The sequence below is a fragment of the Camellia sinensis genome, chromosome 1 (genome assembly GCF_055761805.1).
Source record: "Camellia sinensis isolate YWXY chromosome 1, ASM5576180v1, whole genome shotgun sequence".
NCBI classification, from domain to species: Eukaryota; Viridiplantae; Streptophyta; class Magnoliopsida; order Ericales; family Theaceae; genus Camellia; species Camellia sinensis.
The window spans coordinates 51,264,072-51,327,707 of record NC_138961.1 but is presented as its reverse complement, the minus strand read 5'-3'; the positions used below and the strand labels follow the sequence as shown (position 1 = coordinate 51,327,707).

At 36.6% G+C, this 63,636-nt stretch overlaps 3 protein-coding genes across 4 annotated transcripts; 2 read left to right on the top strand and 1 right to left on the bottom strand.

Annotated features, from left to right (window-relative positions):
- Positions 1–9,377: 9,377 nt before the first annotated feature.
- LOC114279990 (uncharacterized) lies at positions 9,378–23,216 on the top strand. The gene is made up of 11 exons (XM_082877135.1): positions 9,378–9,615; positions 11,617–11,789; positions 11,900–12,081; positions 12,199–13,338; positions 13,435–13,512; positions 17,813–18,137; positions 18,229–18,428; positions 19,066–19,142; positions 21,623–21,724; positions 22,511–22,697; positions 22,809–23,216. The coding sequence occupies exons 2-11, from the start codon at positions 11,618–11,620 to the stop codon at positions 22,896–22,898; spliced, it is 2,553 nt and encodes an 850-aa protein (XP_082733261.1). The 5' UTR covers positions 9,378–9,615; position 11,617; the 3' UTR covers positions 22,899–23,216.
- Positions 23,217–25,592: 2,376 nt separating this feature from the next.
- LOC114279991 (uncharacterized) lies at positions 25,593–32,541 on the bottom strand. 2 transcript variants are annotated; one of them, XM_028222298.2, is made up of 9 exons: positions 32,106–32,541; positions 30,235–30,435; positions 29,750–29,826; positions 28,863–28,916; positions 27,840–28,100; positions 27,700–27,762; positions 27,256–27,324; positions 27,117–27,162; positions 25,593–25,977 (listed from the first exon to the last, which is right to left on the bottom strand). In XM_028222298.2, the coding sequence occupies exons 1-9, from the start codon at positions 32,137–32,139 to the stop codon at positions 25,916–25,918; spliced, it is 867 nt and encodes a 288-aa protein (XP_028078099.1). In that variant the 5' UTR covers positions 32,140–32,541; the 3' UTR covers positions 25,593–25,915. The 2 variants fall into 2 exon arrangements, with proteins under 2 accessions (XP_028078099.1, XP_028078100.1); XM_028222299.2 differs by having other exon boundaries at positions 29,750–29,817; positions 32,106–32,520.
- Positions 32,542–59,630: 27,089 nt separating this feature from the next.
- On the top strand, positions 59,631–60,630 carry LOC145796470 (uncharacterized). The gene is made up of 3 exons (XM_082881711.1): positions 59,631–60,161; positions 60,247–60,472; positions 60,572–60,630. Exons 1-3 carry the CDS (start codon positions 59,631–59,633, stop codon positions 60,628–60,630), a joined length of 816 nt encoding a protein of 271 aa, XP_082737837.1.
- The last annotated feature ends 3,006 nt before the right edge of the window (positions 60,631–63,636 follow it).

Sequence of the window (63,636 nt, the reverse complement as noted above, 5' to 3'; positions counted from 1 at the left end):
CAGCCACTAAGCGCTAATCTTTTCACTCAGTGTTAATAGATTTTGCAGCTTCTAAGCGCTAATCTTTTAACTTCACGTGATATTTCAACGCACACTATTATAGTGCATGAAATTTCGCTCAATCCACTCCCAATAATTGGGTAGAGAGCAAAACACTGCTCGTACTGGCTACTCGTCTTACACTTAATGACTAATTTATTTAAGCTCGCATTTCTTGGATGACGTGACTCTTGAATGTTACTTCATCCAATGATGTAACATTATTTACAAGTCAAATTACAAAGTCAATCCGCGCAACTCATTAGTCAAGATCATATACAGATCTATTGAGGGCTTACTAATTTCATAACTCCAAAACTCGCCAACTAAAACTATGTAGCGTGCCGCTAACTATAGCGCACACATTAGTTTTTATTGTGCCAAACAAGGCAACAAAAACACGGCGACTTTGAGTCATGTTTCCTTACTTTGGCTCAATTAAGGTTTGACCTAAAGTCTCCAAGACTTTTTCTCATCTAAAGAAGGGGATTAGTTTGTTCACATTTGAACATCTCTACTAAGTCTAGGTCAACCAAATTAACTTCCATAAGCTAAATCAATTTAGAGAGAAATTCGCATTGGGATTAATTTGATTAGCATAATATAATTTTGCCGCAAAAATCTAAATTAAATAGTGACAATATTACACAAGTCGCAAGATCGAAAATCCGCTATGCTCGTAATCATCTCTTGCGCCACAAGTGACAATTATCCAAAATTTAGTTTAATTTATGCGCAAAATATTGGTTTTCGGGAGTTAATCTACAAAGATTTCTCTCAACCGAATAACCTCCCACTGACTATGGCATATACAAAGCATGATAAATTCCATACAATAGCATTTTAATGTAAATCTACAAATAACTCATGCTATATTTATTTAATAATGGAATTCTAATAAATAAATAAATAATCATGCTCTTCTAATTACAACATATTACAAACCCAAAAAAATATGCTGTATTCAATATTTAAATTATGCCATAACAGAAAGTACATCATCCTGAAATTTTCTGGATTTTTTTGGTATTTTCTGGAATTTTAAATAACTAATTAAACACACATAAAATTAGAAATAAAAAAATCCAGAAACTAGTAAACAGAAACAATATTCAGATTATGCCATAATTAAAATGTACATTGTTCTGAAATATTCTGAAATTTTTCTGAAATATTCTGGAATTTTAAATGACTAATAAATACACATAAAATTAGAAATAAATGTACATTGTTCTGAAATATTCTGAAATTTTTCTGAAATATTCTGGAATTTTAAATGACTAATAAATACACATAAAATTAGAAATAAAAAATCCAGAAACTGATAAAATGAGACAATATTACCAGTAGATATTAAAACATTTCAGAAGTCCATAATAAAAATTTCAACCCCAGAAAATTATTTATGCAATACCAGCATCATTTTAAAGCATAAAAAATGAATTATTAACACAGAAAAAATATTTTTTATTTTCGTAAAATTTTCAAAATTTTATAGAATGTAGAAAAATTAATTCTGAGTCTAAGGGTACCAACCATGCTTAAAACAAAGCTATAACGAATAAATTATGGCCAATTAACGCAATTCAGAATTAAAAAACAAACAAACAGAGCCTTAGAGCCAAGCCAGCGCGGAAAAAACGGCTCGGCTCGGCTCGGCGCCGCTCAGCGCAAGTCGGCTCAAGGATCGGCTCGGCGCGCGGCTCAGCCTCGGCTCGGCGCGCGGCTCAGCCTCGGCTCGGCCCGCGGCTCAGCCTCGGATCGGCGTTCGGCTAGCACGCGGCGCGCGTGCGGGCGCGGACGGCGCGCCTGCGTAGACAGCACCGCCGACGCGCGCGTGATGGCGCGTGCAGGCGCGTCAGAAGGGCATCCGGCGCGTGTAGGCGCGTGGAAGCGCGTGGGCGCGCGTGGCTTCGACGTGGTGGCGCGTGAATGCCACGCGCCGCCTTCCAGGGTACTGACAGTTCCGATTTTTGTACTGCCGGACTCCTTTTTCCAAAATAAAATCATTTATGCTCTAAAAAATGACATTAATGATCATAAAAATGAAATATTTTGGATCTCACTATCTTTTATAAATATACATATGATAAAAGAAAGCACGAAAATATCCATCAATGGCTTTGATACCAATGTAAATCAAAACACAAAACATGCAGCGGAATAAAATCATCAGATCATACCTTTTGATGATTGAACCTCGTGGATAAATCACGTGCTTCCAGAATCAGATCAATCAATCCCAGCAGTGGGGTGATATTACAATGGTGAATATCACCCACACAAACCACAGTGCAAAATGACTTTGATCGTTGTTTCTTGGGAGAGAGTCAGAATATGGGTTGAAACAGACTCAACGTTGTTTCTCTTGGATTACCCATAACCATATAACAAATATTTAATATATTATAATATCTATCCATATCAGTTAAGATACAGATAATATCTAATATATTATATCTATCTATATCAGTTCAAACTGATAACGTCTGTTTCAAGAGTGGTTATCCTAAATAGGTTTGATTTCAAAATCAAAACCTATTTGGATAAGGATTCAAAATCAAATTTTAATGGTCATGCCACATGGGCGCCCATTACTAACAAGAATTTCTCACGGATTAGGGACTCTATCATACTTAGAGATGTAAGAAAACTAAAAAAACCGACCAAACCGATTGAACCGGACCAAAATAGCTATATTTGGTTTGTTTTTTAACAAGAATCGGTCTGTGTGGTTTTTAAATTTGATTTTTTGCGGTTTTCGGTTCGGTATCAGTTTCAGCACCTTGTGCACCAACTAAACTGAAACCGACCGTTTTAACATATATTGTATTTATAATATATATAATCTAATAATATAATGATATTAATAAGTATAATAAATTATTAATCTTAATTAATTAATCTTATTATCTTTATAACCTAAATTTGTAAACTCTTATTATATATAATCTTAACTCTAACTCATTATTCTTGAAACCTTTTTAAACTTTTTTTTTGTTTTTATTTTTGTTAATTTAGAAATTGAAAAGTATGTATTAAATTGGATATGTTTGGAATGGTAGACAAATAACTGATTTAATATTTTTTATATAGATTAATGATTATATTTAAAAGTGGATTAAGTTTAAAAAATCATAAACCGATTAAACCGCACCTAACCGAACCGGTTTGGTGCGGTTTGATGGGAAAAGCTGTCTGTATCGATAATCAAAATAATAAAACAGGCATTATCGGTTCGGTATAGTTTTTTTTATCTAAATACCGACTGTATTGAATCGATTACATCTCTAATCATACTTCGATGGACTAAAATAGATAGATAAAAAATGATGAGTTCCTTTTACAAAATGCAAGTTATGTAAAAATGGGTTCCCTTTTTTTTTTTTTTTTTTTTGAAACTTCAAATGTGAATTTAATTGTTATGTTTAGCTTTGTAGAATTTATTATGGGTCTTGATAATTTAAATAGTTTATTTTGTAAAACTCTTTACATATTTCATTTACGAAAAAAATTAAGTCAATCTAATAATTGTAATCTTTCCATTTTATCGTATTTGTATATTATCTATGAAAAATAAATAATTTATTTTAAAAATACATTTCTTATTTTTTTTCGGAGACATATATATCATCAGTGAAAAATAAACAATTTATTTTAAAAAATACACTTGTCGTCCATTTTTTCGAAAAATAAACTTGATAAAATGAAAAGTTGTGATTATCAGATTGACTTATCTTCTTCTTTTTCTTTTTCTTTATTTTATTTTATTTTATTTATGGATTTACATAGACGGACGGTATGACAAAATGAATGGTTTAAATTATCAAAATAAAACCCGTGATGGTTCCACGAGCCTAAACATGAGTAGGATGGGATGAGAGAGGACAATTTTATAACAATGGTTTGTTTTGTTGAGTTTTTAGTACTTATTAAATGGTAGGGATGTAATCGGTCTGGTACAGTCTGTATTTAGATGAATTTTTCTATCGAACTAATAATGTCGGTTTCTATCGAACTAATAATGTCGGTTTTGTTATAAACTGCTTCTCCCATCATGCTACACCAATTAAAACGATTCAATTCAATATGATTTAATCGGTTTAAAACTTTTCAAATTTGAGTCACTTTTTAAACTTATAGTGGGTGTTTGGGAAGTGGGTTTTTTTAGTTGTAGGATATTATTGGAGAAAATTTTTTTGTGTTTGGAAAAATAGTTGGGTTTTTTTGTGATTGGATGTGATATTTGTGAGAGAAAAAGTGAAATGATTATAGGTTTGATGTGATATTTTGTTTGAATTTGTTTTTTTTGGTTTTGTAAAACATTTGTTTTGTAGTGAAAAAAAATAAAAAAAAATCCAAAAACCAAGTTCCCAAACACCTCCTAGTATAGTCATTAATCTATGTAAAAATATTGAATTAGCCAATTTGTCCATCACTTCTAACATAATCAATTCATTCATTTACTAAATACTTTTCAATTCCTAAATTAACAAAAATACAAACAAAAATATTAATAAACACCGAGGCCTCAATAATGAGTTAAGAGTTAAGGTTATATTAATAAGAAGGGTTTTTTTCTTTTTCATAAGATAACGGTTAATATATTAGTAATTAGATTACAACGTAAACCAATGTTTCTCTATCAAACTTGAAACCCAACTCACCGTGGCACCTAATTGCTCTCTTCAAGGCCACTTGGGTAACTGCCCAAAGTCATATAATAAGGGTTTATTAGCTTAGATTACAAGAATGATAAGGTTAATTCATTGAGGTTAATAATTTATTATATTTATTAATATCGTTTTATAAATACAATGTGCCATTTTGGGAACATGGTAAAAAGTCACGTTTTTGGACAAGGTTGCCAAAAACGTCAGAAAAGTCATTTGGCAAGTGCCAAAAACGCAGCTGTAAAATTACAAATTAGGGCCTATGAAAAAAATAAATAAATAAATCTTTTATGTTAGGTAAGGGTATTTTGGTCATTTTAATTTGATTTGATACCATAAATAAATATTAAACTAAAAAGTAAAAAGTCAACTTTTTATTAACTTTCTAAATCACTTCTAAAAAAGTCAAAAAACTTCCAACTTCCCAAAACAACCTAATATATGTTTGACGTGGTCAGTTTCGGTTTAGTTTGATATACAAAACGGTTTTTTTTTTTGTTTATTTATTTATTTTTTACATCTCTATTAAAGGGCGAAAATTTTCATGTGTGCAACTTTTATTGTGTTTTTTTACATAAAAATAGTTACACCCCATGTATTTACAATTATTTTTTGTCATATGCACTGATTTATAATTTATTCATTTATAAATAATTTAAAAAGAGAAATAGAAATCTGGTACCATAATTCACATACCTTGTGATATTATATATATATATGTTACCCTAATTCTGTGTTTTTTTTTTCCCCTTCATTGTTTAAAGATAAAATAAGATTACGAACTTTGATTGTCAAACTTTTGATTGTTGCAGGAATAACGAATAATTTCAAATTATTGCTTAAAAAAATCTAAAACATTAGTTATGTTTTTTGTTTGAAATATTTCAAAAATTATTTGGTGAAAAAAATTAAAAATTCCCATTCCGCCCCCCCCCCCTTTTTGGGAAGGAATTAAGTTTTTTAAATTAAAAAAATATTTCTTTTAATATTTATTTACATCAAACTAATTTTTAATTTATTTAAGAAATAAATAAAAAATTCTGAAAACTCAATAAAGCATAGCGATGGTTTTTAGCAATAATCATGGCCTTTCATCATGATTTACAAATGGGAAATGATAATTATACTATTTTTTTTTATATAGAAAATAATAATACTTGAGTGATAATTATTCTTTTTTAAGAGGTTTTTAGTTTTTTATGAAACGTGCAAAAAAACGTAAAGAAAATATGGTTACTTTATGTATTAGTTTTTGGACTTTTTAACTAATATATAGCTTATTCCCAAACACTCCTAAGAGCATCTCAATTGGACTCTTTAAACGAGTCTTGTTAGCTATGGCTAACATTATCATATATATAATTTTTTATTTTTATAATAGCTATTTTAACAAAAAAAATTTAGGACTAGCTACATTTGAAGAGCCTTGTGCAACCCCAATCATACTATCTACTTTTCACTAGCTAAAGTATGGAAAAAAAATACTATCTTTATTTTAACTATTGTGTTCTCCAACCACACTCTTTATTTTAGCTAATCATTCAAATTAACTTAATTAATTTTTAAAACAAAAAATACTAATTGCTGATATTTTACTAATGTAAATTTACAAAAATAATAAATTTGCTCATACAAGCATATAAAACCTGTAGAATGAGGAGAAAACAAATATAAAATACAAAATAAGTTATTCTGTAATTCATCAAACAGAATTAAAAGAACATATAAAATTGTTACATACACATATACATATATAAAATATATAAAATCCCAAATCCAAGATATAAATAAGCAAAAATTCAAGACATATACATACATATTTGTTTGGAGAGCTTATAAAGCTCTTTAATTGTAGCCAATAAAAAGGTAGGATGGTAAAATAGCTAGCTCGCCCATTGGAGTCTAAAATTAGAATTACATTGGCTAAAATGCCTAACAAACATTTTTTAGCTATCCCCTCAGAGATGGCTCAACAAATTTAAAGCTAAATTATAACCAAAAAGTTATTTTTTTCTATTTTATCTAGCATTTTTTTGTATGTACACCTCCATCAGACCCTCTATTCTAAAATTTAATTTTATAAATATTCATTTTTATGATCTGCTGAATTATATGCAAACAACCCTACCCAAAGCAACTTCTAGAAGGTTCTAGGAAAAGTTAACCATATTACTCAAAAAAAAAGAAAAAAAGAAAAAAATAATAATTGTGCACATCCCGTCATTCGGCCAGATGTCCGGTAATAAATAATAAAATATTATATTTCATATTCAAAAAAATAAATAAAAATACTGTAGCAGTTGGTCGCCTGGCAAGATGTCCAGTCACTCTTAAGAATAAATGATAAAATATCATATAACATGTGAACAATGTATCGCTACATGTAGCGATTTATTGTAGTAATGCCAAATTTAATTTTGATGTAGTGATGCTGATGAAGGAGTGATTTTGCACCTTGCTAAGCAAATTTAGCCCTAAAACCATTATAGCTAGGTTGATATGGATAGTCTTAGGAGGCTCTTTAAATAGTTTGTGTGTATAAATAGGTAAAATAAAAAAAGTAGCGTTATAGTACATAAATAAAAAAAATTTAGGCAAAATAAATAATTATCTCTTTTTTTTTTTAATTTTAAATTTTAACTAGCAAAAAATGAATAATAGGATTAGAATTGCTCTAATGTGGCATTTATATCTCATCAACTAATAACATTTCCCCATCTAAGAAAAAAAATAAATTGCATTTAATATTTTCCCTTAAGAGACTTCTTTCTTTCCATTGCACCAAAAAAGGAAACAAAAAAAAAATAAAAAATAATAATTGCTTGAATTTGAAGGGCCAACATAATATTACTAGTCATTGATTTTCCAAAATAACTAGAATAATCAAAATGTCCATTTTACCCTTCTCTTCCCTTCAACCAAAAAAAGATAAAAGAGTTTGATTACAGATCTAGTCACAATAGAGAATGAGGCTGATGTTATCCAGAGCTTTGCTCTCAACGTGAGTAAATAACCAAAAAAAAGGTTAAAAAAAAAATAAAAATAAAAGTTGAGCTCTTCTTATGTTGGAATTTCAATATGAGAGAATTTGAGGGGTTTATAGGGCCATCACGGGTCTTATTTCGATAATCTAAGCAGTTCATTTTGTAGGGTTCTCAAAATATATTATCCATAAAAAATTATGATTTGAGTGTAAAAAATTTGTTTGGTGAGAGTTTTGAAAAGAATTTTGAATTGAGTGGTGAATATTTGATGTGACATTTGATATTTGATACAAAAACTTACAATTCATAACCAAACATATAACTCAAATTTATTTTAAAGCACATAAAAAATTTTAAAAAATTCAAAAAATATTTTTTTCAAATATATAAAAATTAACATATCAATTGCAAAAAAAAAAAAAAAAATATTGTTCCGGTCAACCGGCTGGACGACCGGCCGGACAACCGGTTAGGCCAAATTTTGAAAAAAAAAATTGAAAAACGTGTCTGTCAAAATAGAAAATTGCGCCTTAGACAGGGTGTTTTCTGCAGAGTTTTGGAAACATCATTTGAGAACTCTAACGAAATTAGTAATTTGATAATCATAAATTTTTAATTTTGTCACATTTATCTTTAAAAAATGGATCATCTATTTCAAAAATATATTTGTCGTCCATTTTTTCGAACATAAATGCGATAAAATAAAAAATTATGACTCTTGAATCGAACAAATTTTTTTGCATGAATAATATACCAGTGCCTTACAAAATGAACGGTTTAAATCGTCAACACATGACCTATGGTGGGTCTTATAGAACCTTTCAATTCTTATGTTAAGATGTCAATATGAAAAAGGGTCCAGATTGTCGCAAGTTGAGATCAAGACTGGACCTGTCCAGTTCAGCCCATGGGGCCTATTTTTGGGACCCGTTTTGATAATCCGAACCGTTTAATGTGTAGAAATCGGCGAGTACTATATGTCTATAAAAAATCACGTTGATCGGATATCAATAGCTATGTGATCAAATCAGTTTTGTATAAAAAAATGGATGGTGAAATAATTAACGGTTGATAAAAAACTGTTTTGTTCACATAGCTATCGAAATCCGATCAACGTGATTTTTTACAGGCATATAGTACTTGATGAGTTCTACACATTGAACGGTTCGGATTATCAAAACGAGACCCGTGATGGGTTTCCAAGGACCCAACAGTACGGTCTAGTTCGATCTTAAACTGGACCAGAGCCACTGCCTATGAAAAAACCTAATCCAAAAAATATTACTGTGTCTATTAAAAGATAATATCATTATTGCACCTTTTGATAAGACAATAAACAATAAATTAAATAGTTAATACATGTTTTGAATATAGAATTTATATTTTGTTTGAGAAGTAAGATTTTTAATTAAAAATCAATAGATTATTCTTTTTATTTTTGTATATTTTATTTTTGTCAAAAAAAAAACACACACAAAAAAAAAAAAAAATTAAACAGAGAGTTGTTAGTGTAATAAATTTATTTTGGTAAAATTGGGAATCGTCCACCGCACTAATATGGCAAGCCATATTGGTGCCACGTATAAAAGAAGAAACTAGAAAAGGGGTTTCGGAGGGTAATATGGACATTTCATTGGACACGCATACACATTGCCAATTCGATTATGAAGCAAAGATTGGAAAAATGGAGTACGTTACAAAACGCTTCATGAGTTTTTATAGCAATCCTTCCCCATTGCCCTTGGCACTCTTCCTGTGGTCTCTCCCTCAGTCCTCCGATTTCCTCAATCTGCTCTTTCACAGCCCTAAAATATCTCCCAATTCTCTCTCTCTCTCTCTAAGTATTCTTACACAACGAAGTCTCTCAAAGAGCTCTCCAGTCTCTTCCTCATTCGTTGATTGTCGGATTTCTTGAAAAAGTAGGCTTCGAATCTCTCATCTCCTGTATCGTTTCCTGTATCGATACGTTGTTTATATTCAATTTCTTCAATTTTTTTTTGATTATTTTACTCAAATGTATCATCATTAAGTGAAATATGGTTGATGTTGTAAGTCTATTAGTGTGTTCTCAATCATTGTGGTGGTTTATCGTACAGTCATTTAAGGAGTTTCGAGTGATTTGCTTTTAGCGGCTATTTTGTTTATTTAAAAAAAAAAAAAATTTATTGAATGGATATTTGATTTGATCAACTTGTTATTGGTTGTTTGAGGGTTGTCTTTTTCATTGTTTTGAAAATTTTGATGATGATTGATGTATTTTCATATTTCGAAGTGGCTGAGATAGGATTTTCTTCGTATTCTTTGCTTTACCTTGTTTTTTTCACTTAATCTACTACTTGTTTCTGTCATTTCCATTTTTTGGTGTTTTAAGTCGTTTTTCTGGGAGAGAAATCGTCAGTGATTTTGTGTCTGGTGCGGGTGTGTATGTAGAGGGTGGACTCCTCAAACCTTCAATTTAAGGGCATGCTGACTCGGCAAAAAATGTAATTTTTTAATATTTTTAATGATTAAATGGTGTTGTGTAGTCTACAGTGTCAAAAAAGAATTTATAACAATTATACAACAATATATATATAATAACAATCTTAAATACAAATATATAAGAAGTGTCTATTGAGAAATATCCCACACATATACCATACTCTTGTCCAAGTGTTGAGTATCTAATACCGGTATTTGATTTATATTGAAGAGTCTATGTAACATAGATTACAACACAACCTGATTTTTGTTTTTGAATTTTCAGTTTTAGATACATGTTCTATATGCATGTAGGTAGATATATGAGTTTTGTGTGCTTTTAGATGCATGTGCTTGTGTGTGCTTTATATATGATCTTATGTTGTTTCACTGCTGTTAGTCTAAGGCATTCCTATATCTTCTCAGAGTGAGTGTGTTTGTAAGTGTGCTCATTTTGATTTGCTGTGGTTACAGGATAGATTCATTGAAGCTTGATTCGCTTTAATTTGTTGTCGTTTCTTCTCCTAATTCCCTTGATGTCCCTTTTATTTATTCTTTGCGTCTCCGATCGTTAATGTTGTTTATTAAAAAGATTTTAGTTTGGTGATTTTTGGACTTGTTTTTGGGTCTTGTTACATTCTTTAGGAACTCACAATTTGGGCTTGGATTGCTATATATCATATATAATGGGAAATCATTTTTACATAAAAATTGAAAGAGTTTATTTGCTTATTTATTTTTTCATTGGTTTGGGATAACCTACAAAAGCCAAAAAGTAAAAAAGTTACTAAAAAAATCAAAAAGTCTATACTATTTGGGAGAAGTTTGTGGGAGAAGTCTAGTGGGCAAAATTATTATTTTGCCCTTTGAATTCAACTACCCAAAAGTCAAAAAGTCAAAAGGCAAAAAATCAACAAGGGTAGAATGGTCATTTTGATTTTACTACAATATTTTATCACACATCTTTGCGTAAAAAAGTCAAAAAGTTATCCCAAACATAATTTTTTCTCTTCTTTTTTAGCCAAAAAGTCAAAAAGTGCACTTATATAACACATTCCAAACAAATGTTCGATCTGTATTCATAGTCTCTGAACTAGTTTGTGTTTGTATTTGCATGAAATTTGTGTGTTTCTGAATTAATGTACAATCTAGAGCGAAATCCTTACCCTTACTATCTTTATAGTTTCTTTTTATGTTTAAGGGTGTTTTTTGTGTGTTTCTTTTTATCTGTATTCATAGTCTCTGTACTAGTTTGTGTTTGTATTTGCATGAAATTTGTGTGTTTCTGAATTAATGTACAATCTAGAGCGAAATCCTTACCCTTACTATCTTTATAGTTTCTTTTTATGTTTAAGGGTGTTTTTTTGTTTTTGTTTTTGTTTTTGTTTTTGTTTTTGTTTTTCCCATGTTAAACTTCAATATATATATATATATGTATATATATATTTGTGTTTCCACAGAATGGGAGCAGGGAGGAAGAAAAAGACACTCATGTTGAAGGAAGAATCTCAACCTTCTCTGTCAATGAATTGCAGTGCACCTGCTAGGAACCTGAGAAAGAGTGACCTAGGTGCAATTATTTTTGGATGCAAGCATAACACAATGAAAGAATGTTATTTCAAACAGTTGTTTGGTTAGTTCTCTGCAGTAATCAACATGCGTAGACTTTTTCTCCAATATCTAGATGTTTACTTATGTACTTTGGTTCTAAAGTCTCTTTATGTACTTCAATTTATTGAATAGGATTACCAGCTCCGCATTTTTCTTATGTGAAGAACATCAGTCCTGGCTTGACGCTCTTCTTATTCAACTATAGTGATAGAAAGCTTTATGGTATCTTCGAAGCTTCAAGCCCAGGACAAATGAATATCAATCCATATGGGTGGACTGCAGATGATTTGGAGTACACACCATATCCTGCACAGGTATGGAGCCCTGGTTACTCTCTTTCTCTTTCTGCAGCTACTTTTGGGATTGGATTCAGGATTCAATAGGTCACATATGGAAATGGCTTTTATTTACTTTTTGTATTTAAATTCAAGGTTCGAGTCCAAATCCGGATGCAGTGCAAACCCTTGCTTGAAGATCAGTTTGGACCAGTAATTGCTCACAACTACTATGAGAAGAGGCTTTTTTGGTTTGAGCTAGACAAGGCTCAAACCAAAAAGTTGATCTCCTTGTTTTCATCATCACCATCAACAATTCCTCCGAGTCCCTCTGTCCCACAGAATACAGCTAGGTGGCCTACTCTATTCAATGGTGTACCCACTTCTGATGCAAGACAGGTCCTTAATGATGTTGAGGCCCCACATTCGCAGGCAGGTTTTGCTCATTCAAATCAGTGCAATGTGCAGTGGGACTCGTGCAATGGTCATGTTTCAGAAAGAGAGCACCAGCTTTTGGAAGGTTCTGTTGAGAAGGACCTTGTACAGCCAAACCCAAACTGTGTACGTTCATACTCTTCCATTGTAAGCAGTTCAAGTACTTCCCACCCTGAAAAAAAGTGGAGTGCATTATTCAAAACTTCAAGAACCTCTGATACATCGAAGGTAGATGAAGATTTTAAGACACGAGCTTCAGAGTTAAACATTCCACGTTCAGATCAGTACAATATGGAATGGGAGTCTTCATGTGATGCTCCCTGTCTGGAAGGAGAATTTAAACGCTTTGAAGATGAGCCAGCTATGGGAAATTATGAGGGGATACATGTGGGCTCAAAATCAGAATGTGAATTGCTGTACCCTTCTGCTCTGACAGAAGCAGCAAGTTCCTTTCAACAGAGCACCTCAAGTGGAACTCTAACCATTGTTGATACAAGACAAGAAGGTGAATATTTTAAGGCTCAAGCTTCAGATGGTAATCTTCCACATTCAGATGAGTCCAATATGGGATGGGGCTCATCATGTGCTACACCTCATCTGGATGGCGAAAGTCGCCCTTCAGAAGCTTCTACAGACGATAATATACCAGAAATTTATGAGGAAGAACTTTTGCCCCCGAAAACAAATTGTGAACGATACTATTCTGCAGTGACAAATGATAAGAGTTCAGATTATAATCATGGAAAAGGAACTGTTCATTCTTTTGTGACGGCTGAGGTACATTCACAAGATGGATGTTCTATAGACGTGGTAGGAGTTGCAGAAATGAAGTCTTCCAATATTCAGTCTGTTGTAGATAAGGTAACTGCATTTTTATCGTCCTTGACTTCTTTATGCCTCATATTATTATTATTATTATTATTATTTTATTTAACTTATGATGGTATTTTGTTAAAGTTGGTGCAAGAAATTGAACGATTGAAGGTCTCTCAATTAAAACAAGTTCAGAAAATCAGTTCTTTGGAGCAGGAGCTGGTAAGATGCCTTATCTATGCTTTATCGTTTCCTTTTTCTTGTAATCTGTGTTTTTGCATCCTATGATCCTGGCAATGTTACTAAGGGCTTGTTGAGTTATCATCTTCAGAAACATTAGTTTCCTTTTTTACTCAATTTATTCTTCTTGTTCTTCCATCACCGCACAAAAAGGATCAGTGTGTCTGGTTTGGGGTATGTGGTATATGCTTCTACTTGACACAAATCCCATATCTATGTTCTTATCACATACACAGGTTGGTCTGTGCCTACATTTTGCATAGTTAAATATGTGTTAATGGTATAAAGTTGCCGAATGTACAATGTGCTTCAATGGAAGACAAGAAGTTATGGTGAGCGCAAGAGAATTCCATGGTTTATGAGCTCTTGATACGAAAGTCACATATATTGCAGAGAACTTGAAAAGGACACAATGTTGGTACTCGTATAGGGTCCTTGAGTTGGGTTCGATGTTGTAGTTCTTTCTTTCAATATTATACAAATGCTAGTCAAGCAGGACCAATTTTACAAAAAAATGCTAATGCCTGGGTGATTTACATTTTGGGATGCAAGTTCTAGAACATGGTATGCTTCGCAAGTGCCTTGTGTCATGCCCCGAGAATTTCTGTGACACGAGGAGCAGCAATTGAAGTGGCCAAATGCGCTGGAAGGTTTCGGAAGGTGCAAGAACGGGCTAGAGTATGCTGGAAGGCTCTAGAACGTAGTGGAAGGGTCCGGAGTGGCCTAGAAGATTTCGGAATGTGGAAGGATCTTAGAGTGTCCAGAGGAGTCTGGATGGGTCTGGAACATCCTAGAATATCTTGGAGAAGCCTACCATGTGCATAGAGAGTTCTAGTCTTCTAGAATGTAGTAGGAAGGGTAGTTGTCCTAGATAGTTCTATGGAGTGTTCTAGATGAGAGTTTGTAGCCCTTAGATCAAAATGATCCTAGCCGTCCATTTATAAGGGTGAGGGGTCTCATTTGCTAGGCACCTAGAGACGTGGAGATCCAAGAGAGCTCTAAGAGTGAAGCACTTGTGAGTGTGAGTGTGAGTGTGAGTGTGAGTGTGAGAGCCTTGTAAAGCTTTGTACACGACTATACTTGTAAAGTTAACTTGTATAGTGAAGGCATTCTTCCACCTAAACTTGTGTGTGTTAGTGTGGTTGAGTGGGTAAGGCTGACTTAGGTGCAACCAAGAGGGTTGAAAAGCATCTAAGGCCGCACGGTTGGCTTGCGAAGTCTAAGGTCGTGACAGTTGGTATCAGAGCAGAGGTGTACATGGCTACGTCGGGTGACGAAGGTGCTAACGTCCCCAGGGTGAAGAAGCTCTCAACGAAGGACTCGATGGCAGCACTGGAGGCACGACTCGAGGGGATGATGGAAAGTGTGGAAGGGCGGTTCACTAGACTTGAGGAAGCTCTAGTTGGCCCTGGTAAGCCCACATCCCATATAAGAGAATTTTTCGCTCACTTTGCTAGTCTTATTGCTAGGGTGGAAGAGTTGGAGGAGAAGGTCGACTCCTTCGAAGAAAGGGTGAACTCGTCTCTCACTGAGGCAGCTGGAGACAGTCCCACCGAACGGAAGGCCCTGGAAGCAAGGGTGGCTAGCTTAGAAGTGGAGTTGGAGTTGTGCAAGAAGGCCATCGTTGCTGGCAATGGAGGGAATTTGGCTCCAGCCAGGAGGAAGGTTCGTGCGCCAGAACCTAAGAGCTATGATGGTGCAAGGGATACCCGGGAGATCGACAACTTCATTTGGAACATGGTGCGGTACTTTGAGAACGTCAACATCGCGGATGAAGGCGAGAAGGTGCAGACCGCTACCTTGTATCTGAAGGACACTGCAATGCTATGGTGGAGGAGGCGGTACGCCGACATGGAGAAGGGGTTGTGCAAGATAAAGACTTGGGCTGAGCTCAAGAGAGAGTTAAAGAAGCACTTCTACCCTGTCAATGTCGAGTTCCAGGCATACAGGAAGCTACGCAAGCTAAGGCATGTGGGGACATTACGGGACTATGTGAAGGAGTATGCCGCGCTACTATTGGAGATCCCTGACATAGTGGAGAAAGAGGCGTTGTATGGCTTCCTGGATGGGTTGCACCTTGGGCAGCAAGAGAGTTGCAGAGTCAGGGAGTAAAAGACCTTGCAACTACACAGGGAGTAAAAGACCTTGCAACTGCACTAGCGGAGGCGGAGAAGCTGGATGACTTCAAAGCGCTAGGGAAACCCAAGGGCAAAGCCGGGAGACAGTCTCCACCAACCACCGATGATGAGCGCAGTGATGGAGAGTCCCAAAAGAGACGGGAACGGCGCAAGAATGGGCAACGCATTGGATCTCCAAGGAAGAAGCGTGAAGGCAAAGGGCAGCTTGAGTGTTTCCTGTGCAACGGACCGCACATGGTGAGGAACTGCCTGAAGAAGAAGGCGCTGAGTGCCATGAAGAAGAAAGTGGCGAAGGGCTCCGATAGTGAAAGTGCTTCAGAGAAGGAAGCGCAGCTGGGGAGCGTCCAACTTCTTGGGTCAATAACCAAGAAGAATGGGAAGATGGAAGCGCCGAGGAGCATCCAGAAGAAGGATGTGCTCTACGCGGAGGTGAAGGTTAATGGGACAACCTCTCACGCGTTGGTGGATACAGGTGCCACACATAACTTTGTGAGCACTAGAGAGGCTAAGAGGCTGGGCTTGAAGGTCAAAGAGGACAAGGGTTGGTCCAAGCCAGTGAATGCGAAGGCGACGCCAATCCAAGGTCTGGTGAGGAGTGCTGACATGACCATTGGGAGCTGGACTGGGCAGGTGGAGTTCACGGTCATTAAGATGGATGACCACCCCATAATCCTAGGGATGGATTTTATGAGGAAGAACAATGTGATGCCAGTCCCGCACGCTACAACCGTGTTGTTCTTTGCAGGAGATCGACCATGTGAGGTCCCATTGGTGGCAAGGAGTTAGCTACTCAAGGACAAGGGGAAAGCACTTGCGGCAATGCAGCAGATTGAGCAGCATGGCAACGGCAAGGGCGAAGAGGCAAGCACCAGTAGCAACGGACACAGATCATATTGAGATGTGGTGGCTCGGTATGCTTCTGCGTGACGAGGGCGTCACGGAATCGGGTGGGGGAGAGTGTCATGCCCCGAGAATTTCTGTGACACGAGGAACAGCAATTGAAGTGGCCAAATGCGCTGGAAGGTTCCGAAAGGTGCAAGAACGGGCTAGAGTATGCTGGAAGGCTCTAAAACGTGGTGGAAGGGTCCGGAGTGGCCTGGAAGATTCCGGAATGTGGAAGAATCTTAGAGTGTCCAGAGGAGTCTAGATGGGTCTGGAACATCCTTGAATATCTTGGAGAAGCCTACCATTTACTACACTAGCATAGAGAGTTCTAGAATGTAGTAGGAAGGGTAGTTGTCCTAGATAGTTCTATGGAGTGTTCTAGATGAGAGTTTGTAGCCCTTGGATCAAAATGATCCTAGCCGTCTATTGAGGAGGGGGATGGCTATATAAGGGTGAGGGGTCTCATTTGCTAGGCACCTAGAGACGTGGAGATCCAAGAGAGCTCTAAGAGTGAAGTATTTGTGAGTGTGAGAGCCTTGTAAAGCTTTGTACACGACTATACTTGTAAAGTTAACTTGTATAGTGAAGGCATTCTTCCACCTAAACTTGTGTGTGTTAGTGTGGTTGAGTGGGTAAGGCTGACTTAGGTGCAACCAAGAGGGTTGAAAAGCATCTAAGGCCGCACGGTTGGCTTGCGAAGTCTAAGGCCGTGACACTTGGCTTTGGTACTTGGGGTTCTTGGGGGTGTACTTGTTGCCCATATGAGATGGGTGTGCGAAAACATGATGGTTCTTATTGCTGTTATTACTACTACCGCTAGTGGTAGTTGTAAGGCAACTACTTGTGGGTTTCCAACAATGTTCTTGTGTTAAATATTGGCATTTGATATAGATGAGCTTGTTGCTTAAATATTTATGCAATGTTTTTTCAACTTTTATAAAATATAATAGATTTGTTTTCTTTCTTTCATTTTTTATTTTATTTTTATAAACTGGGAGTCAATATTTTGAATAATTTAATGTTCTTTATCTTTTTGTGTGTGGGTTTTTTTATTTTTATTACCACTCAGCGGTTTTATATGATTGTTGGTGTCTTTAAGGAAGGCCCTATAGCTTTGTGTTTTATTTTGTAACTAGCCTACAACATACAAATTTGTCATGTTATATATCAGGTTGGTTGCTCTATTTTTTTTTTCCTTCCCTAACTTGTCCTTTTTCATGACTTGGTGAATGTGAACTACTTTTGAATTGGCAATTCAGGTTGAATCAAAAATAGGAATCCAACATTTGAAAAACAGATGCCATGTGTTGGAATCTGGGTCGCTTTCTTCAATCGGGCATGTTCAGGATGCAGTGATAGAGACATGCAATGAGCCTCCTCCTAAGATTGATGATTCAATACTTATAGTGGGAGGATTTGATGGTTCTTCATGGTTGTCAGCTTTGGGTTCCTATTCTCCTTCTAGGGACACAATGAAATCTCTTAAGTCAATGACCTTTGTACGTTCATATGCATCTGCAGCAACTTTGAATGGTGAACTTTACATATTTGGTGGTGGAGATGGTGACATATGGCATGACACAGGTATAGTTGCCATGTTTTTGGTAAATCCTTTATTGTGTGACTCATTAATCTTTTACATGCGGTAATAACAGTCAGTTTTATTTGTTTTAAGTTGAATCGTACAACGCAATAAGTGATCAATGGGTGAGTTGTCCTTCATTAAATCAGAGGAAGGGAAGTCTAGCGGGAGCTTCCTTAGACGGCAAAATATTTGCAGTTGGTGGTGGAAATGGAGTTGAATGTTACTCTGAGGTGGAAATGTTAGACATGAACATTGGGAGGTGGATCACTTCTCAGTCAATGAAACAGAAGGTACTGTGTAGTTATTATTTGCATGAGTAAGCTAGTAGGTTGCTTGCAACTATCTGCTTATATTTTTGAATAAATTTTATTTTATTTTTGAGAAACTATACTCAAAGGATGCAAGTTATATTGATTTGAAAATAAAGTTTTCCTTTCCATTTGATTGTGATAATTTGAGGTCCAGTCATAGGCTTACATTTAATTTGAAAAAGTGCGTTTATTAATACAAGAGAATGAATTTTTAACTCTCTAATTATGTTCAAATCATCATTATATTTACTATGGAATGGGCAGCCACATTGCTGAATAATTTGGTTTTGGGATTTATAATCTTATCATTCTCAATGCTTGGTGAATTTCGTCCTGATACATTTCTTTATTATAAGAGCTTAAGCCCGCATCTAGGTTTTAAGGTCCTCATTTGATCCTACAAAACTGGATCATCTACTGAATTGAGCATTTTGAGGTGATGATGTCAATCTAATTTTTGGAAGGTGTTCACTTGTCGAACAGATCAACAAATACAACTAGTCTATAAAACATGTCATGTTTTCATTTTTTTTTTTTTTCAAATATGCTCTCTGTTGTAGCTAAGAAATTAAGCGGAACTATGTATGTTGAAGTATTACTTCTGCTGTCCTCCCAGCGATTTGCTCCAGCTGCAGCAGCAATTAATGGCATACTCTATGTTGTTGGTGGATACGATGGAAGAAATTACTTAAAGTAAGATTTCATTTCTTTTCGTTTCGCATTTATTATTTTATTGGGTAGCATTGTCATTTATGGCCAGATTTACCATAATTAAGTAGTTCTGTTTTGAGCCTGCTTAAGATTGTATTTTTTTCTGTGTTACGTTACTAATGCATGCCCTGGTTCAGAAAGATTGGCTGATGCTGTTACATAAGACTGTTAAGTTGTGTTATTGTGAGGTTCCATTGCCGTTATGGACCAATTAATAGGTTGGAGTGAAATTAATGACTGTATTGGCCGTTGCAGTTTGTTAACTTACGGCAATGACTGCCCGTTATGGCATATGAATTTATATGCATTTTGATTACACATAGAGACTTAGGAAACTTGATTCCTTTCTTAGATCGACATTTGTGGAGGTAAAAATAACAATATTTCTCTTCACATCTCTAGCATCATATTTCTGTAGTAATTGTTTATTGAACTAAACAGACGAAGGGTAAGTATATCCTTTGCAGGGAAATAAAAAAATAAAAAAAAAGGGCTCAAAATTGAACAAAACTGCCGTGTTAGAAGGCCAGTGGAAAATTTGGGTGATAGAGTGGATGGAGAACTTTTAGAGGAAGATTTGGGTAACCCATTACTATGGGAGGGTTGGGGCTGATTGATCAGGTTAATCCTCTGTTGGGCTTGATTTTGGGAGCTCTTCTTTAGATGGTTTGAAGTGGGGAAGAAGGCTCATCCTCTGCAAGTTGCAGGGCGATGGATCTAGGTTGTCATGAAGGTGGGTGGTTGAATTCAATAACAGGAGATTATGGAGAATATGATGGCCAAATGAGCTGTGAAGGTTGGGTTTGCTCTGAAACATTGCTGGGTTTGCTGGAGAGGAAGTTGGAAGGAGGATTATTAGGTCAAAGAGCAGGGAAGAGCAATGGAATGGTGGCTTAGGATTTGATGGTGGTCATTGTGAGGGATGTCTAGGTTGATAGAGGTGAAATGAAGATGTCTAGCCAGGGGGAGGTTAAGATGGTGTCTGATGGATAGGGATGAAATGAAGATGTCTATCCAGGGGGAGGCTCTCACATAGTCGAAGTTGGTGTCTGACAAGGGGAGGCTCTCACATACTCGAATACCCAAGTTTATAAACTTGAAATTGTATTTGCTTGGTTTGGATTTTTTAAAAATACTTTTCAGAAAATTCTACTTTCTTGTTTCCCGTATTTTTTTGTTTTTACTGAATTTTTTTAATATTTTAAGCAATTTTTTAATTTTTAGACACACTTAAGATAAATACACTAAAAAAGTATAATTTTTGTGAAAAAAACTTTAAAAAATTCAGTAAATACAAAAAATACAAAAAAAATGAAAATTCAGTATTTTTTTTTTGTATTTTTGTGTATTTATTAATTTTTAAAAATATTTTTTCACAAACATTTTATTTTTTAGATACATCTAAATAAGGTGCATCAAAAAAAGTAAAAAAAATACTTAAAATTTTAAAAATATTTACTAAAAACAAAAAAACACGAAAAACAAAAAACCCAATTTTCAGAAAACTAAAACTAAACATACAAACTTGTGTTGCCCTTAGGCGTACAACCATTATTTATAGATCTAATCTAATTATAGTAAAACAAGAAACTAATAAAATAGGAAAACTAAATAATCTCAAATCAGTAAACTAAATAGTTTTATACTAAATTAGAATATTCCTAATCAAATATTAATTCCATAATAATAAAAATAAAATAAAATAAAATATATAATTATTAGAATTTTGTCTGCATCAGTTAGCAAATTATTGCTGTTTATATTTTTATTTTTATATGCTCTTTTTATTTTTATTTTTTATTTATTTATTTTTTTTATAAATATTGCAGATTATGTCAATTAGATTTTTTCATGTGTCTCTGATTTATGTGGTAAGATGCCAATTTGTTGTTAAAGTGTCCTAACTGCCACGATTAAGGAGTTTAGGGAGGAAAACAATGTTCATCTCTAATCTCATGCTGGCACCAAAAATTACAGGTCTCTTTGTATAATAATCTCCTTTGCTTCCAAATATAAAGGGTGCTTAGGTCTATAAGATGTGTATTCATCCTTTTGCTTCCAAATATAAAGGGTACTCAGGTCTATTCGATATGTGTATTCGTCCATGAAGTTTGCTTACACTTCCCGTCTTCCTTATATGAGCTTAAGGCTTTGTTTGGAAGTATTTTAAATAACTACTTTTGCATAGGTATTTCAAATGCCTGTGATAAAGGTCTTTAATATAATATTCAAATACTTAGGTAAACTGTCGAATCTAAATTTGAGGTAGTTCTTGCTTTCTCCATGAATAAATAATGCCAAATCCATGCATTTCAAATCCATAAATACAAATGGAGCCTAACATAATGGCATTGAAGAATGTGTTAGATGAATACTAGATAAATACTAGTGGTTTTGGATGTACCCTCCTGTTTGTTGAACATATGTTCTTCTATTAAAATTTTCTTTTCCTATCATCTCAGTTCCGTTGAAAGGTTTGATCCTCGAGAACACTCATGGAGGAGGATAGGAAGTATGAACACAAGGAGGGGATGCCATTCTTTGACCATGTTGAATGAAAAATTGTAAGTTGATCCTCAAGAACATTTATGTTTACAATTTTCTGTTTATATTAACAAAAATTTGAAAATCGTAAACAAACACTCACTTGTTTAACCACAAAAAAGTTGGTTTTACTTGTTTAGAAAATGATTTTTCATCCCTTCTTCCTGTTCCCATCCTCTCTAGCATCACCCGCCACTCATCACCCCCAGTAACTACCACATCCAATCACACCAACCTCCGGCCACTGTTGTCAGCAATATCTTCCGATTGCTGCCTTACCACTTGCCACTGGCGGCAACCACCTTCAATCACCAACCTCGGCAACCACCACCTCCTCTACTACTACTTGACACCTTCCGCTATTGATAACCATCTCTGGCCTTCATCTCTAATTGTTGACAACCAGTTTCAGGCACCACTTCCCGCAGACAACGACTTCAATTATTTTGAAAACAAAATTTTAAAATGTATACCAAACATATTTTCGTTTTGCTTTTTAACAAAAATTAAACATAAGCATGTTTAATATTTTCTGTGAATAAAAATTGTAAACGTTACCAAACAACACCTTACAGTTTTGTTTGTAATAGATCATTATATGGGGATATCTCAAACCTTGTTTATTTACTAATAATTTCTTGGATTGGTTTACCTTGGCTAGATATTTTTTGATCTTCACATGGAAAGTATGGAAAACCACTACTTGCACTTGCATGATAATGGATGCCTAGAACTTTTTAAGTACTGTTCATATTACCACAGTACAGCTAATAAAAAAGACATTGTATGGAAAAATTTCAATGCAGATATGCTTTGGGTGGTTTCAATGGTTCTAATATGGTCTCAACTATTGAGATATTTGATCCCCGTCTTGGTTCATGGATGATGGGTGAACCCATGAATGATCCTAGGGGATATTCTGGAGCTGTCGTTATTGGAGAGAAAATCTATGTCATCGGTGGGGTGATGGATGGTAGTGAGATATTGAGCACGGTACATAATAACCATATTGTATTTCTATAATATTTGATGCGTCTATAATTTGGAGTCTCGGCTATGTGCATTTTTTATTTTTAATTCTCATAATTTTTGGTGATATGACAGATTGAATGTTATAAAGAGGGTTGTGGTTGGGAGCTGACCAACATGAAAGCTGTCGGGAAAAGATGTTTCTTCTCTGCAGTTGTCTTGTGAGTAATGTTCACGAATGGAATATTTCATGATGACGCAGTTTAATCACACACTATAAAAAAGAGAAACTTGTGGGATTCGACGTCTATGTAAATGCTGTTAGGTCTCCTACTTACTGAAAACAATGTTATGTATTTAGTCTTGTTATGTCCTTAAAAACTTGAGGTGCGGTTGCCATAGTCCTAACCTTGCTTATAGAATTACATGTATGTATATAAAATACTTTGCAGAGTCTACTACTACTAGGAATGGATATTATCACTATTATATGTGGTGGTGTGCTGTTTACTGAAATGCACGTATATATGGTTTTGGATAGTATACTTTGGATGTGTAGGTGTTTTGACCGAATCCGGATCATTTAATTTTTTTCTGGAGTGATTTTAAAGTGATTTTTTATATGGTTAAAATTTTATTTTTAAAGTGGCTAGTAGTATTCTGTACCATCAATTTTATTTTTGAAGTGACTTGATACATCAATTTAGTATTGTTTTACTCAATTTTTGTAAAATTCAATTTCAATTATACAAAAAATTACTATAGAAGATCGGGATTAGGTTTGACTTGCCTTGGTGTGGGTATGAGCTGATTGTTTTAGACGGAGTGCGTGCTTTCCTGTTCTGCATTTTGATTCCTTTCATGCTTGATTTTCACATTTTAGATAGTTTGAAACTGCAGGATGAAGTTTTAATCTTATTTATTAAATGGGTCATACGTATGAATTGTCATCAAGGTCCAATCTGGTTATTACAATGTTACATAAATTATAGGGTAAATTATACTGACACTCACTGAGTTTTATGTTTATTACAATTTTCTTCCTCACCTTGTGGAAATCATATCTATCTCTTGAGGTTTAAAGTTTCATTATAAATTTTTTCCTCAGCAATTTAATTTTTTTAAATACTAATTTTGCCCTTACTGGATGAATTACATTGACACGACTCTTATTTTAGAAATTACAATTCCCTCCCTAAGGTTTACAGTAGCATTATCAATTGTCCTCTCAACTAAGTTGGAAAAAAATTCATTGGAAAAAAAATTAATTGGAAAAAAAATTGTTCAGAAAAAAAAAATAAATTGAAAAAAATTGTTAGTAAAATTTTTAAATTTTTATTTAAAAACTAACATAAAATTATTTTTTGAATTTACGCTTTTTTTTTTCAAATTTACAAACTGAGACAACTATTTATAAATTAAAAAAATTATCAAATAAGTTTTTATGGTAGTTTTTAAAATTTTTGTAAATATAAATTGAAAATTGAAAACGAAATGGTTAAATGTCTTATTAAAAGATTCGTTATGTATGGTTTGATTTTTAGAATTTTTTTTTAAAAATTAAAAATTAATCTGGTTAAGAAATAAAAAATAAAAATAATTATTATTTTTATATAATTTTTATCTTACAAGTGGTTACAAATAATTTTTTACAAATTAAATTGATACGTATGTATACAATCTGTCCAAAAGTTAAAATGAGAATTATTTTTTACCCTTAAATGATAATTACTTTTTATTTTTTATTTCTTAACCAAATTAATTTTTAATTTTTAAATTTTTTTCTAAAAATTAAATCATACATAGCCTAAAATTTTTTTGATAAGTTATTTCTTACATTGGTAACTCATTTAATTATTTGTTAATTTTAAGACATTTTTACCATCTAAGACCTATTTGATAATTTTAACCATTTCGTTTTCAATTTTCAATTTATATTTACAAAATTTTTAAAAACTATCATAAAAACTTATTTAATAATTTTTTTAATTTATAAATTGTTGTCTCAGTTTGTAAATTTGAGGAAAAAACGTAAATTCAAAAAATAAGTTTACGTTGGTTTTTAAACAAAAATTTAATAATTTTACTTACAAATTTTTTTTTTCAATTATTTTTTTTTCAAATAATTTTTTTCTCAAATAATTTTTTTTTTTCAATGAATTTTTTTTCCAACTAATACTAATCAAGGGGCAATTGGTAACGCCACTTTAAACCTTAAGGAGGAGGTTATAATTTCTAAAATGTGCAGAGTGTCAATGTAATTTACCCAATGAAGAAAAAATTAGTATTTAAAAAAATTAAATTGCTGAAAGGAGAATTTACAATGAAATTTTAAACCTTAAGGGGGAAATGTAATTTTTAAAAAGTGAGAAAACTGTAATAAACATAAACCTCAGTGGGTGTTAGTTTAATTTATCTTAAATTATATATAATATATTTAATTTAATTTAATTTTTTTTTTAGTAGAAATAAAAAATACTCTTAAGAAAGAAAATATACTCGCCCAAAATTTGAACTTAAAGATGTAATGAGTAGATGATTATGACGTGTCAATTACAAAACTAACAATTTTTGTGAATTTTATAATGAAAATAATATAATATTTTTTATATCTAATATGTGAGTTTGTTGAGAAGGCTATATCACGAGTCAGTGGCCAATGTCACCTATGTGACTGAGGTCCACTAATGGCGTGTTTGGTTGAGTGATTTGGGGAGGGATTTGGAAAGAGAAATAGAAAAGGTGTGTGAAACTATGTGAAATATAGACATAATTTATTCACATTTCACCTACCTTTTCCATTTCCCTTTCCAAATCCCTCTCCAAATCCCCCAACCAAACACAGCATAAGGGTTAAACCATGTCCACAATCGGTTAAAAAGAAATCACATGGATTTTAATTTGTTATGGTCTAGAGAATTGCCGCAGCGAGAATTTTCTGTTGGACCAGTTTATTTTAACTTCCTTTCTGTAAGCTCGCCTAATGTACAAAACCACATCTAATACAACCTCAAAAAGATTTCTCAAATTCTAATACATTTTGACCAATTATTTCGGGATTTATAGTCCAATTTAACCGAAAACAATGACAGTTTAAATTACCAGCTACACCAATGTCCCCAGATATTGTAGATCGCAAGGAGGCATGAGAACGAAAGTATTGAAGGATTTGCGAAAGCAAACTGCGGACCCCAGTGCTTTTTAACAGAGTTAAACAAAATTACTGCAACTAGAGACAGCATTCACTCGATACCGTGAAATGATGGCAAGACTGCAATAAGGGGATCCCCATAGCCAACAGCTTCTGTAAATCACAAAAGTATAAACAAAACATTAAGCAGCAGAGGCCTGCAGCCAAACATATTAACAAATCCATGCAAAACAAACCCATGCATCAATGGCTATACAGGTTTCTGCTTGTTTTTAGATTCGTCATTTTGGAGGTTGTGGAGTGAGTTTTACCATTGCAAAACCCGTCAGATACTCTCCCATCTATGGTGCATAGACTCGGGTACAAGTATTGGGTGCGAGTGTCCAAGATTCAAATATTCCTAAACTCAAATCTTAGGATATTAAGATATGTGAGCATCTGTTCAAAAATTATATAAAGCTAGAACTTAGGCCTCAAATGTCTAAATAGGATATGGGTGACTACACCCTTACTCTTGTCTTGTCATACTTGATGGACATAGGTACACTAGGGAAAGTAGAGGAATCTATGTAACAAAGTCACCCGTTATGTAAATTTGAATACCTTTTTCTCTCGTTCAAAAAATAAAATAAAATAAAATAGATGCATAGATTGCTCAAGTGCAAAAGTAGTGACCAGCTTATCCCACTAAAAAATATTTGCTCGCATAACAGGTCAGTAAATTAGTTTGTAACCTGCTTTATTATCAACAACACCGAGTCATGTGAGTTGAAGCACTTGACTAAGTCAAGACTTCATTCACTTTTCACTTATGTGACTAAATGCAAAAAGGAAACCACGAAACGAACCCTGATTCCTAGAGATATCTCAGCTTTCAACACAACACTACGAGTTGAAAATGGCATCGATATTCACAGTCTTCCCACCCGCTAAATGAGAAAATAAATTGTGAAAAATTCCCAATTCAATACCGCAGGGAAATAAGAGGGAATGATTCCATCTGATCTAAGGGTTTGGTTTGACTATGTTTGCTCACTTGAGTCGTCCATGAAGCATTGTAACTTATATGACAGACATGACGGTAGTTGGTCAATATTTTGTCTTGCAGCACCCTCATGTACCTCTATGTGAATACACATGCAGTACAACTGCTAGTAATTGTGTTCTAACTTCCACCATCATAGTTAAGCCATTAAGTTTTTGCATGTTTCTTGAAGTGATTTGAGATGTCAAAGATGCACAAAAATTAATGAATAAAAGAATTTACGAATAAAGTAGCACAGACACCGTACCTCCATCATTAAAGAGAAGCTTTAAGACCTCTCCAGCCACATCTGACTGCTCAACAAATGTCCAAAAATAAGTAGTCATAAGCAACATCTATCATGAAGGCAAAGAGATATTCCATGGAGCTTAAACCAAAAGCCTTACCTTCACAGGAAGTTCAGTGCCAAACTGATCCACAAAGCCTATCACCTGTCCTTCTTTGATTACATCACCCTAAATCAATTATTAGCTGAAAACAGTTAGTTTTGTTTTGGCCATCTTGGACTCCACATTCCTTGAAAATTCACTTTATTTTATTTTATTCTATTTTATCTTTCATGTATTCAGAATGATAAAATTCCTTCCAGAAATAAAAGCTAATTGTAGATAATAGTCACTCAATTTTTATCATTCAATTGCTAAAAGGTACTGAAGATCTCAAAAATATAGATAGGTGAACTGACAAATTTGGAAACTTGAAAAACTTGAATTTCAGAAGGCCAAGCATAAAATGTTGCAGCCAAAGCACTTAGAAGTGACGGGTAGGGTTAGGGCTTTCAATCTCTCTACTCATAACGATCCTTAAGAAACATAAATTACAATCGCTACCTCTTTGCAAATAGGAGGTTGCTTCTTTCCTTTCAATGTTCTGCCCCTTCGGAATGAGCCAACCTATGAGAAAGGGATAGTGGACTACATTAATAACTGTTCCACAAATACTAGAAGGCAAATGCTGCAGCAATACATACCGTTGGAGATGACATAAGAACATATCCACTAGCTCCAGAAGCCTCCAATGCTGCTAACTTCGATGATTTTTCCACTGAAACATTTGAAAATGGACTGATTTTTTCTGTAGAGGATTTCGGCAGTGGAGTTGGTGGGGAAGCAGCAGCTGATTCAATCATCGGTTTGCTGGGAATAGGTGGTGGTGTGGTTGGAGAAACAACAGGCAAGGGAGCGTGTGCGGCACCAATATTCCGCTTCAGATGCATTTCAAAGTCTCCAACCTATCACAAATCAACTAATGTTTGGTCAAATGTAAGAATGTAAAAACAATATACACATTGATACAACCAAGAATTATTAATGGCCAGGACAAGCATCTGTATCATATTTTAAAGTTCAGAAGGGAAGCCTCCCATCTCATTCATTTAAATGGAGTGTTATATGCTGTTTCAATTAAACAGATAGTAAACTCATAACAACTCTTGCTCTTACTCAATTATCTGACAGGTAGGTTCATCACAAATTGATGCTTGGATAGCAATATCACTGTTCCACCAAAAAGCTTTCTAAGCAATCAAATAGGCAACTTGCCATTTCACATCTTATCTGTGTTTTATGTTCATGCATTATGATTCACATCATCCTCAAGACTAAAGGACATGTGCCACAATACTGGTTAACAAATAATTTTCCTCTTTTGGTTCAAGTCACGAAGCATGCTGTATCAGTACCCACTACCCAGTTATATTTTGTCTTGTTGCTACCGAGTTTCTTCTGTATCAGTACCCACTACCCAGTTATTCATTGTCTTGTTTCTCTCTTCAATGCATGTATGTCAAATGGTACATCCACCCATCACACTCATTTCTTTGAAGATAATCCTTTTAAACTTTCCCTTGGAACATATTGAATCACCGACCAATATTATATTTAAGTTCAATCATCTACCCTCATTTTCTACAACCCACAGCATTTCCTAACCAGACCATTAATGAATGGAAATTATATTCAAATGCTGCTACTACAAGCATTTTAAGGTTCACCTTTAGTTTCAGCTCAGCAATCTCTGTCTCGTCACAGACCTCCAGGACCAACTCCTGATACAAGAAAATAGAAGCACACTAGTCATGGTTCAAACAAAGATTAGAGGAGTTAAACTTCAAGGTGAAGAAATCAAGTAGCGTGCTTACACTGATTTTGTGAAATAAGCTAGCATGACTCAATGAGAAAAGTAAACTATGAACATGACACAAAGGACCAACTACCATGAATGGAAATGCCTCAAGCATTTGACACTTAGAAAAATTGACCAAACACTTGAGATCAAAGGCCCAACACTTCCCCCTATTAACCACTCTCCTAGTCTGGCAAAAAATATTTATTTTTATCCATTCTTGGACTTGACATCATGGTTTCCAACTTTACAACAATTCTACAAATGAGTTTGACAAATAAATATGGATGTTATTAGCCCAAAGGCTTAAAATTTTGCTCAAAGGAAAGATCAAGCAACACTTTCTTTAAACAACTAACCTCACTTTTGGGGTCTTCACTATTACCTGGTGCAAATAGAAGTTTCGAAACAAGGTGTTTTAGATAATCTTCTTCTCATGCAGAGTAAAGAGTTTGATCCAAAGTCAAAGTTTAAAACCTTGCTTCATGCAAGGGCAAACTAGAGTGGAAGAGTTTCAAGCCTAAGCCATGATTCCTATATTGTAACTGCACCTAAGTTATGTTTTCAAACAAAATTAATATCAAGTAAACTCCAAAAAGTACTTGAAAACATTCTAGAACACATGAAAGGATATAAATAATGATGACATATTGTCAAGATTTCTCCATGGGGTTCATCAATGAACATAGTTCAATAAAATAAACTCACAAAGTTGCAAGAGATATCTGAGTGTCAGAAAGATAGACAAGGACTCACCTCAAATCCATTAGGAAATGTTGCTCTTCGCTGACCATTCTTCTCTAACGGCCTTTGTGGTTGGCTATCTGATGGAACTACAACATTACATTATCCAAATTTTTTGATCCAAAGGCTAGATGAAATGCTCAGTAATACCATAAAATTACATTTATATGTGTGAGTTCATATATCATGCAAAAATATGTATACCAAAGACTCAGACCCAGCACATTAATAAGTACAATGGCAGTAACAGACTTGAACTTCGGATAAAATCCTAGTCCCACTTGGATTTCACCAATGTACTGGATGTTTCAATTCTTTATTCTTTTGTGGGAAACAGGAATTATTAATAATCAGAATAAGGACTTAGGAAAAAAATGAAATAAAGTGTCCACAAAAATCAAAACAGAATATCAATACATAAATTACATGGCACATGGCAACATTCTCTGACCAAAAGAAACTAAATCTGCACATAAGCTTTAAGTAAAACAACTTACCATCAGACTTGGCTGCCACTACAGTTTCAGATGCCTTTATGCATGAAACTACCATTCCTTCCCGTCTTATAGGAATAGACCCACCAAATGTCAAACCTTGGATGTGTGATCTACTTAAGGTGGGCCAGGTTGCATTATGCACAGCAACCATGCATGGCCTCTCAAGTACAGACCGCACAAGTGAGACAGTTCCTACAGAATCTGGAACACAGCAACTAACAGATCAGCATCAAGCTTGGGATCTAATTACAGTTAAAGAAATATATAATATATAGTGAATAAGGAAACCCTATAATATGGCATAATGAGGGGGTAGAAAGATCAAACACAGATGACATGCCAATAGCCATATAGCATGCTAATAGCCTTCAAGCTTAAGCCGAAATGTTGATTATTACTCTTTTTATTTTTTATTTATTGTTTTAATTTTTAAATACATTAAAGGCATATAAAAAAAAAAATCACAAAACATATATCTAAAAGATGTCAATTGTGGTCGTTACAAGGCCATCCAATGGCAGGAAAAGACCATCTCAGAGGTACAACTCCAGGATCCATAATTCCCATAAACATAATCCACATCATAAAATGGCCCAGTATTCCTAGGCAGAAAAACTAATTCATACTATTAAGAGCAAGAAAAACTAGTGCAAGAAAAGTACAATATATACCACAAAGAGGAACTGATTAAAACTAGGTACAAGGACACCTATATGTGACATATGCATCTTAATAGTCCCAAGGGCTGACTATGAATGAATAGACAAAAGGATAACTAAACTTCTTGTTATAAAGATTGAAAGATAATCCAAAGACTACAAAAAGGGCAGTCTTAGTGCATGGGACTCCTGCCTCTAGGATGGGAGAGGCTATTTGTGTGATTTGAACCCATGAACCCTAGGTCGCAATGGAGTAACCTTAATATTGTGCCAAGGCCTGTCTACCACCCCATCCCTTTTCCGTCAAAATTTGTTTCTTTTCCTTAACTTTCTTCATTGGAGATGGTTATCTAATAGAATGGTTGTTGATGAATTTAAGGATTTGAATTACACTGCCTAACAACTTAACCTTTCGGACTAGTCTGTTGTGTATTCATATCTCACTAACCACCCCATAATTATAACCATCCACATTTTGGCCCAGTCATGGATGCAGTATGACTACACATGATAGACAGCAGCAATTAACAAAAGGAATAAACATTTAGGGCCAAGCTATTACTACTTTTCCCGAAAGACATCTTGGGTTGAGAATCTCTAATAAAATAGCAAACAGGGGCCTTCAAAGTTTCTATAAGCATCATAACAGTTCCATTTTCCTTCTTTTTCTCAACAAAACTGGAAAATGAAGACACAAACAAAAACACATACATACATGCATAAATATATATATATATATATATATATATATATATATTTCAGAAATGTGGCCCAAACAAACTTAATTAGAAAGCATGTAACTAAATTAAATGTTTTCTTCAAGTAGATCCAGTTAGCTGAACAAAAAGGACATGAATACAGGTTCGATATAGCTCAAGAGAAGAATCAAATGAGAGAGATTGATATGAATAAAGCGAACAGGTGAAATCAATTCGAACCTAATTTCACTCCCAGACATCTATTTCATACTAATTATCAGAACACAGCGCAAACATAATATCACGGATTGATGGATCTGAAACACGAATGCAAAGCAAATGACACAATTCATAATTACAGAAACGCAATACAGAAAAGCAAAATGAACGCCAAAGTTATACACATCGATATATTTAACTCTGCAAATTGATATGTGCAGGTATATATATACACAAATACGTATGTACATGTAGAGAGAGAGAGAGAGAGAGAGAGAGAGAGAGAGAGAGTTACAGTTGAAGGAACGGAGAACAGCGGCGGAGTCCATGGAAGGAGGGGAGAGAAGAAGAAAAGCAGGAAGCGGAGGAGATCGATGTATCTGAGAAATGGAGAGAGGGGTAGAGAGAAAGAGAAGAATTTATAGTTGAGAATTAGGAGATGAGAGAGTTTTGTTAAAAGCACAGACAGTTGGATGTTGGTGTGGTGGTATATCTATTCTATTATGTATGTATTTTGTCTTTGAAATCTCCGCCCCTCTCCTACAGTTTCTTCACCTACTTCCCACAGCTCTGAGAGTTCAGTTTGCTAACGTGCGCTGTGTTTCTTTTCGCCTAAGTGGCTCTCGTCCGGCATTTATGCTTTGTTTTGTTTTCTTTTTTTTTAAACGGGTTGATTCGGTTACAAATTAGACCTATAACTATAAAAATTCAGACCGGGTTGATTTGGTTACCAATTATAATTATAATGATTCACTTATTTTAAAAACTTGAACCGAATGATATATTGAAAAAATCAAATTAGAAAGTGTAATTTCGTCTACACGATCACATCAAATTGGGATTTTTGTTTTTGGGTCAGTGCTATCAAAAGCCCAATTTTTGGATAGAGCTCCAACTTTGATTTGGAGGCATTAAGTTATCTGATGGAGAAATTACTCATAGGTCCCATGTGAAATATATGGACACCATTTAATTTCATAATTTTTTGAGCATATCCAAAAATCCTTTCCCCTCTCTCTCTGCTTTTTGCTTCCCTTTTTACGTCTCTTCCTCTAATCCTAATCTCAGTCCTAAAGTCAAACAAGAAGGTGATGAAGAACAAGAACAAGAAGAAGGAGACGATGAAGAACAAGAAGACGCTCATCCTCAGATCTGTGCTTAGATTGAACAGATTTGTGTATATATCATTGTCAATTTCTCTCTCTTTCTCTCTCTATTTACGGTTTTTTTTTGGGATAGTTGTTGATCTATGGTTGTTGTTGATGATGAAATAGATCTATAATATCATTGAAACAGATCTGTAATGACTCAGATTTGTACAGATATCACATAGATTTGTAATGAGAAAATTTTCGAATTCTGAACAAGTAATTTTCGAGTTTTAGTTATAGGCGGTGAAAACTGTAAAATTTTGTAGTTTCAAATTTTTTTTTTGGTGCTGGAATGAATCATGGTTTAAAACTGTAAAATTTTGCAGTTTTATAACATTTTTTAGAACTGTAAAATTTTACAGTTTCATAACATGTTTTAAACATTCCGACGAGTCTCCGGCGATGTTGAACATTCCGACGAGTCTCCGGCGACCGTTTGACGGAAGTCTAACGGTAGTAAGATGTGAACAGTGTCTGTAAATTAAAAAAAAAAAAAAAAGAATTTTTTGGTAACAATTAAACATGTATTGGGCTAATTGGTGCAAGTATTTTGTTTTGGGATTAGCTGAGTTTTGAACTTAGTACATGGGACTTATCAGTAAGTTCCCCTAATCTGATTAATCTGTTTTAATTTTAAGAATATAGTTAATAAAATATAATAATGAAAATTACAAATCATTGCTTTAAAAACATTTTTTAATTTTTACCCTTATACTTTTTAATCTTTACTTTTTTTTATTATTATTCTCATATACTGTTATCAATTATCACCCACCACCGCCATCGCCAACTTGAGAATCTTTCTTCACATGTTTTGCCAACGCATAGAGAATGAAAATTCAGGAGTTTATTCAACAAAATTATTAAGAACAACAAAGAAAAATAAACCTTTATGATGTGTTTGGTTAAGAGATTTAGGGAGGGATTTATAAAGGGAAAGGGAAAAGGTGTGTGAAACTAGGTGAAATATAAGCATGTTTTATTCACATTTCACTTACTTTTTCCATTTTCCTTTCCAAATCCCTCCCCAAATCTCCCAACCAAACACAACATTAAAGAAACACAATCCATTTGAAAAATTATGCTTAAACACATCAAAATTAATCAGTTTGTAGTTTGTAATTTTTGATTCAATTGTGAAGCCCTACAACTAAAAAACTCATTATATTTTTCAATTGTTTTGATTTTGAAGTTAATAGCAGCAAATTTTGGATATGACACATTAAAACAAGAAAAATATTTGGGAGTTCTGATTGAGTACTTCTAATTTGTTGTACAAAATGTATATTTTAATAAAAATAAAAATATTAATATTTAATTAAATTCAGATCATAGAACAAGAAATGACCGAATTTCTTTATGTAGGAGATTACAATTTGATGCACATAAATATATATAACAAATATTTTGAAATAAAATAGTAAACTGAAACAAGAAATAGAAAGCAAATTGAAACCAGTGTGATACTGCAGTTTTGTTAAAACAGATTCACCGTCTTTCGATGGGTGCTAGAGGTATGTCGGTGTCTGTCTCCCAAGATACGACGGTCGAAACCAACTCATGCAGAAGCACCTTCTGAAAAGCTTCGGCAAATTGAACAATCGCAGCACTCTCTCTCTCTCTAATAGCAGCCAAAGAAGGGGCTGACAAAGAAGATAGAATTTTCTTTCTTTGATATAAAAACCATCTCCAACTTTATGATCTCAAAACATCATCTCTATTTTCCATCTCAAAAATCTCTTCTAAAATGTATCTCCAAGTTAGAGGGGAAATGCTTTTATTTATACAAGTAGGAGAGTCTCTAACCATGAAGGTTATGGCATCAATTGCCATTAACCAAGGCCATCAAATGTCATAAACTCTAGCCCTTAGGGCTAGAGTTACAAATGTTTAAAACTCCAAAAACTATTTGTTAGGTCCCTAAGTCTTGTCAATTCCACGAACAAACTTGTGTAATCGAGTTGTAATTTCTGTGCTGTTTTGTGTTGCTTGCTCGAGCGAAGAAGGCCTCGCTCGAGCGAAGGACTGCGTCTGGCTGCAAACCTGAAAGAGGTCATTGTGCGCTCGAGCGAAGCATTGGAGGCTCGAGCGAAGAACTGTATCTGCGTACAAACCTGAAAGAGTTTATTCCTCGCTCGAGCGAAGACTTTATGGCTCGAGCGAAGGTACTTATGGAAATCACGCGAGATAAGCTTCTCGCTCGAGCGAGATAAGCTTCGCTCGAGCGAGCTTCAGAATCCGGAAATCTATAAGTAGTTGGTTTCTCCAAACTTTAGGATTACTTTTTAGATCTACTTTGAGATTTTCTGAGGTATTCTTGTGGAGAGATTTTGGTGAGTTTTCCTTGATGTCTTGAGAAGAGTTCTTCACTCATGATCTAAAATACATACATCAAGGAGTTGGTTTCTTTAAATTCAAGAGAGAGTTCTCTTCGGTGGATTCCGAAGATTCTAGCGTATAGTTTCAAAAGGTGTTTGATTCTATATGGGAGTGAGGTTGTGGAATCAACTTCAAGATTGATCAGTTCCGAGACGAAGTCGTGAAAAAGAGTTACAGAAGATTCGAAGACAGATTGACTAAGTTGGGTAATTTGTATGATATCTTTGTAATCTTTTTACTTCAGTAGTGGATTGATTTGTGGCGTTTCGCCCGTGGTTTTTTAATCACAGTTGGAGGTGTCCAATTGTGGTTTTTTCCACGTAAAAATCGTTTGTGTCGATTTATTATTTAATTTGAAAAACAAACAATCTAAATCACTTTCGTAAGTGCTTGTTGATTTAGATTGTGTGTTTTGGATTTTTGGGATTTGGAATATTTTAATCTTGAATCTAATCACGAATCACTTAGATTTTCAATTGGTATCAGAGCAGGTCACTCTTTGTTTTTTTCAAAACTATAGGAGTGTGATTTTGTGTGATTAGTATCATGGATTCTATTCGTGAAGGTAACTCGACTCATAGACCCCCATTACTTGACGGTACAAACTATTCTTATTGGAAAGCTCGTATGAGAGCATTTTTAAAATCCATCGATGAGAAAGTTTGGCACTCCGTAATCTTTGGGTGGAGTGAACCTACAATCACCATGGATGGGATTGATATTCCTAAACCCCTTGATAAATGGGACACAATCGATTACCAGAATTCGAGTTGGAACAGCAAAGCTCTCAACTCCCTCTTCTACTCTGTCACACCTGAAGAATTCCGTCGAATTTGCACGTGTGAAATAGCAAAAGAGGCGTGGGATATTCTTGAAACGATTCACGAAGGTACTACCTCTGTTAAAAGGGCAAAACTTCAACGTCTCACGTCCGCCTTTGAAACCCTTTTTATGCGCGACGATGAGACGTTCGATGAATTTTATGCAAAACTCAGTGATATCGTGAATTCCTGTTTCACTCTCGGTGAAAAAATCTCGGAAGCAAAAGTTGTTGGAAAAATTTTGAGGTCCCTTCCCGAGAGGTTCCAACCAAAGGTGACAGCCATTGAGGAGGCTCAGAATGTTGATACCCTCAAGCTCGATCAATTGGTTGGAAATTTGCAGACTTATGAAGCCCACCAAATTTCTAAGAAAAAGAAAAAAGAAAATATGGCTTTCACGAGTGCCCATGAGACTGCAAAACCTCCGGAGACTGAATTTGATTTAGAGTATGAGATGACGGCTATGCTTACAAAACAGTTTAAAATTTTTTTGAAAAAGAAGCCGAATTTCAGAGCCCCTATTTCAAAAGATAAGAGTAATGACAAACCCAAAACTTTTCCACCAAAACTTGTTTCAAAAACTGAAAAGAAGATTGTAAAGGGGCAAGGGGTCAAGTGCTATGAATGTCAAGGTTTTGGTCACATTGCCCTTGAATGCCCTTCGAAAAAGAATCGAAAGAAAGTCTACACTGTAACTTGGGATGATGAAAGCGGGTCGGAGCAAGAACCCGAAGAACCTGAATCTGGAGAAGACGGGGATAGTGCTTTCATGGCTTTTTGGTCTACTTTGACACCACCTCCTCCAAAGCCAGCAGAGTTAGCTCGTGGTCAGAATTTGCATCTTCCTCCCACCTTTGACGGGAGTAACTACCTGTTTTGGAAAATCAGAATGAGAGCTTTTCTGAGAGCTTTTGATCCAGAAGGCTGGCAGGCCATTGAAGAAGATACAGACAGGGCTGACAATCCGAGCAATTAGAGAGCCCTGATCACTATTCGTGGAGCAATTTCTACTGAAGAACAGCAACGGGTTGTTCGTTGCACAAAGGCTAAAGAGGCATGGGAAATTTTGAGCCAATTCCATGAAGGAGGAAATTCACATTCACCACCATCCAGCAACTTTTCAGTCTTAGTTGCTAGATTGGAAGAGGCAAAGGAGAATGAAGAGCAAAAAGAGGATGATGAAACATCTGATGACAATGATGAGATCAATGGCGATGAACTACAACAAGCTTACGAAAAGCTATACGAGGAATCTCTAAATTTGTCCAAAACCAACGACAAACTCTCTCTCAAGATCAAAACATGTGAGAGTGAGAATGTCAGGCTGAAAGGAGAACTTGTAGCAGCAAAGCAGAATATCGTCAAGATCTCGAGTGACAAGCAAGACTTAGGTGGAAAACTACTATCCTGTGAAACTGAAAGGAATGAACTTCTGAAGGTGTATTCCACATATGAAGAAAAGCTTGCAAGTCTTGAGCTGTCACAAGCCAGATTGGAAGAGATAGTCTATCAAAAGGATGAAGAGCTTCGTCTTGCTAGAGCCACTATTGCCATGTGGAACAAAGGTTCCAAATCTTTAGAAGACATCCTCGGGTCTCAACAAATGGGTTGCGACAAAAGCGGGTTAGGCTATGGTGCAACAGCTCACAAGGGACAGGCCTCTACTTCACATGACAAGAAGACTCAAGCAAAGGGAAAATTGAAGGTAGACCAGGCTGATCTCTCTCTTCGTCCACCAAAAGCTGGTAAGATCAACAAAAAGGAGGTAAAACCGGTTTTTATTTGTCATCACTGTGGTAGGTATGGCCACATTCGTCCTTATTGCTATGAATTGTTTGGTAAGGTGTCTCAAAAGAGTAGAAATTCAAATACTTTTTGGGCTAGGAGACAACCTTACATGTCTAGGCGGAATACCAAGAATAAAAAGATTTGGGTGAGAAAAGATGATTTGACTTGTTTAGTTGTTCACACTGCTCTAAAAGCACGTGATTCACACATGTGGTATCTTGATAGTGGGTGTTCTCGTCATATGTCCGGTAACAAATCCTACTTTACCTCCCTTGAAAAATATGAAGGAGGAATTGTTACCTTTGGAGATGGCGGCACTTCGAGAGTCATTGGTAAGGGCTCTATAAGTGTTACTGGTCTTCCCAAGCTAAATAATGTTCTACTAGTTGATGGTCTTAAAGCAAATCTTTTAAGCATTAGTCAAATGTGTGATTCCCATCATGAAGTATTGTTTTCAAAAAATAAATGTGAAATTTTGGATAAAAAGGGAAATACTGTCTTACATGGGGTTCGCACATCTGATAACTGCTATGGGATTGTTACTACTAATAGTCTCACTTGTCACTCTGCCATCATTAGTAACATTGACCTGTGGCATCAAAGATTAGGTCACATGAATTTCAATGACCTAACTAAGATAGCTAACAAAGAGCTTGTGAGGGGAATACCTAAACTGGGTAAGAATTTGAGCCATGTGTGTGGACCATGTCAACTTGGAAAGCAAACCCGTGCCCCGCATCAAAAGGTGAACAGCTTTATAACCAAACGTCCTCTCGAATTGGTTCACATGGATTTAATGGGTCCTACTCGCACTGAAAGCTTCGGAGGTAAAAGATACATTTTTTAAACTGTTGATGATTTTACTCGATTTTCATGGGTAAATTTTTTAAAGGAAAAATCTGATACGTTTGATGCTTTCCAGGCCTTAGTCTTTAAAATCCAGAATGAACAAGGTATTTCCATTGATCGTATCATAAGAATCCGAACCGATCATGGTCGTGAGTTTGAAAATAGTTCGTTTTCGGATTTTTGTGATATACATGGAATTAAGCATGAATTTTCTGCACCCATTACTCCACAACAAAATGGAGTTGTTGAGAGAAAGAACAGGGTTGTTCAAGAAATGGCTAGGGTCATGCTCCTTAGTAAGAAACTTCCTCCAAAATTTTGGGCCGAAGCCATAAATACTGCTGTTTATGTCATAAATCGCGTGTATTTAAGGCCCGGCACTTTACAAACTCCATATGAATTGTGGAAGGGCTTGAAACCTAATGTAAAATGCTTCAAAACTTTTGGGAGTAAGTGTTACATCTTCAAAGATAGAGAGCCTTTGGGCAAATTTGACTCCCGAAGTGATGAAGGTATTTTTCTAGGGTATTCAACCACTAGTAGGGCTTTTAGAGTCTATAACCTGCGAATTTCATCTTTAATGGAATCTATCAATGTGGTTATAGATGACACAGGTGCACCTCCTCCAGCAACAAATGAGGATGATAATGATGAGTCTCCAATCTTGGATATCGAATCTCAAAATCAAGGAGAAGGTGCAAACCCATCACAAGAAATGGTTACCGAACCATCCTCACAGGTAAGGCCAAGTCCAAAGAGTGCTCCAAGGGACATCACTCCTGTTGCCCCTGTCACCACAAGTCCTGAGCTTAAACCATCAGCTAGGGTGAAACTGAATCATCCAGCTCAACAGGTGATTGGAAGTGTCTCAGATTGAATGAAAACCCGAAGACAGATTCGGGATGAGGTATCACATATGTGTTATGTTTCTTTAATTGAACCTAAGAATTTTAAAGAGGCCTTGCTAGATGATAGTTGGGTCAATGCTATGCATGAAGAATTAGGTCAATTTGAACGTAACAAAGTTTGGACTCTAGTTCCTAGACCTAGAGACATGAATGTGATAGGTACCAAGTGGATCTTTAAAAATAAATCTGATGAGAATGGTACAGTTGTTAGGAACAAAGCTAGGTTGGTTGCTCAAGGCTACACACAAGTAGAGGGTGTTGACTATGATGAGACGTTTGCCCCAGTTGCACGTCTCGAATCTATTCGTATTTTACTTGGTGTTGCATGTTTTCTTGGCTTTAAATTGTTTCAAATGGATGTGAAAAGTGCTTTTCTGAATGGGTACTTGAAAGAAGAGGCATATGTTGAGCAACCAAAAGGGTTTGAGGACCCTAAATGTCCTAATCATGTCTACAAGTTAGACAAGGCTTTGTATGGATTGAAACAAGCCCCTCGTGCTTGGTATGATAGACTCACTACATTTCTTCTTGATAATGATTTTCAAAGGGGTAGTGTGGATAAGACTTTATTTGTGAAACATACTAAGTCTCATATTCTTGTTGCTCAGATTTATGTTGATGATATTGTGTTTGGATCCACTGCGGAACATCTTGTGAAATATTTTTCGGATTGCATGACACATGAGTTTGAGATGAGCATGATGGGAGAGTTGTCTTATTTTTTGGGTCTTCAAATTAAACAGTCTCCTTCAGGTATATTTGTGTCTCAGTCTAAGTATGCGAAAAATCTTGTGTCTAAGTTTGGTCTTGAGTCTGCCAAACATGCCCGCACTCCCATGAGCACCAGTCTTCACCTCTCCAAAGATTCCTCTGGTATTGATGTTGATCCTACCCTTTACAGGAGTATGATAGGGAGTCTTTTGTATCTCACAGCCAGTCGTCCAGATATTGCTTTCAGTGTAGGTGTTTGTGCCCGTTACCAAGCTAGTCCTAAAGAGTCTCATCTACTTGCTGTCAAACGCATCATTAAATATGTTAATGGGACTTTGGGGTATGGGGTTTGGTTCTCTACTGATACTACAGCTGAGATTACTGGTTTCTCTGATGCCGACTGGACAGGGTGTGCTGATGATAGGAAAAGTACATCTGGGGGGTGTTTTTACCTTGGGAATAATCTGGTTTCCTGGCATAGTAAAAAGCAAAATGCCATCTCTCTTTCGACTGCTGAGGCTGAGTACATTGCTGCAGGGAGTTGTTGTGCTCAAATGTTGTGGATGAAGCAAATGCTTCATAATTATGGGATAGAACAGAACAATCTTACTCTTTTCTGTGATAACACAAGTGCCATAAACATTTCAAAAAATCCTGTCCAACACTCTCGCACCAAACACATTGACATTCGTCATCATTTTATTCGAGAGTTAGTGGAAGAGGGCCTTGTTGTTCTTGAGCACATTCCCACTGAGCATCAAAAAGCTGATATTTTTACAAAACCCCTTGATCTTCTTCGGTTTGAGTTCCTTAGAAAGACCTTGGGTGTCATGCTCGATCACTAGAGTGTTACTTGTTTCTTGAGTAGGTGTAAATGTTTGTGCCTTATGAATGCTTGGATGTGATAATCTCATTATCATTGATATCTGTTTACTTGCATCCAATTTTTTTTCACTACTCATGCTGCTTACAAGATCTCATTGTTCATTGGTCATAGCTCATTTTGAATGCCCATGCTCATTAACCTCATGATCTCATTCTGTACACATCCTTGAGATTAAATGTTGCAGGGGTTTCCGCACATGTGATCAAAGTTCTCTATGGACCACTAACAGTGTTTCTTGTACTTTTACTGTGGAATTGACCGATACTAGCATATCATGGGTGATGTTGAGTCTCTTAACCATCTACCATCTGTTTTCACTTCCACGGTTTCTCCCTCAGTTCCTTGAAGTCCGGGCATTAGGAAAAGGCTACCTCAGAGGCACCAACCAGGCCATCCTTTATGATTTCATTCTTCTCTGGTTTGGTTTCCATACTCTTGAGAGTGAAAGCCACCAGTGAGTGCCCACAAGAAAGAAAATGTAAAAAAAAAAAAAAAAAAAAAAAAAAAGGGGACTCTTTGACTGAGGGGGAGCCTCCGCATTTACTCAACAAATACCCCGTGATTCCTAGTGGTTTGACTTTTCACTGTATTGTTGAGTTACTCTTGATGGAGGTCCAGCCATCCGATCACTACTAGGATTAACTCTAGCTCAGTGACCTCTCATGGATTGCACACACACACTTTTTTATGTGAGCTCTCATATTGGTTTTTGGGTTGTACATTCTCATGTAGCTTATGATCATTGATTATATTTTATCTGCTTTGTTCATGATTTCCAGTGTCATTTTTTTTAAAATTGCAAGTTCACAAGATTCATGAATTGCGGATTATTTCATCTTAGTATTCACTTGGCTCAGTATGATCATCTATTTTTGTTTCAGGACTCACCTCTTGATTTTGAGTATAGTGTTGTTTTTTTAAAAAAAAAAAAAAAAAAAAAAAATTTGGCTTGTTTTTTTTCTCTCTTGGCTCGAGCAACAATTTCCTCGCTCGAGCGTGCCTTTGCCACTGCATTAGACCTAAGAACATGTTTTTTTGGCTCGACTGACCCTTTCTTAGCTCGAGCGACCGCCTGGGTTTTTTTATCTCTCGCTCGAGCGATAAAGTCTTCGCTCGAGCGACCTTCGCGGTTCAAATTCTGAATCTGTGCCTATTCTGTTCATCTTTTCCCCCCTTCGTCTTCTCTCTCTCTTTCTCTCCCCTAGGGTTTTTCGTGGTTATCTTTGCTGCGATCGTCTGCGTTTTTCCCTCTTGATTTTGGAGTTTTTTTTTCTTCATCTTCTCTCTCCGTTTCTGGTAAGTTTTTTTTTCCTTTCTTCGCTTTATTTATTTTTTTTTCGTATGATACTTGGGTTGAGATGTGGCTGTAGTTGTTCTTTGTTAGGCTCTAGTTTGATTTTTGTTGGTTGTGGTTCTTCCCTCTAATTTTCGAGCCTCACTCTTGCATCTAGGGTTCGTGATTTTGTCTATAGCATTCTCCATTGTGCTTAGGGTTACCATTGGGGGTTTGTTAGAGTTTAACATTGGGGATTTCATTTATATATACATATATTGCCATTATGTAATCTGTTTTCTCTCTATTGTTTCCTACATTGATGTTTCGATTCTATAATGGCTGTAATATCTTGTTTTCTCTGTGGCTGATTATTTGTCTCTATAGCACTGCTAGCCATTTCATTTCTTTTATGCTAATGTTACGAGTTTCACTGCCTTTCTAACCCCTGTTGGACTAATTTGTTTTGACTGGCTCTTTGTGTTTTGTTTTGGGGGTTTTCTGGTGTTGTTTATTGGATGTTGCTTGTCTTTGTGGGCTCTTGTTTATGTTGCTCTGTTTGGGTGGTATTAGTCATGGCCGAGTCATCCAAGCGCCGTAAAGCTACGGTTTCTCGTTCTTCCTTCAACTCTGAAAAGTTCCCATCGAAAGAAAAATCTAAGTTGTTTAGGGAGTCTTTTGCATCTCGTACCGTACATTTAGAGCGCAATATCCTCCCAAATGCCTTTGAGGGTCTTCCCATTCGGTCTTTATTTGATTCGTTAGGCGGAGATCAAGTGTTGCATTTCTCTGGGCCACAAAATTTGAGTCTCATCCGGGAATTCTATTGCAATATCCATTCCATTCGCAAAGAACTTTCGGCATCCTTTGAGACTTGGGTTAGGAAGAAGCCCCTTGTTATCACTGGGGATGTGTTTCGGATTTTACTTGGTCTTCCTGAAGTTCGTAATTGTCATTTTCCGTTTCTTACCCGGTCAGGTGTTGATTTTAATTGTGTTGCTTCTGAGTTATGTGGTGTTGACCGGACTTGGATCACTGGGGATCTCCTTCAGCAAAATGAGTTGCTTCCTCGGTTCCGTCTCTTAAATATCATTGTGTGTGCGAATCTTTATGTCACCACCCATTCCTCGCATATTACTCAGGACCAAGGTTATGTTCTGTATTGTATTCATCACCGACTCCCTATTGACCTTCCGGAGATGATTGTGTCAAAAATGATTGGGGTTTCTGAGGGCAGAAAATCTTTGGGGCTTCCTTATGGGTGTTTGCTTACTCGTTTTCTCACTGCCCTTGATGTTCTTTCTTTTGATGATGATGAGTTTGCTTACCCTATCAAACCCATTACTAAATTGACAGTCTCTCAGAGTCAGGCTCATGTGAGGGGGAGTGTGTCGGGGGTTGGGAGTTCTGGTGCAGGTACTGATGATCACCTTGCCGAGGAGGAGGAGTTTGAGGCCGCCAATGCCGGTGCCCCTGCTCTTCCTGAGCTACGTCCTCGCTCCTTTCGTGGCCAGCTACAGCACTTTGAGCAGTCTGTTACACGTCGCCTTGATCTTTTGGCTACACGTCTTGATGGTTTTGATGGCCGCCTTGATGAGCAGAGTGCCATGCTTGCTCAGATTCTTTCTCTTCTTCAGTTGCAGCAACCACCATCTTCTCCTTCTTAGCTTTTGGCATTTGCTTCTCTTGGACAATTTTTGTTCTTACTTTGGATAGTGTTTTTTTTTATATACTGTATCTGCCTGTTGATGTTTTTGGGTCACTTCCGGACAAAAAGGGGGAGTAGTTTTGGGGTACTCATGTTTGTTTTGCAGATGGCTATTTGGACGTTTATATTTCTATGTTGTGGCTATTTGTGATATGGATATTGGGCTATATGTTTTATCTATATGTTTTTGTGTTATATCTTGATGGTTTGTTTTGATATGTTACTTTTCAGGTTTGATGGAGTTAGCTTTGATTACAGGTTTTCCTCAAGTTTGGTTTATTGTTTCAAGATGTTAGTTCCAGTTTGTTTTGAGATTGGTTGCATAGTTGGTTTGCCTTGAGTTGTAATAGTTTTAGCTAGTTCGTTTGCTTTGAGTTGTAATCGTTTTAGCTCGTTCATCTGTTTAGGAAATTGCGTTAGGAAGTTTTGTCCGGGTATTGACAAAGGGAGAGATTGTTAGGTCCCTAAGTCTTGTCAATTCCACGAACAAACTTGTGTAATCGAGTTGTAATTTCTGTGCTGTTTTGTGTTGCTCGCTCGAGCGAAGAAGGCCTCGCTCGAGCGAAGGACTGCGTCTGGCTGCAAACCTGAAAGAGGTCATTGTGCGCTCGAGTGAAGCATTGGAGGCTCGAGCGAAGAACTGCATCTGCGTACAAACCTGAAAGAGTTTATTCCTCGCTCGAGCGAAGACTTTATGGCTCGAGCGAAGGTACTTATGGAAATCACGCGAGATAAGCTTCTCGCTCGAGCGAGATAAGCTTCGCTCGAGCGAGCTTCAGAATCCGGAAATCTATAAGTAGTTGGTTTCTCCAAACTTTAGGATTACTTTTTAGATCTACTTTGAGATTTTCTGAGGTATTCTTGTGGAGAGATTTTGGTGAGTTTTCCTTGATGTCTTGAGAAGAGTTCTTCACTCATGATCTAAAATACATACATCAAGGAGTTGGTTTCTTTAAATTCAAGAGAGAGTTCTCTTCGGTGGATTCCGAAGATTCTAGCGTATAGTTTCAAAAGGTGTTTGATTCTATATGGGAGTGAGGTTGTGGAATCAACTTCAAGATTGATCAGTTCCGAGACGAAGTCGTGAAAAAGAGTTACAGAAGATTCGAAGACAGATTGACTAAGTTGGGTAATTTGTATGATATCTTTGTAATCTTTTTACTTCAGTAGTGGATTGATTTGTGGCGTTTCGCCCGTGGTTTTTTAATCACAGTTGGAGGTGTCCAATTGTGGTTTTTTCCACGTAAAAATCGTTTGTGTCGATTTATTATTTAATCTGAAAAACAAACAATCTAAATCACTTTCGTAAGTGCTTGTTGATTTAGATTGTGTGTTTTGGATTTTTGGGATTTGGAATATTTTAATCTTGATCTAATCACGAATCACTTAGATTTTCACTATTATATAAATCATAATGTGTATATAATGCATAAGTTTTGAGAATTAAACTAGATGGGTTGCAAAATGGATACGGGTGTTGGGTTACAACCTGATCCAAGCCCAATCTCAACACATGCACAAGCTAAGCTCAGTATAGCCTAGCCCAAAAGCGCAAGACTAGGTCCAAGTCCAAGTCTAAGACCAAACCCAACATATGCACGAGTACAAGCTTAGGTCCAGTCCAAACTAAGACTAAATCCAAATCTAAGCCCAATTTTATTGATGCCTACTTTATGAGACAATTCTCATTCACAACTCAATAGTTTTGGGCCATCATTCTTATATTGTAATCTTTTCACTTAAGAGAATATAACACCACTTAGACCCACTTCAACCGGCGATTGGGTCCTATTTTAATTTTACATTAAAGTTGCCGAAAACTATTATTTTCCTACATAATCCACATCTAATGATGTGGAATGGACCCTACTCCACACTCCTCATCCTTTCTCTCTCTATCTCTCTTTCTTTCACCTTATTAGGGGTCAAAATAAGGATGTTATATTAGGCGATGTAGCATTACTCTTAAAACAATTACTAAAAAAATTGAATTAAACAGATACTATATAGTTTCTATTTTAAAATAGCAACAAAAATAATTTTGATAATGATAACAACCATTTTTATCACGCAAGATTTTAGAAGATGAAAAAAAATAAAGAGGATGAAATAGGAAATTACACGTTAAAACAATTAAAGGAAATTCAATTATTGATGGAAATTTTAAAAAAAAATCTTGGAGAAAAAGAAAGAATAAGTAGAAGATTACACATTAAAATAATCAAAGAGAATTCAATTAAATAGATACTGTAGAGTTTTTATTTTAAAATATAAACGAAAATAGTTTTGATAATGATAACAACCATCTATATCGCTTTAGGTAAAAATTGATGATATGATTAAATTGGAGGAATAAAATTTAATTATTCAATTAATTTTATTTTTTCATGTTTTTACATGACTTTTTGTTTGCAAAATTCTAAGAATTTAAGAACGAGCATTATACAAAGTCTTCTATAACATTTTATAAAGTTAGGAGAATTTAAACTCCGAAAATTCCACAATAGTTTATGAAGAACTTACAAGACTCTAGAAAATTTGAAAACGTTCTAAAACATCCTAAAAGAATTCATAAGCTTGGACAAATATGGAAGTTTTAAAATATTTTAGAGAAGTGTAGAAAATTCCACCACGTACTAGCGTAAATTATAGAATATAATGGAATGAAAGTGCCCTAGAGTATTTTAATAATGGTCTTTAGATTAATTTGATCATAATCGTCCATTAATGAGATGAAAAACTATATAAAGAGAAAAGACCTTACTAATGCAATAAATTTCATAATACTATATTATCGTTGTTTCCCCCATTTTCACCTCTATTCTAACCATCATGATCCCTAGCTTCTTCATCCTCTATCTTCTTTAACAAGTTCTCCTAAATTATGAGCACAAAAAATTTCAAAAAAGTTCTATAACATCATAAAAGAATTTATAACGTGAGAAGACTGGAGAAACATTGTTGCCTCACTTGCTAATTATTGAAGGAATTCAAGGAAGTCAATTTAATATGACAAAAATTTGTGAAATGAACTTACTTTTGTTTTGATTTCGTAAATGTTTATTTGAATTTTAAACTACGTACAATTGACATAGGCATTATAATATGCATTTTGTACCTTTAATTTATGAGATTCTCTCCCTCCTATAATATCCATTTACCATATCCCACCGGAAGACGAAGAAGTGACCCTTAGCTCCATCTTTTATAATTTAGAAACATAAAGTTTGCCTTTTATTGTTTCATTTTGTTTCATTTTGCCATTTCTGTTTGGATCTCTCTCCATCTAAGTATATCTCTCTATACTTAACCTAGTATTTTTTTGAATCAGAGCTTGGTGAGGAAGACGACGACAAAGGGAGTATTGCTCCACAAAGTTTTGGGTCATTTTATGTTGTGCATAACGGAGTATTGGGGCTGCTCATATATAAAGGTCCCTACAATGTCAGAGTGGAATTGGGATTGTTGTATAAGGCCCTGTTTGTTTTGGGGGATAAGAGGGGGATGGGGATTAGGATAATTGTGGGTCCTATTTAATACCCTGTTTGTTTACAGAGGTGAGGGATGGATTGATAAGCCGAACGGTTTCTGTCACGACCCAAACCTGCCCCTATGGGTTTAGCACCATAACCGGCCAGTAATCCGTGATTACCGAAGGCCTGCTTAACAGTAATAACAGTAATATAGAGTACACGGGCTGACAGAAGCCAAAACAGTAATAAAAGTTGTCCAATGCGATGTGATAGTCTGTATGCAAAAAGACTTTTCATACATATTCACATTCAGAACCAAAACAGTATATACATACATATACAATCATCCAGGACAGGGACCTAATCCCTATTAGAATAGTATAGTATAGGTACAGTCAGTCTATACAAAAAATAGAGACAGAAAGGATGAATCTAAAACACCCCAAAATGCCCTAGCTTGAAGGACTTGGAACCTCTCAGTGAGGCACAGTGGTTGGCTTGACAGAAAGGGAGTTAAACCCAACGCTCCTAGCTCCGATCCGGTGCCTGGACACCTACATATATATATATATATATAAACAGTGAGCTAAAGTCCAGTGAATAAAAGTTGTGTAAAGAGGTTAAGAATGAATGTCCTTTCAGTCATTAAACAGTCATATCAGTCATTTAGAAATCATAGCAGTTATATGTGGTACATCCAATAGTAAACAGTACAGTAGGTCTTAATAGACCGAACAGTTAGTTGATGGCCATCATATCAGTAAACAGTAGTGGTTCCAAACATGGGAACCGACAGAGATCTCTGTGACAGCGGCAGTACAGTACAGTAACAGTAAATTGCTATGGATGCCACGAATACAGTTCGCAAATAGGACAAGCATTCATTCAGTAAGAAATATCATTTCAGAAAGCAGTACAGTTGATCATTCAGAAAATATTCATGATTGAATATATCTTTACAACATTGTTACTCACAGAGTTCTGGGCTACAGATAGGCTAGTGAGTGTCCTCGGATGCCAACCTTACACAGTTACAGGATGAACACACCCTAAGTTGCACGTTTGGGAAACAATAACTTAGTCCCTATCTTGACTCGGTGTGGTTCTATAGCATTATCCTCATTACGATGCCTTAAACTAGGCCTAGGAATGCCTAGGATGGAATGAGGATGCAAAGATGCACTTTAAAACACTTTTCAGAATTTTCAGAAAACAGAGGTCTCGCTCGAGCGTGGCTTTCTACGCTCGAGCGGACATGTAGACAAAGGAGCTATGCTCGACTTCCCTCGCTCGAGCGGACTGCAAAAGTACTGGATGCATGAAATTCACGCTCGACGGGCGCTCGACCCCTGCTCGAGCGTGAGACACAAGTCTTCGCTCGAGCGTGCATTCCCTCGCTCGAGCAGACTGTAAACACATGCAAAGTACTGGATACACGCATTTCACGCTCAAGCGTTACTTTTCCCGCTCGAGTGGACTGCATGAACTCAGAGTGTACGCTTGAGCGTGAAGTTCCTCGCTCGAGCGTGGATCCAAAATCTGGAACTTTCAGATTTGTCTCCAAGCATGAAACTCAACATTTAAAGCATCAAATTCGATCCTTTTGGGCTAATTTTCTGGATAACACCTTAAAACTCATAATATGACATGTTTTAAAGATCAATTTGCAAAATCAAAGCCCAAAGGTAGTTCAATTGAGCCTATTTCCAAACAAAACTTCAAGAACATGATGTACATGCAACATGCATGAATTTAATCAACTTCAAAGCTTCTAATACAAGAACAAATGAGTCAATCCTTCTAAAAACATGCTGAATTCATGGACCAAAGCTAGAATATGGACATGCATGTGAGGATTCTATGAAAACAACCTCAAAACTCAACAATGTATACATGCACGCATGATTTAAGCTTCAATTCAACATGTTAGAACCAATTCTAGGCTTAGATCACTAAAGACTCGTTGACCATGCAAGGTACAACTAGAATTCATAATCAAGAAGATGAATATCCTACCTTATGTCCTCAATTTCAAGTCTAGAAGTTCAATTATGCAATCTATTCTTCAATTCTTCTAATTTTCCAAGCAAATCTTGTTGAAACCAAAGCTCTCCTAACTCTCTCTCTCTCTAGTCGGTTTTGGCTCAAGAAAAGGGCTGAAGAAATGTGATGCCAACACATATAAATCAAGACTAAACAATTGGTCTAGCAAAGTCCACTTACTGGTACTTTGGTAAATAAGCCAACTAATATAATTTAACATTATTTATTCCAATTTAATCATACCAAGTCAAATTTCAATTAAACATACCATAAAATCACATAAATTCTAATTAGCATAAAACACTAATCAGTTTCGGATTCGGCCACCGATAAGGCTTTCAATTTGTAGTTTAAAACATAAAACATGAACAGATCATTTAACAGTCAAACAGATAGAAATGCATTTAAACTACTATACTCAATCAATCAGTTCAGAGTGTCAGTCAAATCAGTTACTTAATCATGTTTTGTCATAGTTTAGCAGTAATCAGTGGTATTATCAGTAAACAGTGGTGAGGGTTGTCACAGTCTCTCCTCCTTACAAAGAGTTTGGTCTTCCAAACTCGAATTACCTTCATTTTGGAAGAACACTGGATCCAGAGGGAACAGTTCAGGATATCTCTTGATCATATAGTCTTCCCTTTCCCAAGTGGCATACACGCCACCATGGTTTTGCCAGTCAACTTTCACTAACGGGATTTCTTTGTTCCTCAACCTCTTGGTCCGTCTGTTTACAATCTGAATAGGCCGTTCTTCATAAGTGTAGTCATCACTTAGCACTACACGGGTAGGCTCAATAACATGAAAGGGATCCCGAAGATAATCCCTCAACATTGAAATATGGAAGACATTATGCATATGCTCCATTTTAGGAGGAAGTGCTACTTGATACACCACTGGATTGATTTTCTCAATAATCTCATACGGCCCGACATATCTCGGCGCTAACTTACCCTTGACTCCAAAATGAGTCTGGCCTTTCATCGGTGTCACTTTAACAGAAACGTAATCACTCATATTCTCTGTCTCGTCTTCGGACATCCGCATAACTTTTCTGTCAGCTTTGTGCAGTTTTCAGCCTCTGTTGAATCAGTTTCACTTTTTCGGTGGTTTCCTGTACAATCTCGGGCCCAAGCAAAGGCCCATCTCCAACTTTTGCCCAGCAAATTGGAGATTGACATTTCTTGCCATACAAAGCCTCGAAAGGCGCCATACCAATGCTTGAATGAAAACTGCTGTTGTAGGCGAATTCAGCCAACGGTAAGTGGCTTTCCCAATTTCCTTGAATATCAAGGACACGCATTCGCAGTAAATCCTCCAGAGTTTGGATGGTTCTTTCTGACTGGCCATCTGTCTGAGGATGGTATGCACTACTCAGTCTCAATTCAGTACCCAATGCTGTCTGTAGGCTTTGCCAGAATCTCGATGTAAACTTCAAGTCCCTATCAGAAACAATGGACACAGGCACTCCATGCAATCTAACAATCTCATCAATATAGCCAATTTGTCTGCATTATAAATTATTTTGATAGGTAAGAAGTGAGCAGATTTAGTCAGTCTATCAACAATAACCCAAATTGAGTCCATACCTTTACTAGAGCGAGGTAAACCAACAATGAAATCCATAGTGATATGTTCCCATTTCCACTCCGGTATTGGTAATGGCTGCAATAAGCCTGCAGGTCGTTGATGTTCAGCTTTAACTTATTGGCAATGAAGACATTTCGATACAAAGTCAGCAATCTCTTTCTTCATTCCCGGCCACCAGAAATTCAGTTTCAAGTCTTGTTACATTTTCGTATTTCCTGGATAGATAGACAACTTCGAATTGTGGCCCTCTTGCAGAATTCTTCTTTTCAGTTCAGAATCACTCGGTACACATAATCTTCCCTGAAATTTCAACACATTGTTCTCAAATTTGAAACCCGGCCTCGGTTTAGATTCTCGTTTATCGATGATCTTTTTCAAGAAGTCATCCTGTTGCTGTTTCTCTTTAATCTCTTCAATAAGTGCCGGTTGGGCAGAGATAGCAGCTAATGTTCCACCTTGTTCACGCAAAACAATCTCAACTTCAAATCTTTCAAGGTTACATAGCAATTCTTTCTGCCCGGTGAGTAAACAGGCTAAATTCCCAACTGATTTTCGGTTGAGCGCATCAGCAACGGTGTTAGCTTTTCCCGGATGGTACAAAATTTGCAAATCATAACCCTTTATCAGTTCTAACCATCTCTGCTACCTCATGTTCAGTTCTTTCTGTGTGAAGAAGTACTTCAAACTCTTGTGGTCTGTATACACCTCACATGTTGCCCCATAAAGGTAGTGACGCCAGATTTTCAATGCAAACACTACTGCAGCAAGTTCCAAATCATGGGTCGGGTAGTTCTTTTCATGTGGTCTCAGTTGTCGGGAAGCATACGCAATCACTTTACCATTCTGCATTAAAACACATCCCAAACCCTTATAAGAAGCATCACTAAATATAGTATAACCATCTGTACTTGAGGGTAGGGTAAGAATCGGTGCAGTCACAAGTCGAGTCTTTAACTCTTGAAAGGCTGATTCTCTCTGTTCGGTCCAGTCAAATGATATCTCCTTTTGAGTCAATTGAGTCAGTGGTAGGGCAATTTTGGAGAAGTCTTTGACAAACCTTCTGTAATACCCGGCTAAGCCTAGAAAACTTCAGACTTCGGTAATATTTGTCGGTCTAGGCCAATTCACCACTACTTCAATTTTCTGCGGATCAACTGAAATTCCATCCTTACTAATTACATGTCCCAAAAACATAACATTGTTAAGCCAAAATTCACATTTTGTCAGTTTAGCATACAGTTTCTGTTCTCTTAGGGTCTGTAGGGCAGTTCTCAAATGGTGTTCATGTTCTTCCGTGCTTTTGGAATAAATTAAAATGTCATCTATGAAAACAACTACAAATTCATCAAGGTATGGTTTGAAAATTCTGTTCATAAGGTCCATAAATGCAGCAGGTGCATTAGTAACTCCAAAAGGCATAACTAAGAATTCATAATGTCCGTACCTCGTTCGAAAGGCAGTCTTTTCAATGTCCCGTGTCTTGACTTTCAACTGGTGGTATCCAGATCTAAGGTCAATTTTAGAGAAAACTTGGGCACCCTGTAACTGATCAAATAAGTCATCAATACGAGGCAATGAATATTTATTTTTCACTGTTACCTTGTTTAGTTCACAGTAGTCAATGCAAAGTCTCAGTGAGCCGTCTTTCTTCTTTACAAATAAAACTGGAGCGCCCCATGGCGAAGTACTAGGCCTGATGAACTTCTTGTCTAGCAGTTCTTGCAGCTAAACTTTCAACTCTTTCAATTCAGTCGGTGCCATTCTGTAAGGAGCTTTAGATACTAGTTGTACCCGGAATCACATCAATGGTGAACTCAATCTCCCTATCAATCAAATCCCTTGGCAAATCATCTGAAAAAACATCTGGAAATTCTCTAATTATAGGAATACTGTTCACATCAGTTTTAGCATCAGTAGGTACAGTCAATACACAACACAGATGCCCTTTACGTCCCTTTTTAATCAGTTTAAAAGTTTTCATGGATGAAATCAGATACGGGGGAGGTACTACTCCAACTCCGTTAAATACAAATTCAGGCAATCTAGGTGGATGGAAAACAACTTGTTTTGTTACACAGTCTATGGTAGCATGATATTTTGTTAACCAGTCCATTCCCAATATTACATCAAAATGATCAATATTTAATGGCAGTAAATCAATATACAAATGCGCATCTCCAACAATAATCTCACATGCAGGGTACATATAAGAACAAGTCATGGATCCCCCAACAGGTGAAGATACAGCTAACAAATAGTTCATAGGTTCCAGTGGTCTTTTTAATTTTCGCGAAAAAGCATGCGATACATATGAATGTGTAGACCCCGAATCAATCAGAACATATGCGTTTTGAGCACAAATTGAGAGTATACCCGACACAACGGTCTCGGTATTCTGCACATCTCCTGGTACGAGTGCGAACACTTGGCCTTGCCTCATAGGCTTTTTTCCAGTAGCTTTGGGATTAGGTTTTAGTGCAACAATTGATGTTGCAGCGCTGGCTGCAGCTTTACTATTGCCCTGAGGAGCAGAAGGGCAATCTTTGACCATGTGGCCCACCTTGCCACACTTGTAACAAGCACCTAAAATTTTATAGCAAACCCCTTTATGTTTCTTACCACATTCAGAACAGGGCGATATGGAACCACTTCCCTGACTGGAACTGGTTATTGACCCTGTATTTTGCTTTTTATTCAATGAACTGTTCCGGCCTTTCTTAAACTTGAAGCCTCGTCTCTTACCACGCCACTCGGTCGCTGGTGTTTCAGTCTGTTTCAGTGCCTCGATGTTCGATTTAGCCATTATTGCTCGGTCAAGAACATCTGCATATTTCAGTAGTTTCAGAACATTGATTATGTCAAGGATTTCAACATTGAGGCCGCCTTCGAACTTCCTAGCCTTTTTATAATTGGTATCCACCATGTGTGGTGCATATCTGGGGAGTTCAGTGAATTTTGATTCGTACTCAGCTACGGACATAGTGCCTTGTTTTAGTTGTTGAAATCCAGTCACTTTTCTATCCCTGACACATTGTGGAAAGTATTTCTCAAAGAAGGCTCCCTTAAACTGAGCCCAAGTCATAGCAGTATTGGTGTCACGGACAAGCATTCACCACCTTTTAGCCTCTTCTTGTAAGGTGAAGGTAGCCAGTAGCACTTTGTGTGCTTCAGAACACGGAAAGATTTCAAACAATTTCTCGATCTCTAGGACCTATGCTTCGGCCTTTAGCGGTTCGAGGCCTCCTTGGAATGACGGTGGTTTCATTTTACTAAACTTCTGCGTTAGAGAAATTATATCATCATTCATATTCGGTTCCGGTTGTACCGGAGGAGGTGGGGGCTATTGGTTCTGTTGTAGCTCAAGGCCTCAGTCAGCAGTTTAACTGTTCTTTCCAATCTCGTCATTTTGGCGTCAGATGATTCAGTTTCATCAGTAGTTCTTGCATTCTCCATTTCACTATAGGCAATTATGGCAATAATAAACATAGACAGTTGCATACTTTAAACATATTAACACATTAGCACATATATTCATGTCATGGCCACACACACTTTTTCAATGCTCATGCAATGCCCTAATCACTTTTCTAGGACATCCTATAGCTCATTTAGACACGTGTGTGTGGTATAACTCGTGGTTTGATATCACTCTGATACCACTTTGTCACGACCCAAACCCGCCCCTATGGGTTTAGCACCGTAACCGGCCAGTAATCCATGATTACCGAAGGCCTGCTTAACAGTAATAACAGTAATATAGAGTACACGGGCTGGTAGAAGCCAAAACAATAATAAAAGTTGTCCAATGCGCTGTGACAGTCTGTATGCAAAAAGACTTTTCATACATATTCACATTCAGAACCAAAACAGTATATACATACATATACAATCATCCAGGACAGGGACCTAGTCCCTATTAGAATAGTACAGTATAGGTACAGTCAGTCTATACAAAAAATAGAGACAGAAAGGATGAATCTAAAACACCCCAAAATGCCCTAGCTTGAAGGACTTGGAACCTCTCAGTGAGGCACAGTGGTTGGCTTGACAGAAAGGGAGTTAAACCCAACGCTCCTAGCTCCGATCCGGTGCCTGGACACATACATATATATATATATATATATATATATAAATAGTGAGCTAAAGTCCAGTGAATAACAGTTGTGTAAAGAGGTTAAGAATGAATGTCCTTTCAGTCATTAAACAGTCATATCAGTCATTTAGAAATCATAGTAGTTATATGTGGTACATCCAATAGCAAATAGTACAGTAGGTCTTAATAGACCGAACAGTTAGTTGATGGCCATCATATCAGTAAACAGTAGTGGTTCCAAACATGGGAACCGACAGAGATCTCTGTGACAGTAGCAGTACAGTACAGTAACAGTAAATTGCTATGGATGCCATGAATACAGTTCGTAAATAGGACAAGCATTCATTCAGTAAGAAATATCATTTCAGAAAGCAATACAGTTGATCATTCAAAAAATATTCATGATTGAATATATCTTTACAACATTGTTACTCACAGAGTTCTGGGCTACAGATAGGCTAGTGAGCGTCCTCGGATGCCAACCCTACACAGTTACAGGATGAACACACACTAAGTTACACGTTTGGGAAACAATAACGTAGTCCCTATCTTGACTCGGTGTGGTTCTATAGCATTATCCTCATTACGATGCCTTAAACTAGGCCTAGGAATGCCTAGGATGGAATGAGGATGCAAAGACGCACTTTAAAACACTTTTCAGAATTTTCAAAAAACAGAGGTCTCGCTCGAGCATGGCTTTCTACGCTCGAGCGGACATGTAGACAAAGGAGCTATGCTCGACTTCCCTCGCTCGAGCGGACTGCAAAAGTACTGGATGCATGAAATTCACGCTCGACGGGCGCTCGACCCCTGCTCGAGTGTGAGACACAAGTCTTCGCTCGAGCGTGCATTCCCTCGCTCGAGCGGACTGTAAACACATGCAAAGTATTGGATACACGCATTTCATGCTCGAGCGTTACTTTTCTCGCTCGAGTGGACTGCATGAACTCAGAGTGTACGCTCGAGCGTGAAGTTCCTCGCTCGAGCGTGGATCCAAAATCTGGAACTTTCAGATTTGTCTCCAAGCATGAAACTCAACATTTAAAGCATCAAATTCGATCCTTTTGGGCTAATTTTCTGGATAACACCTTAAAACTCATAATATGACATGATTTAAAGATCAATTTGCAAATTCAAAGCCCAAAGGTAGTTCAATTGAGCCTATTTCCAAACAAAACTTCAAGAACTTGATGTATATGCAACATGCATGAATTTAATCAACTTCAAAGCTTCTAATACAAGAACAAATGAGTCAATCCTTCTAAAAACATGCTGAATTCATGGACCAAAGCTAGAATATGGACATGCATGTGAGGATTCTATGAAAACAACCTCAAAACTCAACAATGTATACATGCACGCATGATTTAAGCTTCAATTCAACATGTTAGAACCAATTCTAGACTTAGATCACTAAAGACTCGTTAACCATGCAAGGTACAACTAGAATTCATAATCAAGAAGATGAATATCCTACCTTATGTCCTCAATTTCAAGTCTAGAAGCTCAATTATGCAATCTACTCTTCAATTCTTCTAATTTTCTAAGCAAATCTTATTGAAACCAAAGCTCTCCTAACTCTCTCTCTCTAGTTGGTTTTGGCTCAAGAAAAGGGCTGAAGAAATGTGATGCCAACACATGTAAATCAAGACTAAACAATTGGTCTGGCAAAGTCCACTTACTGGTACTTTGGTAAATAAGCCAACTAATATAATTTAACATTATTTATTCCAATTTAATCATACCAAGTCAAATTTCAATTAAACATACCATAAAATCACATAAATTCTAATTAGCATAAAACACTAATCAGTTTCGGATTCGGCCACCGATAAGGCTTTCAATTTGTAGTTTAAAACATAAAACATGAACAGATCAATTAACAGTCAAACAGATAGAAATGCATTTAAACTACTACACTCAATCAATCAGTTCAGAGTGTCAGTCAAATCAGTTACTTAATCATGTTCAGTCACAGTTTAGCAGTAATCAGTGGTATTATCAGTAAACAGTGGTGAGGGTTGTCACAATCTCCCATTCTTATAAAGAGTTTGGTCCTCCAAACTCAAATTACCTTCATTTTGGAAGAACACTGGATCCAGAGGGAACAGTTCAGGATATCTCTTGATCATATCGTCTTCCCTTTCCCAAGTGGCATACACGCCACCATGGTTTTGCCAGTCAACTTTCACTAACGGGATTTCTTTGTTCCTCAATTTCTTTGTTCGTCAGTAAACAGTGGTGAGTGTTGTCACAGCTTCATACAGGCCTTGTAAAGGGGATTCACAGTCTGCCCCAAAACTTGGTATTCAAAGTTAGTCCGTTGGTATTAGGAGTGTGATTTACTTCTTTACCCATATTGTTGCCCTAGCCCTAACTCATCAAAGCAGCAGCAGCAAAAGGGAGAGGCAAGAAAAGCTCTTCTTCTTATTCTTCAAATTTTCAATCTCGTACAACAAGCTCTCTCACATCAGATTTTTGATCTCAATACAGCAAGCTGTCTAGATTCAGCTGAGCATCTGCTACGTCGGTAATTTTTTATTTTTTGTTAATCCCTCTATCAGATTCTTTACCCCAAATTATACCTTGTTTTTTTGTTGTTGTTTATGATTTGCAATCTTTGATTTGTAAATCTTTTTTGTGGTTTATTTTCTTTTTTCTTTTTAATCTTTTTTTGTTAATTTGATCTTGTTTTGATTTGTAAAATAGTGTATCATCATTTTTTTAAGGAACATTGTTTTTTTATTGTACTGTCCGTCGATTTTGTTGTTGATAGTTGTTGGTGTTGCAAGTGAGAAAAGCTACCTGTTATCAGTTTAATTAATTAATTAATTTCTTTTATTTAGTTCGATTTAGTTCATCGTTGCTTGGATCTAAACTTGCATTCATCTGTGGCTTTTCTATGCCCTGTAATAGATCTTATTGGGTATATGTCAGATTGGGTTTTTTCTTTTCCTTTTTGGTTTATTTTTTAATCTGAGTCTTTCTTGGGATAATACCAGTATTGCTTTGATTATCAAGTTGTCTTTGATTCAAATTAGTTTAATTTCAGACTGTACAAGGAGGAATTGGGTAGTGTTCTAATTATCAAGTTGTCTTTGATTCAAATTACTGTAATTTCAAACTGTATAAGGTGGAATTGGGTATTTTTCTTTTTATTTTTTGGTTTATTTGTTAATCTAAGTCTTTATTGGGATAATACCAGTATTGTTCTTGCTACTTATCAGAAAAAAAATTCCAGTATTGTTATGGTTATCATCGTCAAGTTATCTTTTGTTCAAATTGGTGTAGTTTCAAACTGTTTAAGGAGTAATTGGTATAATTTTGATATACATGAATGGAATTTTGTTATCTGTAGTTGATTTTTAATTGGCTTTTGGCACATATATAAGTTTCTTCTTATCTTCAAGGTCTTTGGGGGAGGGTTTTGGAGGCTGCAGTGGGGAAGGGTTTTGGGCTGATTCTTATTTCCAGTTGCTATTTCGATTCTTGCTTTTGCTGTTGATTTGATCTGGTTATATTTATGCATCGCATAAAAATTGAACCAGTCCTCTTCGTCTTCTTAGCACAGTCTAAGCAAGATAATGAAGAAAATGAAGTTTTTAGGTAAATAAAAATAGCACTAATCTGTTTAAAACCATCATGTCAAACTAATATCCAATGTCTCTAATAATCCAAAGTCATCATTGTTTAATACCTATTTTACTTCAATTTTTTGTGGAAGACTATGTCAGTACTTAGTTCATTCTTCTTTTTGTTTTTTGTTTTTTGTTTTTTGATATTGTTACACTCTATTTGCTGGATGCATTATTTCCAATGTAGTAAAAGAACTTGAGGCAAAGAGATTTTCACACCAAACACTGCCAAATGTTCAGACCCATACACTTTGTCCCCTCCAATTTATGAAATAATAAGTCTAGTTTGTCGATTATACAGTTTAGCTAAAAAGTCAAAAAGTCACTACAAGTTATCACATCATTTTCTTTACTTTTCTGCACATCTTTAATATGATAAATTCAAACTCACTCTACTATGGCTTTTTGGCTGTTACAATCAGTTTTATCATATTAAACACTTTTTATTATCTATTATTTGTTCTACTTTTTGTGCTGACTTTAGCCGCTTATTGTTTATTCATTTTTTGTAGATGGATAATAATTATGCCACTAAGAAAAGGAGAAAGGACCTTATAGAGGAATTTGTAGCCCTCCAATATGTTGTTTCATCTATTAATTATGCATGTGCTATGTATATAGTGATTTTACATGCTGTATTCAAGAAGAAAGAAACTAGATTGCAACTACCTAGATCACCTTACCCCTATGGAAAACAAATTGGCCATTTGAATAGATTGGTCAACGATAGTGACATAAATTGTCATGACCAACTTCGGATGAATAAGCGTACTTTCATGCTTTTATGTGGGTTGGTGCGAAGTGTTGGATTATCTGATTCAAAGTATGTCGTTTTAGAGGAGCAAGTAGCAATGTTTTTGAATGTGATTGCATATCACACTAAGAACCGCAAAATTAAATTTAATTTCATGCGGAGTGGTCAAACAGTTAGTAAGCACTTCAATAATGTTATGAAAGTTGTGTTGCGCCTCCATGGTCTTCTCCTTAAGAAGCCTGAACCGATAACTGCTAATTGTACAAATGATAGGTGGAGTTGTTTTCAGGTACAATATATTTACAATTTCGCTTAATTAGCATATTATATTTTTGTATTACCTATATTAATTTTATAATATATTTTTTTTTTAGAATTGTCTTGGTGCTTTAGATGGAACCTATGTTAAGGTTCTCGCCCCTGTAATAGACAAACCAAGGTATAGAACAAGAAAGGGAGAAATTGCCACAAATGTATTGGGTGTGTGCTCCCAAGACATGCAATTCATATATGTCTTGCCTGGATGGGAAGGATCTGCTTCTGACTCTAGGGTACTTAGAGATGCTGTCAATAGACCCAATGGGTTAAAAGTCCCGACTGGTATGATAATTATATATTGTTATATACATAAGTACAATATATCTATATTAAACAATTATTTTGTTATATACATAGTGAAACCATCTTACATAATTACAGGCCACTACTATCTCATAGATGCGGGTTACACAAATGAGGAGAGTTTTCTTGCAACATAGAGAGGACAACGTTACCATCTTTCCACATGGAGAGAAGGGGGTGCCCCAACAACTCCACAAGAGTTTTTTAACATGAGGCACTCTTCTGCTCGTAACGTCATTGAGAGGTGTTTGGGACTACTTAAAATGAGGTGGGCAATATTGAGGACTTATTCTTACTTTCCAATCAAGACTCAATTTTGTATTATCACTGCATGTTGCCTTCTCCACAATCTCATACAACGTTGTGGAAGCCGAATAATATTGGATCAACAGGAGTGGACCAATCCGGTCCAGAACATAACTTCTATTCGGCATTGACCCTATCCAATTTTGGGGCCGAATAAAAGAGTCGGTATTCCTGCCAGTGAAACAAGGGCCGTGTAGAAGTACATGGCAAGGACTAGAAGTGGGCCAGGCCCCAAGGCCCCAAGAGAATACTATAAATACGAGATCTTCAGTTCTAAAGAGGTATGTGAGAATTATCGTGCTTAAACTTAGAATACAAGTTTTCTCGAGTGTATCTAATTCCGGCACCCTCGACCGGAGTGTTTATTCTTTTTCAGGTGACCAGAAGAGGATCATGAGCGTTTCCCAGGATCCTGAAGAGTATTTCCAAACCACCTCCCCACAATTGGCGGCGTCTATGGGAATACTCAAGCACATCCATGGAGAGCGTGATGGAAGATCCTCCGACAGTCACTGTCGACCCTATACCTCACGATGAAACTACTCCAACAAACTTGCTTGGACCAGAAACTATCGCCGCACGACGAAAATTGAATTTCGCCTTACCCTCGACTTCGGAGCATGAGACAATGCAGGCGATCATGGAACAAGCAAAGCAAAATGAACAGAGGCTGGAGAACATGATCGCTGAGAATGAACGTCTTCATGAAGATTTGGCCTTGGAAATGGCAAAGTCCAAACAAGCTGCGCGCCTAAATCCAGAACGATCTCCGAAGGCAGGTGGTCGACAACCTCGAGCACGACAAGACATTGATAGCGACTTCGACTCACTATCCCCGGAGCCCAGGAAGAAGGGACAACATGAAACCACCAGTTCTTCCGAAGAAAGTCCCCGTACAATGCAGAAGCGAAGAAGGAAAAGTTCGGACGAAGACCAACACGACCCCTTTGTATGACGGATCGCAAAGGTTGCCCTACCAAAGAAATTTAAAGCATCATCGTTCACCCTATACGACGACAAATCAGACCCCACCGACCACATCCGCCACTACAAGCAGGCCATGACATTGCATGCTGACGACGAGGCCCTCATGTGCCGAATATTTCCTAGCAGTTTGGGACCGTTGGCGGTCCAGTGGTATTATAAATTGGAGCCGACTTCGATCAAAACCTTCCACCAACTACAGAAATCCTTCAGGGCTAGATTCATTACCAGCAAAGTCTAGCCAAAGCAAGCCAACTCCCTTTGGGCAATGCAAATCCTGCCAGGAGAAACACTAAGAGCTTATTCTGCGTGATATTGGGAATGCTTTAACCTTGTCGATGACCCTTGCAACGACTCCATGGCCATCACTGCCTTCAAAATGGGACTACACTCAGATAGTGCCCTCCGCAGTTCCTTGACTAGAAGACCCCCCAAAACAGTCTAGGGGTTGATGAAGAAAGTAGAGGAATACTGCAAAGTGGAAGACGAAGCTTTGCGGGTTAAAACCGGACACGTGGTCAACAAAACGGCCCCTCTCGAAATCGTTCAGCCAATAAGTTCCGCACCACCTCAAAGCCCTGAACCATGACAGCGGGCTAAACGAGACAAGATACAAGATTTTCGCCGATCCAGCGATCGATGCCCACACCAAGCCAATGAGCAACTGCAGGTCGATAGCAGGCGCACAAAGCGTGTCGATAAGAAATATACGGAGCTGTCAGAGCCAATCAGCTCAATTTTGCCCAAGATCCAACATCTTCCATTCTTCAAATGGCCGTCCAAGATGATGGGACCTCCTGACATGAGAAGGCAGGACAGACGTTGTGAATATCACAAAGATCACGGTCATGATACAGACAGCTGCTATGCCTTGAAAGACCACCTTGAGGAATTGGTCCAAGATGGTCGGCTCCAGTAACACGTCCAGAAAAGCACAATCAAAACTGTCGCCCTTCGGCAGGAGTCACCTCCCCCCGGCGTTATACATATGATATACAGTCTTCCAACGCCATGTACCGTGTATGCAATCCGTTCGTTCCCCCAGGAGCAACGCGCACAAACAAAACAGCCTCACCAAGCGCCGAGCATTATCTTCGACGACTCTGATCTATTCGGCATAACACTTCCCCATATTGATCCATTGGTCATTGAACTACACGTGAACCGGTTTACCGTTGAACGCATCCTCGTTGACCAGGTGGAGCACTTCGGAGGTCATGTATTGCGAGACCTTCATAAAACTCGGCTTCAACGAATCAGACCTGTCTCCGGCTCCTCATCCATTGTTCGGCTTTAATGCGAATCCGGAGTATCCGTTGGGGAAAATCACGTTACCCGTTCGGGCGGGCTCCTAAATGGTGCAAGTGGAATTCCTGGTCGTCAAGCTCCCTTCGCCGTATAACCTCATTATGGGGCGGACTTGGTTGCATACTATTCGGGCCGTACCAAGCACCTATCATCAGCTGCTACGCTTCCCAACTGAACACGGCGTTGAACAAATCTGAGGTTCCCGACAATCCGCACAAGCATGCTATCTCCTTTCTGGAAAGACACCAATCGAGTCTCAATGAAGTCGGACGGCTTTGTAATAAGAAGCCACGGAAGCTGTAGGCGATACCAGTAGCAGCCTCTCAAGACGTCTGATGAACGCATCTAGCTGCGCCGTTGCACGCCGATAAAGTTGCCCCTAAAGTTATTTTTGGACGATAGAAGGCTGGTTGCTGGAGAATTAGGCATGCGGCCTTGCTCCTAACGCACTTACGCGAGTTGTATCATAAAACCCGACTTGTGGGAATGATATTGGTTCTGAGCGGCTCACCATGTACACTTTCCACTTCTGTAATGCAAAGATG

Excerpts from the sequence above, each read along its gene's own strand:
- LOC114279990 (XM_082877135.1), top strand. The coding sequence starts at position 11,618 with ATGGGAGCAGGGAGGAAGAAAAAGACACTCATGTTGAAGGAAGAATCT. Across the intron at positions 13,339-13,434 it reads TTCAGTCTGTTGTAGATAAG|TTGGTGCAAGAAATTGAACG; the intron begins GTAACTGCATTT and ends ATTTTGTTAAAG. Across the intron at positions 18,429-19,065 it reads CTCAGTCAATGAAACAGAAG|CGATTTGCTCCAGCTGCAGC; the intron begins GTACTGTGTAGT and ends CTGTCCTCCCAG.
- LOC114279991 (XM_028222298.2), bottom strand. The coding sequence starts at position 32,139 with ATGGACTCCGCCGCTGTTCTCCGTTCCTTCAACT. Across the intron at positions 29,827-30,234 it reads AGTGGCAGCCAAGTCTGATG|TTCCATCAGATAGCCAACCA; the intron begins GTAAGTTGTTTT and ends GTAATGTTGTAG. Across the intron at positions 25,978-27,116 it reads GCTTCTCTTTAATGATGGAG|AAGCTGTTGGCTATGGGGAT; the intron begins GTACGGTGTCTG and ends TGTGATTTACAG.
- LOC145796470 (XM_082881711.1), top strand. The coding sequence starts at position 59,631 with ATGGATAATAATTATGCCACTAAGAAAAGGAGAAAGGACCTTATAGAG. Across the intron at positions 60,162-60,246 it reads ATAGGTGGAGTTGTTTTCAG|AATTGTCTTGGTGCTTTAGA; the intron begins GTACAATATATT and ends TTTTTTTTTTAG. Across the intron at positions 60,473-60,571 it reads TGGGTTAAAAGTCCCGACTG|GCCACTACTATCTCATAGAT; the intron begins GTATGATAATTA and ends ACATAATTACAG.